Source organism: Globicephala melas, chromosome 6 (genome assembly GCF_963455315.2).
Source record: "Globicephala melas chromosome 6, mGloMel1.2, whole genome shotgun sequence".
NCBI classification, from domain to species: Eukaryota; Metazoa; Chordata; class Mammalia; order Artiodactyla; family Delphinidae; genus Globicephala; species Globicephala melas.
In genome coordinates, this window is record NC_083319.1 from 28,890,434 (window position 1) to 28,962,522 (window position 72,089).

At 36.7% G+C, this 72,089-nt stretch overlaps 1 protein-coding gene across 1 annotated transcript; it reads right to left on the reverse strand.

The window, feature by feature from the left end:
* Window positions 1-5,663: 5,663 nt before the first annotated feature.
* SMC2 (structural maintenance of chromosomes 2) lies at window positions 5,664-56,719 on the reverse strand. Its single transcript, XM_070045717.1, has 25 exons — window positions 56,580-56,719; window positions 55,490-55,718; window positions 54,715-54,864; window positions 52,363-52,485; window positions 51,706-51,744; window positions 48,978-49,088; window positions 48,727-48,771; window positions 47,217-47,450; window positions 46,836-46,985; window positions 43,626-43,859; window positions 42,029-42,188; window positions 41,401-41,518; window positions 40,505-40,643; window positions 40,002-40,121; window positions 32,511-32,715; window positions 30,430-30,565; window positions 27,106-27,230; window positions 22,804-22,997; window positions 21,622-21,765; window positions 18,241-18,435; window positions 16,138-16,338; window positions 13,693-13,809; window positions 10,665-10,825; window positions 7,426-7,573; window positions 5,664-6,534 (listed from the first exon to the last, which is right to left on the reverse strand). The coding sequence occupies exons 2-25, from the start codon at window positions 55,655-55,657 to the stop codon at window positions 6,376-6,378; spliced, it is 3,576 nt and encodes a 1,191-aa protein (XP_069901818.1). The 5' UTR covers window positions 55,658-55,718; window positions 56,580-56,719; the 3' UTR covers window positions 5,664-6,375.
* Window positions 56,720-72,089: the final 15,370 nt, after the last annotated feature.

Here is a 72,089-nt window from a genome sequence, read left to right on the forward strand (position 1 = left end):
ATTTACTAAGCAAATAATCTTTGAGATCAAGGCACTACTAGGTTACGAGCTCTAAAGAGATGCACTCAGCAGTTTATAATCTACTAGAAGAACTAAGACGTGTTCAGTTACTACAACTTTGGACTATTTTTTGATGCCATTTGAAGGGGATGGGAATAGAGAAGTATCCATAGAAGTGGCGACTTTTGAGCAGAATCTTGTGGGTACACTGTCGGTAGGATGGTACAGAGTAACTTCCACGTGGAGAGAAGAGCATGTGCAAAAACGTAGAGATAGAGAAGAAAGCTGTGTTCAGGAGGGGCAACTGTTGCAGATTGGGTGGGGTAGGCTCCTTCATAAAGACAGTTTAAGATAGGCTGTGATTAGAGGGCTTAGAATGCCAAAATGTCTAAATAGGGCAGCAGTGTGCACTAGGACCAATATGCAGAATGGAGCAAGAGTGAGCCTTGAGATTTAAAAGAACTTTAGATGCTTAACGACCATCAGGTAACAGAGCTCATCCTATAACCCGGGTAAGTGGTAAAGGATAATACGATAATACGTGAAGCCTCAGGCCATTGAAGAAAACTCTGGTCCTTAACTGGTGGCAAGAAAAGGGACTGTTTATGCCTACCATTCTGTCACACCTTTAGGGATTAGTAGCCATACTATCTCACTAAACCCTTAGGACTAATCTGCAATCTTTGTTCTCTACAATGGATTTAAATATATCACTCCTTGCTCCCACCCATGCATGACATGTGACATAAGAATCTCAGCTATGCAAAATAATGTGAATGTTCTCTCAGCTCCAGGTACAAAGCAAGGAGTATACCTAACTTACAGTTTGTTATATCATAATGGCTAGGAGTATGGCTCTTCAGCTAGACAGTCTGAGTTTAAATCCTGCCTCCACCCCTTTCTACTTATACAACTTATTCAAGTTTCCTGTCTAGAGTTGAGAATAAATATATAGTTGGGAAGGGGAGGAGTATTATTAGATAATGTAGATATTCTTTCTTGATACTAAGAACAAAATGCAACAAGTGACAGCTTCTTAAGCCAGTTGCTATGTGGAATCTGAAACTGTATCAAAAGTTCTCCTACCAGGCTTCCCTGGTGGCGCAGTGGTTGAGAGTCCGCCTGCCGATGCAGGGGACACAGGTTCGTGCCCCGGTCCGGGAAGATCCCACATGCCGCGGAGCAGCTAGGCCCGTGAGCCACGGCCGCTGAGCCTGTGCATCCGGATCCTGTGCTCCGCAATGGGAGAGGCCACAACAGTGAGAGGCCCGCGTGGCACAAAAAAAAAAAAAAAAAAGTTCTCCTACCTTCTAACACTAGAATCACTGGTCTTTCCTGTAATTAGAATGGCTATTTTACCCATCCACGATTTTGTAACATCACACATTGGTCACTGGAAAATACCATTCACTGAGTTATGCAGATCTTCAAAATGTTAACACATTTCATAATATCTAAAAAAAATCCCATGTGTTAATATTACTACCAGTGTTATCAGAAAAGTCTTTAGTATTGAGAAGATGTCAAGTCCACAATGAGGAATACAAGGTTGCCAAAATTCTAATTTTCATTTGAGAGCTACAATTTTATTATTTGCAACAAAAATGTCAGGTTCTTATGACAGGCTCTCTTTGTTCATTTTTGACAAATGTCTACCAAATACCATAGACTTAATAACTATAGTTTGTCTTAGTCTATCTGTTCAAGTACAAATGGAATTCCATGAAAAGGGTTACTTCAGCCCCCAACTGAAATAACTGCATTTCTGAAAAAAAACATGTTTTGATATGTGCTTTATACATAATTCTCATTTTATCACTCACGTTATTGAAGACATGTACTCCAGATGTTGAGATGTAACTTTTACAGCTTCATTAAATATACTCAAGTGAAACTGCCATTTTTAAAAAATTCAAATAAATGGCAGTGAAGAATGCAATCAGTACTACTTGTACAGTGTGTGGCACTGCCTTGATTTATGCCAAGTGACAGCAGTTTTACCTACCATTGCTTTTGCACCATTCATGCAAATATCCAATGTTAGTTATAAGTTCTTTATACATCTTGTACTCAATTCTGTCAACTCTGTACACTGAAAATAATTTTTCCTAGTCTGTGGTCTTTTTGTTATCTTTTGAAGAGATTTTCAATTCAATTTTAATGTTCCATTTGTCTTTTTTTTTTTTATGGTTTGTTTTTTGTCCTAGGAAATCTTTGCCTAATCTAAGGCCACCAAAATGGTCTTCTAGAAGTGTTTTAACTACTTTTGGGTCTATGACTCATTTTTAGTTACTCTTCCTGTATGTTTCTTTTTCCAAATAAATATGTCAGTACCACCTTTTGAAAAACTTGAAAATGGCTTAACTTTTATAGATGTTGTTAGATTTGGCTTGCTAATATTTTCAGGATTTTTGTTCCTATGTTCATGAGGACCACTGTCCTGTTATTTTCTTGTTTTGTAATGTCTTTGTCAAGTTCTAGTATCAGACAACACTGGCCTCATAAAATAAGTTGGAAGTATTCCCTCCCCCTCTACTTTCTGAAAAACTTTGTATAATTATGCTTGGTGTTATTTCTTCGTTGAATGGAAAAATTTATAAGAGGAACTAAATGGGATTGGAGTTTTCTTTGTGGGAAGATATTTCATAATAATTTCAGTTGTATTCATAGATGTGAGGCTATTCAGGTTTTGTCTCTTCTTGTGTCAGTTTTGGTGAGTTTTATTTTCCTAATTGTTCTATCTTGTCTTAAGTTGTCAAATTTACTGGCATAAAAATGGTCATAATTTTGCATCCTTTTAAATAAGGTAAGATCCACAGTGTCAACTCTTCCTTCATTCCTGATATTTGTGATTTGTAATTTCTCTGGTTTACCTGATTGGTCTAATTAGAGATCTACTGATTTTGTTGCTCTTTTGAGAAACAGATGTTGGTTTCATTGATTTTCTCCATTGTTCTTCTGTCTTATACATTGTTGATTTTTACACTTTATTATTTCTATTTATTTAATTTGGGTTTATTCTTATCTAGAAAAAAGATTAAGAGAACTTTAGACCATTGAATTTGTATCTTTTTAAATTTTCTAATAGAAGTTCTTAAATCTATCATTTTCTAACAATTTTTTTAAAAATTGAAATGATACAAAGTATGAGCCCTGACCATAACAAAATTAAACTAGAAATCAGTAAAATAAAGCTCCCTGGAAAATCTCTAAGTATTTGGATATTAAGAAAAACACTCCAAAAAAAATTCAATAGTCAAAATGTAAATTAGAAAATCTTTGAAGACAATATAATTGACAAATCTCCAGCAAGACTGACAAAGATAAAAAGAGAAAAGACACAAATTACCATTATCAGGAATAAAACAAGGGATATCAATTTAGAACTTGTAGACATCAGAAGGATAATGAGGAAATGCCATAACCTCTATACACTAATTTGATAGTTTAGATGAAACAATTCCTAAAAAATACAAGTCACCCAATATGAAATAGATAATTTAAATAGCCCAATAACTATTAAAGAAACTGTACTCATTTTACCACCCCCCTCCCCAATCTCTAGGCCCAGATGGTTTCGCAGGAAAATTCTACAAAATAAAGAATTCACACCAATTCTATACAACCCTCCAGAAAACAAAAGAGGAAACATTTCCAAATTCATTTTATAAAGCTAGTATTACCCTGAAACCAAAAAGTAGAAGGAAAAAAACCCAAAAAAACCCTACAGAACAATGCCCCTCATGAATATTCACAAAAATCATGATCAAACTATTAGCAAACAGAATCCAGCAACAGCTAAAAAGAAATATACATCATGACCTAGTGGGGTTTATTCCAAGGATACAAGGCTTGTTTAATATTCAAAAATTAAGCAATGTAAATTTATAACATTAACAGGTGTAAAGAAGAAGTCATCTGGTCATATCAATGCAGAAAAAGCATTTGAGAAAATTCAACACCCATCCATGACAAAATTATGATCAAACTTGGAATAGAAGGGAACTTCTTAACTTGATAAAGAGTATCTACCAAAGGCCTAGAGCTAACATTATATCCAGTGGTGAAAGATTGAATGCTCCTAATTTGGGGGAAAAGGCAAATATGCCAGCTCTCATCACTCTTATTTGCAAATGACATGACTGTGGGAGTATTGGCCTGTTAGATTACTCCACCATATGGAAGAGGGATTCTCAAGTCTTTGCTTTTGCATTTGCTGTTAGCATACGTGAAATACCAAAACAAAAATACAAGGAATCCTTTCTTCAAATGTTGGTGGTTCTTCCTAAAGATAATTTTCACATGTTGTGCATACTAGTCATCCAGACCTCTTTTAAATTTACTATGTACAATAAATGCAGATGTTTGAGCTGTCAGAGAGGTAGTGTATAATAGGTTCTGGAGACCAACTACTAAGATTTGTATCTTGGCTCTGCTATTCACTATCTGTATGAACACTGTGGGCAAGTTTCTTAACTTCTCTGCTCAATTCAATTTCGTCAGTTATATAGTGCTGATGACAACAGTTACTTACCTCACTGGATTATTACTAGAATTACTAGGATTAAGTGTGAAAAGGTGTGCAAATGAAAATAGTGTCTGATGTATAGAAAAAGCTCAATAAATATTAGTTACTCATATTATTGCAGATGTTTGAAACAAATGTTCCCATTTCCCTTAATGTGTTCCCTCTAATCAAAGAATAATGACATTACAAAAATTTAATGTTTGGGGATTTCCATTAGAAAGCAAACAAACAAATAGAAAATTTGTTAGAAGAGGAAACAAAATTAGTACATATGCAAAATATTCAATCCCACAAGTTACTTATAAAATGATAATTCAAATAGCAATTAAATATTTTATAACTAGTAAATTAGAACTATTAAAATTAACAGCCAGGTCTGACTAGGTTTTAGTCAACAGGCATACTGTATTGGTGACAGTGTGAACTGATGTAATTCTTTTTGGCAAATGATTTGCAAAACATATATTTGAAAAGAAGTATACTTACGTCTGTTGCATGTGACACTGGACTTCCTGTAACTCAGCATTTTCAGCTTTGTCTCCTTCTCCTCCCACAGTGGACAGAACTAATTCCATATTCAGTCTTTCCAATGTGCCCCACAGTATCAGTTACCTGGGTGTTATCTGACATGCTCAGATATGATATGAGGATGAAGGATGAGAAGTATTAAACCCAGGCCAAGAAGTATGAGCGTACATTAGGAAAAGGATACCACAAAGGAACTGAGACTCAAGTATTAAGAAATGTGGGGCCAAAATAACATACCCAAGGTCAGACTAGATCGTGTCAGAACTTTCAAGATTTGGAGTTCAGAACACATGGTTCTAGGGACATATTAAGAGATACTAAGAACCATATATAGTATTCTTACAGTGTTTATTAGCGCCATCTTTTGAAATCTTAAAGGAAATTCATGGTTTTAAGCTGGAAAGCAGAGGACACTAAGAAATATAATAATCATCAAATTTTGAGTCCTTTTGGTAGAACAGATGGATCTATTTATTTATATATATTGGCTCCTATATTCTCACTCACCAAGATTGTTATTGACTGGATTATGAAAAGGCTGACAAAACTCTTTGAAAATATTAGGAGACTTCAGATAAACTTGCAACAGAGAGCAGCATGCAACATACCTTTCTCCCAAGCTTTTATTAAAATACTCATAAAGATTTTTAAAAAGACAAGACTGCACAGACCAATTACTAAGCATACAGAAACATGATATTCAAACGTCATTAAAATGACAGAAATCTTTTAAGATCTGCTTCCCATCTGAGTCTAAATCAAGGATCTGGCATTGTCCTCAAGGAACTAACCACAAATAACTCAGTGCATGCCTAATAGCTTTCTTTGTGTTCCCTTTGTTGGTCCAGCTACTTGCTTTATAATTCTTCCTTACCTGAATGACATTATTAGCAATAGAAAACACACAAATATTACCGTAGGAATTAGCTAATTATTAAAAGCTGATTATCAGCTATATTTATCCTATAATTTAATTTCATCTGTTTCTTTGTAGTTTTGCTTTTACATACAAAACATACCACCAAATATGTATCTCTGGCTTCCTAATATATAAAAGACTTGTGTAAGAAAAAACATTTGATGACATACATAAAATCACAATCACAGTAATTGGACCACAGTTTACACTAATTCAGAACAGAGGAATTTATGCTCATTTATAAGTGATTATATAAAGGAAGAGAAAATGGGTTAGGTAACAAAATGATTAAATTTTTTATATGAAAAAATTACATGAATCCCAAGTTCTTAAAAAGTTTATGTTTAAAAAACAAGTCAAGGTGAAAGAATAAATTTGTACTTTTAACTTCCGTATGTGATCATTTGGGTCCTTTTGCCTTGGATTTGGTTTCCTTTGGAACTTTTCCATTTTGACACTGAGTAAATCTGGCTACTGTAGAAACACCATCCACAAACTTGGTTTTGAAAAGGACGTTTGCATTGTTGAACATACCTTCCTTTAGGGACACCACAATGAACTTAAGGGAGAAAGAAAAACAGCATAAAGTACTTTTTGCAGTATCTTTGAAGAAGTTCACTCTTTTTATACTGAGGTTAAGAATCATTTGGTGATACTTTGTTATTGCTTTAAATGCTTGGCTCCATGCATATGCACATCCTCAAATGCAAGTAACAAATAGTTATTATTAGGCACCTCAATGAATTCTTTCCATATGCAGTTTTAGGAGTCTCTTAATTTTACTCTGAATACTTCATTACCCAAGTTACTATCTTCTGCTGGTTGGCTGCTTGTTGCTATCTTCTCCAGTTAGTATCACTGTCTTGTTGCTAGCTCTAAATGCCACTGTTAGCTGCTAAAAAAACTGCCACAATAAATACACAGTCTATGATAACTATGGTAAGTGAAGCCCCCCAGAATTGTTCAATGCATTATCTATGTAATCATATTTAGTAGCCTTAGTTCCTGCAGCAACAGTTCAATAAAAACAAACTGTTTTTAGCTTCAAGGGTTTTTTAAATCACTTTCTAGGAGGAATGAAGAGTACCCCATCAAGTGCCACATGATTTTCTGATATATTTTTCAGGTGTATCCTTGAAACAGTCTTGTTTTGATTGTGTATCTTCTGGCAGCTAGCTAGAGAAAATAATTACCCTAAAAAATTCCAAATTACAAAAAAATTAGATTCTCCCTCATGTTACAACCTATAATTTATAATTCCAGGCCCTTTTCTTTAATAAGAGACAAAACCCTCTTTTCTTCTATACCCATTTGAATAGAAATATATTTAAAGAGATACATAACACCTTAGTATTCCTCAATCCTGAATATCTTATTTATACTGACCATTACTAAAAAGTAGTTTTAGAAAACAAACTAGAACTATTCTGAGACTTTTTTTGGTTCTTACCTGAGAATGTGTGAAATGAGTACGTAGCATCTGTCCAATATTCTGAGTATGAGAAAGATCCAAGGCTGCATCTACCTCATCCAGGATGTAAATTGGGGCAGGTTTGAAGAGGAGCATGGACAGTATTAATGACAAAGCCACTAAAGACCTAAGAAAAGAAGGCCGAAAGAAAAGCTGTCAGAACTTGATTTTACCACTTTTTACCAAAGCACTGAAGCAAATCTGCTGTCCTGTTACTATTATGAATAGTGCCAATTTAGCTGAAAGATAGTTATAGAAAAAAGAATCTTAAGTTTCAAACTTGAAAACTTTTGTTTCATTAAAATGTTTTTTACTTTAGCTTTCCATTTTTCCCTCTCTTCAACAAGTTTTATTTTGAATAAAACAGGTATATGTTCTTTCCTGTCAGATAATTAGGATGTTATATTTGGCACCTAACCTTAAGAAAAGATCATATTAGTGTTAATAGTTTTCTCTTTCTCTCCCTAAAACTCTTTTTCAGTTCTTTTCTATATCCCCTTTAACTACAGCTGTTTTTGTTCTAGTCTGGAATGAAGAAATATAACAATTCTTATATTTTTCTTAAATATTTCATTAAAAAGCCTTGTTTATTGTAATACAAATGTTTAGAATTATCTAAAAATAGTATTAAAATTACAGTAACATCTGTAGCACACTTAATTCTGTAACTTCAAATATCTCCTGACATGCAGCACTGGAGTAAATAGTCTAATGCTTACTGTATTCCAATAGGGTATTTATTAAGAAACATGTAAGTGGGGAAAAAAAATTGTGTGTATAAGTAGAGGGGGTCTAGGAAGGTGAAACCAAAATTTCTAGCAAAGGAAATGAATGAAACAGTACAATAAAAACCAAACAAAGTGATCTTTACTGCTATAGAGGGTAGCGAGGGTAGCTGAGGTCACTCAAGAAACCTAAAATTACTTTTCAGTGTCTTTCTCTGTACCAAATATTTAAGGCACTGAGCTTAAAAACAACTCATCAACACTTAAACTACTATGCTGGATTATGGTATAATCCATAATAATCTGAAAATAAGTTTATATCATCTTAATTATGGAAATAATTTTTAGGTTCCAGTAAGAAAATAAGCATACATTCTCTATTTTCCTCAAAAAATTTTCTAGGACTTTGGCAAAAATAATTAAAGATGCTGTGATCTAAACTGTGGAATTCAACTTTGATTGACAGGCAGCAGAAGCTGTCTTTTTTGACTTAAAATATTTTGGAATTTTATCAGTAATGAAAAATAAAGAGTGGACTTCTATTCATAAAAATGACAAAAGATTTCATAAGAGAAATTAACAGGTCTTAGTATTTTCTACATCCATAAGAGAAGAGTTACATGATGGCATAGAGCACATGAGAACAATTCAAGAACTGTGGACTGTACATCCTGCAGGGGAAAAAATACAAAATTAATAAACATCTTCAATTATATTGATATTCACAATTTTCTCTCAGAAGGTTTTAATTATTTGGCTCTCTGCAGTTAAGAAGTTAGGCCAAATGACCTTCTAAGTTTCTCTCGATATACTGATTGTCTGAATCACTGCATAACACAAGGCAGGGAGAAACTTCCCTGAAGCCCAGAACATGCTATTTCCAGTACTCTTCTTTCATTTATGTAGATCCAAGTTTCCATTTGGTATCATTTTCCTTTCACCAGAGAACTTCCTTTAACTTGTACAGTTCTGCTGGAATCAAATTCTTCCACCTTTTGTTTTTCTGAAAAAATATATTGCCTTCAATATGAAGAATATTTCTACTAGATACAGAATTCTAGGTTGACACATTTTTCTTTTAGCACTTTATAGATGTTGTTCCAGACTTCTGGCTTGCATAGTTTTTTGTTTTGTTTTTTTTTAACATCTTTATTGGAGTATAATTGCTCTACAATGGTGTGTTAGTTTCTGCTTTATAATGGCTTGCATAGTTTTTAACAAGAAGGCTAAAGTCATTCTTCTTTGTTCCTTGGCACTTAATATGCCTTTTTACCTCTGACTGCTTTTAAGATTTTTCTCCTAATCAATCACTGGTTTTCAGCAACTTTATATGACATGCCTTGCTGTGTTACTGTATGTGCAGGAAGCGAGTGTATGCGTTTATCTTACCTGGGGTTCACAGAAATCAAGTATGTGGGTTTACAGAAGTCATCAAATCTGGAAAATCTGGGTCCATTTTTTTTTTGTTTTTTTCTGTTTTCCTCTCCCTTTGATACTCCAATTACATGTATGTTAGATCTTTCAATATTGTCCCACAGGTCACTGACGCTCTTTTTGTTTTTACAGTTTTGTGTTTCTAAGCTTGACTTGAATAGATTCTATTGATATGTCTTCAAATTGAGTCATCTTTCTTTTATTCTGTCGAATCCGTTGTTAATCTTATGCAGTAAACTTTTCCTTTCAGGTATATTTTTTATCTCTAGAAGTTCCACTGGATTCTTCCTTGATAGCTTCCATGTCTCTCATCACATTCTTTTTTTCTTGTAAATAGTTAATGTAACTCTTCAACCTCCTTGTCTGCTAGTTTCATCACCTGTCATTTCTGGGTCTGTTTTTCCTCTAGGTTATGAATCATATTTTCTCGATTTCTGTCTAGAATCATATTTTCTCGATTTCTGTCTAGTAATTTTTATTAGATGCTGAACACTGTGATTATGTTGTTTATAGTCTCAACGTTGTTGTCTGTCTTTAAAGCATGTTGAGCCTGCAATGAACCTTTGCTAAGGGGTGTCTAAAATAGCCTTCACTTTAGGGGTAGTGCAAATGTAATGCTAATGTGTAGCTCTCTGGGGCTTCCCCAAATTCTAATCTGTTTCCTTCATTTTTTAGTAAGACTACTGGACTTTGTGTGGGTTTCCCTCCCTGCATCTGCAGTCAAAAAATTGTTCCTAGGGAGAAAGCTAGGGTAAACAGTGGACTCAGCATTTTTGTTTCATTTCTCTCAGGTATCTCCTAGGTTATCCATTTTCCAATGTCTGAAAGTAATTGTTTCTCATGTATTTTGTCTAGTTTTCTAGTTGCTAATCCTTATTTCTACTTTGTTGCCTACTATGTTAATCAAATGTCCTAACTAAAATTTGTAGTCTCACATATTAGGCTCCTTAAATTCTACATGCAAAGATAGCAAAGCAAATCTGAAATAAAATTGGGAGGCAATGAGATGTTGGACTATAATAAAGTAAGAGGATTATTGCAAAGGGATTACTCACTCACCTCTGACCACCACTAAGTTCAGTTAGGTTTTCTTTCCAAGTATTTCCTAAGGCAACCTTAAACTCCAGACCATCCAATACATTTTGCCCTTCTGGTGGTGCAAGCATAGCATTAGCACCGGGCAAAAGAGTGGAAAAAATAGATCCAAAGTCCTTGTTCACCTGGATAAAAAAAAGATTAAAATATCAGAGAAGGTTTTCCAAGAAGAATCAAATGATGTGTATATATGCAAACCAGCAGGAGCATTTTGTTGTCTGTTACCCTAGCTCTGAGGTTGGCAAGTTATGGTCCATGTGACAAATCTGGCCATGCCCGTTCACTTATGTATTGTCTATGGCTGCCAGCAATATAGTCTAGTGGTTGCAACACAGACTACATGGCTCTGAAATACTTATCTGTCCCTTTACAGAAAGAGTTTACTGAGCTTTGCTCTAACTTCCAGGGGAAACTAGAGGCTATACCTCTAACAGTGGTTCTTTTCTATGCTTCTTCTCAAAGCCAAAGAAGTTAAGGTATCAAGGGACAGGAACAGGATTGAGCCCCAAAAGAAAAAGGCTAAAGAAGCTATTTGGCCTATTCCCATAAAGGCTCAGCAGAAGATTACACAGAGATTTAGGACCAATATTCTAGACTGTAACTGAGTAATTTTTGTGCATACACACTTGATCAATGCCTTGAGAATTCAGCCATCTGTCTTCAAAGACATGACTAATAATCTTAGAGAGTTCAGCAGACAAAATTGAGAATGTATACATGCACGCACACATGTGCACACACACACGAGGATTTGACATCCATGTTCTCTAGGGAAATCTCCACCTTCAAGTATAAAATTCAAGTGCAAATACACTTTTTATGAATATTTGTAGTAATAAGGAAATCTCCTAGACATAAACAGTCTCCTAAATATAAATTTACTAAGGAACACATATCTTAAGAACAACTGTACACATGCTAATATCCTACACAGAAAAAGTAGATTCTAGTTTTATCTGGGATAGATTTCCAGAGCTAGGCAAGGTTCATCACAATGAGGAGAGGACTGCTGTCTTTTCTAGGAGAATGAAAGAAGATAGCATTGTATTTATAAACACCTTTTCTTTTAAAAAAAAATTTTTGACCAGGCAGGAGAGAGGCAGCTCAAAACTAAGACTACTAAATGCTACTAAATTCCAAAGATGACCATGGATCCTGGATCCCATGTGGAAATTCCTCCAAAAGGGAAAAGACAAACTTTCAGTTAATGGGTAGAGAAGAATATAGATAGGAAATAAACTGAATTTTGAAATTCCAATAAGGCTAGAAGGAAACAAAAAAGCAAAAAACACAACCAGTGCCTAAAATACTCTGGCTTTGTCAATCAACTATACTTGAAGCCATAAGGAAATAATGTAATGCGATAATAATAGTACCTACTTCATTAGGTTACTTTGAGAATTAAGTGGGAAAATTAATAGGAGAATAGTGCCTGACATATATCATAAGCACTCAATAAATTTACTTGCTTTGGGAGAACTTTAGAGACTGGGGAAAAATCAGTTTAAAAGATAAATTTGTACTCACACTAAATCCAGGAACCATGGGGAAAACAAAAGACAGAATCTCTCAGATCTAGTGTTAAATCCACATATTGTGCAAGAATAATGGGGCCAACTTTTTGCAAGCATTTTTAAAAAGACAAATACTACAGGGAGACTGAACACTGAAAATAAGTTGTAGAGCAGGAAAAACAATGCAATTGAAAGACACAATTGTTCTGCCATTACCAAAAATAAAGTTCCTGAAGAATTAAAAAGAGAAAAAAGAGGTAAGGTGCCAGTTAAATCCCCGAGGCCCAGGCCTGTTAAAGTACCAAACAGCATAGTAACTATGGAATCTTTTGAGGAGGAGTCTTTTTCTATGGTAGGTATAGGAAAAATTCACAGAAGAGGCTAAGGAATTATCCTAAAGGAGATAAATCTATGCAGCCAGGGAAGTAGAAATAATAGTAAAGAACCTTGAAATCTGCCAAAGTTGTCATAAAACGAAACAAAAACGGTAACTGGGATTCTGTTGCATATGAATCCTGGAAATGAATACTGAACTTCCTTGTTTATTACCCAGTTCTACTTCTTAAAAAGCAACAAAAGGCAATTTTAACTTTAGTTCTAATTAGGAAAAGAGAATTCCACTTTTTCTACCTTTTGACTGTTATATTAGGCTATTTCACCTTTCTAAGCTTGTTTCCTCATTTGTAAAATAGAGATAATAATTAGCAAAGTTATGGAATTAAGATAATTCATGTAAAATGACAGAACTGCTCTTAACTATAATATAATTATATAAAATTAGTATTACTTTATAATTATGTAATTATTAATCTAACATGTATAAAAATCCTTTGCTAAAAATCTAAGAATGCCTAATACTTATGAATTCTGAAATGCAATTAATTTATAAGTGGTAAGGAATACACAATCTTGCTATAGAAACATTTTTAGAACTAATATTTGACCTCTGTGAGTCTGGGCAAGAGAAACTGAAGAGCTAAGAACTCAAGGAGTCCTTTGGAGAGGTTTTCCAACAGTTAGAGAGAGCTTCCCCAATGTGAAACAGATAATGCTTCCAGTTTTAAGCAGAGGATGAGTGGGACTATAGCAGATATTTGGAAGAAGCCTTAGATACTGTCCAATATTAGAACCTATGATCTCATAAGAAGGAAAGAGGGTAAACAGTAACCCAGACCCGGCAAACGATGTAAGAAGGAAACATGTAGAAATCTAGAAAATTAGAAATTTAATATAGCTTAGGAACCAGAGAAGTAGACTATGAGAGCATGATGGAATGACACAACTTATCTGTGCAAATCAGTAGTAAAGTCCAAAAGGACAAAATGCTTTAAAAAGCCTACAAGGTTTTAATTAAGGTCTGAGCTGTGCCTCAAACGAAAATTAGCTATTTCAAATTCATCTTAGAGTACAACCCTATTAACTTTATCTTTCATCCTTTCCTCATACAGAATAAATTATACAATTTTTGGTTCAAATACCTTTTGCCAAGCAATATTTAGGGCTTGGTTTTTCTTCTGGTCAAGGTCTTCTATAGTTGCAAGGATTTTGGATTTGTCATTTTCTACAATTCTCTTCTTCTTCATCAAGTCATTATACTAGTAAGATAAAAGGCATACTTAATTGGGAAAACACAAAATTTTCTTTATATTCTAGAATTCAGTCAAGAATAAAGAGATTTCATTATTCTTATATGCAATATATACAACTCCTATTTACCAAAAAGATATACTACATTGAATTATAATGTAAGCCAAATTAAGGAAAGTAAATATATCATCTATATGTAAAATTCAATTACTATAACTGAGAATTTATAGGACAAGCTGTTGAAATATTTTGACTCCACTAGGATTCCCTTATCTTCCTAGCAGCCAAGGCAAAAAGGAAAATTTGTCATATGTAAACTCAAAAGTAGCCCTGCATGCTTAAGAAGCAAGGTCAGTCTTAGCAGTGACACAAATAAAATTTTAATTCTTCACCATGGTGTATAAAGTCCTACATAAATTGGATCTTATTTATCTCTGAATTTCTGGCATCACACTCCTCCCCAGGCTTCAGCCATATGGTCACTTTTTTTCAGTTTCGTGAACATAATAAGCTCACTGTAGCCTTATGGACCCTGCATTGTTCTTCCTCTATTTCTGACATAACAGGTGCCTCAAGTTTCCACTCAAACATCACATCTTCAAAGTAGCCTTCCCTGGTTAATGTAGAAATTTACTGAAAAAAAATTTGAGGGAGGCAACAGAGGGAGAATAAACCATGAGCAGCAGCAGAACTTTCTAAAAATCCTTTTAACTTATTTCTCCTCAAAGCCTCACATTTCAAGGAGCTTCAAATTCTCCCTGAAAAACTCCAGCCAGTCTTGCTAGTTTCCTTGCCATCCCTCTCCTTTGTGGAGAGGAGGTTTTAGGAGCTTGGCCATATTTTTATCCTATTCCTTGCTAATTCCATGTAGTTTCTTATATGTGGTGACACAAAATATAACAACAAAAGGCCAGCTGCTGATCAACAATAGAGCCTTCCTCTCTGGTAAGGAGATGGGAGTTGGTAAATTCTTTTAAAAAAACATTAGCCCCAGTTATCATTATCTAATGAAGCAAACAAGTAAAAGTAAACAAGTTTCATGATGTTAAGCAGCTCAAATTCAGACAAAATATTTCCTTTCCAAAAAGATGCCATATATTGCAAAGGTTTAATGGAGAAATGTAAACCAGCAGGAACGTTTTATAGAGATCATAGCAGGTGCATTATTAGACTGTTCAGCATCTAACATAGATTCTCTGTAGACACTAATGTCAATAACGGTTTACAAAAACCTGTTACCAAAAAATTTGTTAGAAGTGATTGAGCTCATAAGTATTTCCATTTTTACAGAGCTCTCATTAACTCTGCTATACAAATTCAAACAGAATTTTACAGAATTAAAGAAGGTATAATATAAAATTACTCAGATTGCTATTTCCTATGGAGCCATCAATAGGAACTGCTTTCTCCTTTGGGTTTTTCTAGGGACATGCAGACTATAAAAGGTAGGGGAGATGGATAACATTATCAAGTAACTGAGAGCATTAAAACAGAGAAGACACTGCTGCATTTACAGATTAAAACAGTGTTTATGTATATAACAATCTTAGCCATTTACTTATGTGATGGCTCCAGCATATACTGGAGTCAAAGGAAGACAGGAGTTTTGGAGTGGCTGACCGTGAGGAGGCAGACAGCAGGACACGGGTGTCCCCCACTTTTCGGAAGTTTGCTTTACACCACTACTTTTACAAGAAAAGGTAAAAAGCACAAATAGTGTTCAACATGTGTTTTGCAGTGAGCCCTAAGAGAAGCAGCACACACCCCGAGCAGGGAGAGTGGCACCATCAAGCTCCTCACAGGGAACAACACTAAGCATCTCAGCATTAAGCCACCAGAGCTTTGAACTGTGTCGATGAGCATCTGTGCTTTACCTCAGTTTATTTTATGTATCTGTTAGCAAGATGTGCCCTAAGGTAATTGCTTCTTTGCTTTATACCCTTTCACAGGAATAGTTTCACAGGATTGGCGCTACTTTTGGACAGTGGGGGAAACCTGTACTCTATTTTTCAAAATCTTTCAAAAAGGCAAGTGAAAGAAATGATAGAAATGTGAAGAGCTAACATGATCAAAAATGTTGTTTTTATTTACACCAAAAATAAGAAAGGAGTTGGAAAAGTCATTCAAGGTAAAACAGAATATATAACTGATGATGCAAAAAGAATGAAATAAGAAAAGAAATAACTGGAAAGGGAGAAAGGGAAAATGCAAAGAAAACAAGTTATCAAAAGCATCAAGTAAAAGATTGACTCTAATAATCGCCTCAGGGGTCATATGAAGCCATCAATGCTACTCATATTCTGAAGTGGCCAAATAGTCATAGCAAAGTGACTTACCCGCTCTTCGGCTTCTGTCAGTACATTCATAGCTCTCATATTGACATTTCTTCCTAGTTTCTCCTTCATTTCTTGCAACTTCTGAAGTCTCTGACCAGCTTCTTTTGGGTTGTTAGTTTTGAAATCATAGGTGCTATTGGGTTGCCCAAAGAGGTGTTTCTCTGCATTAATCCAGTCATAATCTTTCAACATTTTGGACACCTAGCCACATGTGATAATGATAATAGAATGATATCATTGCTTACAAACCTTTATTTAAAAATTAGTTTCTTAAATATTTACTAATTTTAAACCACACATTTTGGGAAAAAAATCCCACAATGACACATTTGGAAAAAATGAGATTCACTGTTGACAGTGGACCTATAATAAGTAAGAATTTTTTACCTGGAGGATAGGTAAGAAACTTGAGACTATCTAGACAAAGATTTTCCTATTACTCAAGCATGAGAGTAAGAGCCAACTCAAGAGAAACAGTTACAAAGTGTGTGTGTGTGTGTGTGTGTGTGTGTGTGTGTGTATGCACACACATATATAGAACATCTCCATTATAATGAAATACAAGTCAGATGAGGCTCCAGATTTTACCAAATTCAATGAATTGCTTCAAAAAAACAGCTTGTGAAAGTTAAAAGTCTTATAAGAATACTTAAGTCACAGAGTTGGTAAAATCATGGAAGCCTAATCCTGAGTGATATCTAATAATTCTTCTGGAAATTATAATCTAAGTAAAAAACTGTCCTGAATATTGACTCTATCCCCTTGCCACCCTCTTTTGACAAGGCACAGTAAAATACTTCTTCATATAATATAACCAATTAAAGTTTTTTAATTATAGTGCTTAAGGAAGACTTTCTTCTACTAGAATTGTTCAAGGTTGGTTCTGACTGGTAGAATCTAATCCTCTTCAATCATCCTTATTAGTTCCATAGGTACAGTCTCACCACTAGAATCCAAAGTAAAATAATCATTTCTTTCCTGCTGATCTGTAAGCTCTATGAACACATTCTGTGTTCATTCTTATATCTTTAGTGCCTGGCATAGTATGCAATAAATATTTGACAAACTATGTATTTCAAAGAATCCTTGACTTTTTAGCAGTTCCACTTACAAGTCCTTCTTTCTACCCCCTTCCCTAACTGTAAATAAAATCCCCTAGCAATCACCAATACTAGCATTTTCAATTATAAAAAAACCATTAACAGTAATATTAGCATTGGTAATAATTCAGTGAATCCACTAATAGGAGGCTACTAGGAAAGCAATACTAATAAAATACTAGGATATTATGATGTGGCCATAAAAAAATGTTTTTTAAACCAAGTAATGAACCTGAACAGATACTCATGGCTCTTTCAGAAAGGGTGGAAAACTGTTTTGTATGTTAAATCTCTTGTATTTTTATGATGTTAAAAAGATTTAAAAGGCACCAAACTGTTACACACCAGTAAGAAAACATGCTGAGTGAATTACTAAGACCACATAAATGCAATCTCTTAACTAAACAACGAATTTCTACAAAACCATGTATTTTCTCAAAAGTACTTAAGGCACTGTGACACATGAAAGAAAGAAACTTCAAGAGTAACCAAAAAACTGTGGGATAACTTCAAAAAGATAACTGCTTGGCAAAACATCAGATTTCAAATGCAGCTGCTAAAACTGACTATAACCGATCCTCATAAGGACATCCAGAAACCATTTAAGACGTTATTTTAGAAGTTGCCTGTGTATATTTCTCTGTGAGCTCCCTAAATTCAATTTGCAATAAGGTAAAGAATACATATTATTACTACTAACACATTAATAACTAGTTCTATGAGCAACTGGGGATAAAAACCAGTCATTTCCATAGGAGACCACTCAATATTTGGTTAAAAACATCTTGGAGATGGAATAAACTCCTGAAATTAAATTTAAAAATAAAACATTTTTGCCTCTTGGTGATTGCTGAGGAGCAGTTAACATAGTTGTAAGCCTCAAAGTTATGTTACACAGTAGTTCTGCCATTTATAGTAAGGTCTTCATTGAGCAGTTTACCAGAATATTTCAACATAGAGGCAAAAATTTGATCAAGGGTAAAAACGAACAACACAAACGTGCCTTTGCAGCAGCATCTTCAGCTTCCCGTTTATGTTTGCTGATGTTGTGGTCCAGTTCCTTAATTTTAAGCTGAGATTCATTGTTTTGCTCCTTATGTTTTGCTACTTCTGCATATTTAGCTTTAACTATGCTGTCTTGGGCTGTTATCACTTCTTTTTGCTTGGTCACCTCTTCTTGAGCTTTATTTACTAACTCCTGAAACAGATCATTAGAAGACAACATATAGCAAGGTAAGATGGAGACATTTTTAGTTTACTGAAAGATCATCTAACAGACTTCTGGGCAAGATGGCAATGTGATTACAGACAGGTAGTCATCTAACCCTCTACATTTTATATCCCCATTAAAATGACTAATGAATTTACAGATAAGTGAAAACTTGTATTACCACTAGAAAAAAAAAAAAGGATGGGATGTACTGTTCATGCTGAAAGCAACAATGTTTCTGCAAGATACAGTGTAACTGGGATCACCTTGGGGAGGAGGGACTACTGGAATCTGACCTGTGAGGTCTCTCAAAAAAGTGGCATTTTGGGGAGTTTACAAGATAATATGACAGACTCCCAAATGACATTTATTAGGAGGGGCAAAGAACAGGGGTGGAAGCAGGTAAGCTGGCATTTGTTCCTTTCCCTTCTATAGAGGTAAGCCATAGGGACTTTACCAGTGGCAGTAGAAAGTCAGTGTTTGGTTCTAGCAGAGGGATCAAAACGGAGATATGGAAGAGAAAGAGAAACTTTTTTGAAGAAATGGATCTGTGGCACAAAGAAAAACTTCTTGCTTTGACTTTTACTATCCCCTACCTCCCGAGATTGAAGTTATTCAACCTCCAAAGTGATAATTACAGCTGGGATTTAGTCTATCAACTCTCACCTCCTCCCCCTCAAACCTCTTTGCTAGATCTTAAAAGTCCTTCTGGTAAAAAGATATGGTCACAGACTTACACAAATGTCTGAAAACAAAAAAACCTAGCTCAACTCAGATTTAGGTAGAGGGAAAACAGATAAGTAGAACAACCTGCTAAAAGACTGAGGAAGAATAGATCTCTGTAAGTGATGAAAAGCACCAGTAAAAATTTAGGAATTTTTTAGGCATGCTCATTAGAAAACAAGATCATTTTGAGCAGTAAACAATACTTGACATTATGGTTAGGTTATGAATGTGCCATAAATGCTTTAATTTCCTTATAATGTTTTATAATGTTTAATTTGTCTCACTCAAGGTTCTTTGCAGGAGGAAGATAAATCACAGCATTCAGCTAAAAAACCCATAACAAAAACCCATGACAAAATCGTGTTTATGAAGATTTCCTCATGCCTAGAGGTTGAAGATTGCATCGCAGGTATGACTGTTTCAATCTTTACAATGGTAAGAAAAAAACAAGGAAATCTATCACTTAAGATTGAGCAAAAATAAAATTTTACTTTTGTTTGAACCTAATTAGTTAGTAGGCAATTTCTCTTCTTAGCTCCCTGAGAGTGTCCTTAGTTACTATTATCAGCAAATGGAAACAATTTAGAATGTAAAGCCTGAAAAAACAACCTTTACAAACTAAGTGATCCACTTTATAGTTTTCCATAAAGAGAAATGGATGCCCTCTTTATAGAAATATGTACGTTTTGATTTTATCTTTATTTAGATTAAGGAAGAAGTGGCTTATTTTACTTCCACATTTCTCTTTAGAAACATGACATCTAATTTTTTAAAATTCCACATGATGTCCATGAAAGATGGTAGAAAATATGGAGGAATGAGATGAAAAATGAGATTAAAAGACAAGTCAGAAGGCAGAAAAGAAACTGTAGAAAATGTAATCAGAAACACTAAGCTGAAAAGCATTTCTATCCCTTATCTTCAAAAAGAATAAAGAATTGTTATTCTGCTATTGGTTTGATAAATAATGTGTTAAAAAAAAACAACTTGAATTTAACCACAAACAGAATGAAGAGGAAGGAACTACTTTCTAAAACACTGCATGCTACAACAATTAAAACAATCATCTCAAGGGAAAAACAACAGAAAATGTAAAAGCTGATGACAAAAGGCAAAAGCACACTTTACTATAATGTACGTAAAATGGATGGAACTCCCTTGTTAAAAGCTGTTATATTTTAGTTAACATGAAGATCAATGATATATTACTTACAAAAAGAGTATCTATATAGCCACACAGCAGAAAACTTAAAAATGAAAGTTATATTGAAAAAACAAAAGTGGGTACACTTTGTAAAGCATAGTGACAATATTTAATAACACTACTGTATATTTTAAAGTTGCTAAGAGTACATCTTGAAGTTCTCATCACAAGAAAAAAAATTCTGTAATTATGTATGGTTACTAGACTTATTGTGGTGATAGTTTCACAATGTATGCAAATTGAATCATTACGTTATACACAGGAAACTAATATAAATGTTATGCTAATTATATCTCAGTTTTAAAAAGTAGGAGTAGAAATAATACGAAATAAAACAGAATTCAAGTTCAGAATTTAAAAACAGGGTTAAGAGGTTATCCAATATTCATGAGGGACCATTTCTAATATTTGTAGATAACAGAAATGTCTTCATAACATTTTGAAAGCCCCTCAGTCCCAAATCCACCCTTTACTTCCTGCTTCTGAGATGGGGACATTTCTCCCTTGCCAGGTGCAACAGTATGAAGCCTCATCAGTAAAGGATGCTATAGGGTCACTGTAGAAGGAAGGGGCTTTACTTCTTTGGTCCAATGTGCTTTTCTCAAAGGCAAGCTTGTCAGGTGCAGGGGCTAGCAGCTTTCATGGCTTCCCCTGGCATCCCAGCAAGTCCGCAGGCTGGGCAGCTCTCCATGGCACCCTGGAAAGCTATTTCCCAGCAAGTGCCCCTGTGTAGCACTTTCCTATGCATGATTTCCCCTAGTACTCCACCAAACTCCACCACCAGTGGGCCACAGTTATCTTCTACAAGTAGATGTGGTTCTCAGCCCTGCAGGTAAAATGGGGCTCCTTTCCAGATTTGTTTCTTCCAAGGGTGCACTGCCTCAGCCTTATAGGTAACGCTGTTCCCTGTATCTGCTGTTCGTATAGTCTTTAGAGTTTTCTTTATCTCTTAGCAATCAATGCTGCATCATTACAAACTCCTGTTATAGTTAATAATTTTTATTTAAACTTTGCCTGGTGAAATTACTGTGTAGTTTTTGTCTTCTGAATAGACCTGGACCAAAACAGTTAGTAATATTATTTCAGGTCTCTTTCTGGATTGGTACTCATAATTTTAACTCATCATGACAGGAGTGAAGAGACCATAAAGTCTCTAAAGACCTCTAAAGTCAAACATCTTTAAGCCACCATTTCAGAATTAGATTAACATTTGTAATTTCTCTAATATGGTTAGTAAATCTTACCTTATTTTTAGCCACCTCAGCTGCCATTACTGCAATCTGACCTTCATAGGATTTGATAGCTTCATTTACAGCTTCAAGCTGTTGTTCATTGGATGCATGCTCTCTCTTGAGCTCTTCTAGCTCCAGGGTGATAGCTTCAACTTCCTATAAGAAACACAGCATCTGGGCATTCAACAGGTTATTAACTACTGAAAAATAAATACATGCATGTCAACAAAATTAGTAAGATTCTCAAGCAAGTAAGACCCATAGCTTAGTTACTCAACTACCAAAACTTGTAAGCTACTTCTAAAGAAGAAAGGGGAAAGGAAATTTATTTTTCTATATTAAAAAAAAAAAGACAAATGTACATACAATTTTTAAGGGTTCAAAGAACTTTGTATAAACTATATCCTTTATCCTTTTATTCCTATAGGGATAAACGATATACAGTTCTACACAGCAGATAAATTAACAGAGGTAAAGCCTTTTTAAACAATTATTCAGTGACAAAAAAATTAGTTTCTTAATTTTCTTCTTTCCCATTATAGCCTTTAGTTCTTTAGAAAATACTGTGCAAGCTATGAAAGAATCATAAGGTGGGTTAAAAAAAACAAACAAAAAAAAACTATGAACAAAAGTTAGACTTAAGTGAAATTGTACAGAATAGTGATTGAGCACAGCCTCTGCAGACAGAAAAACGCAGGTCAAATTCCAGCCTTGGCACTATCCAAAAGATATAATCAGATATCACCAGTCTATGATCGAATAGCACTTTGTAAATATAACATGCCTGGTCTTACATCATTCTTTCATAGTTTATGTATATTCACGAAAATGATCAAACAGAAATGTCAACAGTGAATCTCTGATACGACACAGCTCTGCGTACATGATATGAGCTTTGGTCCACTCTTGAAAGAAACATTTACCAAAAGGCAACTTTGCTCTTTCTCCAAAATTAGCAAGCCAATGCAACCCCTACTCAAAATTACATAACACTTAATTCCAGGGTTTCAGAGTAAAGCATATTTTAATTTGACTCAGAAGATGTGCAATGTGTCTCCTAAAGAAGTACATCTCACTTTTGGATTTTGTGATAAATACTGATGAATAAGGCCAAGGCCAACCAATGGTGCTCTACCACCTTCAGTTCTATTCTGATGTTCAAAGATTAGTTCCATTTCAAAACAAAGTTATTACCTGTTGTTTTTCTTTCATTTTCTTGGTAGAAGCATCTGCTTTAGTTTTGGCACAATCTAGTTTTTTCTGTGCATCCTTCAGTTCTCTCTCTCTCTCAGCTTCTGCGTTTTTCATTTTATTCTCCAATACTTCGTATTTTTCTTCTGCTTTTTTTTGAATTTCTTTGGTGTTTTTTAAGGTCTCCTCACTTTCCTCTGCATCATAAAGCAGGTAAATATGCCTATGTGAGGTCTTCCAACAACTATTAACAGGTATAGATATTAATGGCTTACAAATTCAACTTTTAATAGAAGAAAAGGTATGGAAAGTTGGAGCCAAGAGTTTTAAAAAAATCAACTGTTCTAACCTTATTCTAGAAATGGTATATTGAAACACAGATCATGCCTAAGAGCCATACTTGAATTATCTAATGATCTGTAAAGAAATTATTTCCAATCACATGAAATTGAGTAACATAAACTTTACCTACAACTTAACTTATAAAAAGATCACAGACCATCTTTTTTGGGCTTCCCTGGTGGCGCAGTGGTTGGGAATCTGCCTGCTAATGCAGGAATCTGCCTGCTAATGCAGGGGACACGGGTTCGAGGCCTGGTCTGGGAAGATCCCACATGCCGTGGAGCAACTGGGCCTGTGAGACACAACTATTGAGCCTGCGCGTCTGGAGCCTGTGCTCCACAACAAGAGAGGCCGCGATAGTGAGAGGCCTGCGCACCGTGATGAAGAGTGGCCCCAGCTTGCCACAAGTAGAGAAAGCCCTTGAACAGAAATGAAGACCCAACACAGCAAAAATAAATAAAAAAAATTAATAAACTCCTACCCCCAACATCTAAAAAAATATATATATATCACAGACCATCTTTTAGACCATCTTCCTTTTATATGACTGTATACTTCCTAACATCAGAACTGAGTGTGTAACTATGGTGTTTTCTTTTTATTTTAGTTATAAGAAAGCTTACAATTTACTTATAAGCAAGCTTACTTAGTGTTCCTTGCTCCTTTATTTTTATTCAAGGAATCTTTTATTAAAGTAGAGAAGCACTGTGAGAACATGTCTAGGATGAAGCATAGGAAACATATTACCTCTAAATTTATAAATTTAAAAATAAAAAAGTAAGATAGAATGAGCATGTGATGGTCAAAACTGACATATACTGTTAAGCATTAGGACCTAGGTACAAATATAACCCTAAAAGCCATGATTAGACAATTTCCTATACTACTTTTCATTGTAGAAATGTCATTCCAAGAAATCAAAAGAGAAATAAAAAAATACTTTGTCACAAATGAAAATGGAAATACAACATACCAAAACTTACATCATATGTAGCAAAATCAGTTCTAGCTATGAGTGAAGTTCATAGCAAAGTTCATAGCAATAAATGCCTACCTCAAGAAACAAGAAAAATCTCAAACAGCTTTATACCAAAAATCTGTTGTATTTCTATATACTAAATAATCCCATTTACAACTGCATCAAAAAGAAGAACAAACAAAGCCTAAAGTTAGTAGAAGGAAGAAAATAACAAAGATCAGTGTGGAAATAAATGAAATTGAGACTAAAAAGAAATAGAAAAAAAAATTAATGAAACTAAGAGCTGGTTCTTTAAAACTGCCAAACTTTTAGCTAGCCCTAAGGAAAAAAAGAGACTCAAAGTCAGAAATAAAAGATGAGATGTTACAACTGATACCACAGAAATATAAAGAATCATAAAAGGTTACTATTAACAATTTTACACCAACAAACCAGACAACCTAGAAAAAATAAATTACTAGAAAATACAACCTATCAAGATTGAATCATGATGAAACAAAATCTGAAAAGAGATTATTAGGAGATTTAGTAAGTAATCAAAAACCTCCCAACAAACAAAAGTCCAGGACTAGACGGCTTTACTGGTGAATTCTAAGAAACATTCAAAGAAGAATTAATACCAATCCTTCCTTCTCAAATTCTTCCAAAAAGTAGACAAGGAAGAAATTGTTCCAAACTCATTTTGTGAGGCCAACATCATCCTGATATCAAAACCAGACAAGGGGGCTTCCCTGGTGGTGCAGTGGTTGGGAGTCCGCCTGCTGATGCAGGGGACACGGGTTTGTGCCCCGGTCCGGGAAGATCCCACATGCTGCAGAGCGGCTGGGCCCGTGAGCCATGGCCACTGAGCCTGTGGGTCCGGAGCCTGTGCTCCGCAATGGGAGAGGCTGCAACAGTGAGAGGCCCGCATACCACAAAAAGAAAACCACAACAGACAAGGACGCCACAAGAAAAGAAAATTACAGGCTATTATTCCTGATGAACACAAATGCAAAAATTCTCAACAACCTTAGCAAACTGAATTCAACAATACATTAAAAGGATCATACACCATGACCAAGTAGGATTTATTCCAGGGATACAAGTATGGTTCAACATCTGCAAATCAGTCAATGTGATACATAATATTAACAAATGAAGGATAAAGTCATGGTTATCTGAAGAGTAGAAAAAGCATCTGAGAAAATTCAGCTCACAATAAAGTGAGTACAGAGAGAACATACCTTAACATGATAAAGGCTATACATGACAAGCTCACAGCTAACATCACACTCAATGGTAAAAAGCTGAAGGCTTTTCCTCTAAGATCAGGAAGAAGATAAGGATCCTTGCCTACTCTCCACTTTCATTTGACATAGTGTTGGAAGTCCTATAGCAATTGGGAAAGAAAAAAAATGCATCTAAACTGGAAAGGAAGAAGTAAAACTGTCACTATTTGCAGATGACGTATTATAAATAGAAAACCCTAAAGACTCCATCAAAAAACTGTTAGAAATAATAAGCAAATTCAGCAAAGTTGTAGTATAAAAAATCTGTTGTGTTTCTATACAATCCCATTTACAACTGCATCAAACAGAAAATACCTAAAAATAAATTTAACTAAGGAGGTGAAGGACATGTACACTGAAAACTAGGAAACACTGATGAAAGAAGTTGAAGACAGAAATAAATGGAAAGATATTCTGTGCTCACGGATTAGAAGAATATTGTTAAAATGTCCATACTACCCAAAGCAATCTACAGATTCAAGTCAATTCCTGTCAAAATTTCATTGGCATTTTCCACAGAAATAGAATAAACAATCCTAAAATTTGTATGGAACCACAAAAGACCCTAAACAGCCAAAGCAATCTTGAAAAAGAAGAACAAAGCTGGAGGAATCATACTCCCTGTTTTCAAACTTTATTACAAAGCTAGAGTAATCAAAACAGTATAGTATTGATATTAAAAACAGACAGATCAATGGAACTACTGAATAGAGAACCCAAAAATAAACCAACACATACATGGTCGATTAATTTATGACAGAGGAGTCAAGAATATACAATGGGGAAAAGACAGTCTCTTTTATAAATGGTGGAAGGAAACTGGACTTGCAAAAGAATGAAACTGGACCACTAAGACCATACATAAAAATTAACTCAAAATGGATTAAAGACTTGAACATAAGACCTGAAACCATGAAAATCCTAGAAGAAAACACAGGTGGTAAGCTCCTTGACATAGGTTTTGATGATTTTTTTGGATTTGACACCAAAAGCAAAATTGAACAAGTGGGACTACATATCAAACTAAAAAGCCTCTGCACAGCAAAGGAAACCATCAACAAAATTAAAAGGCAAACTACCGAATAGGAGAAAATATTTGTAAATTATATATCTGATAACGGGTTAATATCTAAAATATATTAACTCATACAACTCAATAGAAAAAAACAACCAAATCCAAAAATAGGCAGAGGACCTGAATACACATTTTCCACAGAAGACATACAGACGGTCAACAGGTACATGAAAAGATGTTCAACGCTAATCACCAGGGAAATGCTAATCAAAACCACAATGAGAAATCACTTTGACCATTAGAATGGCTATTATCAAAAAGACAAGAAGGGCTTCCCTGGTGGCGCAGTGGTTGAGAGTCCACCTGCCGATGCAGGGGACACGGGTTTGTGCCCAGGTCTGGGAAGATCCCACATGCCGCGGAGCGGCTTGGCCTGTGAGCCATGGCCGCTGAGCCTGTGCGTCCGGAGCCTGTGCTCCGCAACGGGAGAGGCCACAACAGTGAGAGGCCCGCGTACCGCAAAAAAAAAAAAAGGGCAAATTAATAGAAAATTATTAAAATATTTAAATTGAAAAATGTTTTTAAATTAAAATATTTAAAGTAATTAATGCAGATAAATATATAATAAACACAAAAGCTGCTAAATACCTAAAGTAAGGTTATCAGTAGAAACAGATTAGCACCGAATGTTTTTGTCTTACCAATGATTTTTTTAAGAGCGTCTAATTCTTCCTGTTGCTTGTGATATGAGCTTTGCTGAAGCTTGGTTTGTAATAAATCTGCCTCCTCAGTTTTCATCTCCCACTGCTGTTTTAGTTGGCGATACCTTAAGAAAGAGAAGTTTATAATAAATGACAACAGTTTTTCTGATGTTAGAGACATGCTTTTAAATAACAGGCTCTTACCCAAAACAAACTCATACAACATAAGATGCCACTGGTTACAAGACTCGTTTTGATAACTTCCGCATTTCTGAGGCATCAATTAAACTCAAGTTTGACTTGGTTACTGAAGGTAAACAACCCTAAATGACCAAGACCAATAGTAACTATCCAGAGAAATATTCTTAATTTTAGAAAATACCAATAATCTTTGAATAGGTTTCCTTAAAAATAACTCCTCCCACTGATCCTTATCAAAAAGAAAAACTCCACAACAGCTCCCCATCACAAAAATAGAATACATAACAATTATATAAAATTTCAAAACTTTTGTAATCTATTAATCCCTAGTTTCAAATGTTAAAAAAATAATGTTCCCTACATTTTGTAAGGAGACTGGTAGTTTAAAATGGCACAGTACTGAACTTAAACATTTGCAAAGCACTTTTTTTGCAAACCCTATAATTCTCCCCCAGTTCTGGATGCTTCAAGTTATTTCTTTGGAAGGTATTTCGCTAATTCAGCTGCAGTGAAATTTTAAATTACAGTAAATTCAAAGGTTGCTTGTCACTAGAAATTCATGAGGTTTGAGGAAAAAGTAAGGAAGCAACTTATAAAACATAAATACTCCCTTGAGTATTCTTGTCTGAGACTGCTTGACAGCATAATTTTAACTTGAGTCATTTTCCAACTCATTTAAAAATGTAAAGTGTAGAAATGTACAAAAAGATATAAGCTATTTTCCTGATAAGATATATGAAAGAATGGCTTTAGTTGACCCTTCCACTCTCATTTTTCAAAATCTATTTCTCTTCCTTAACCTCTGGGCCACAATTAGTCTACAAGACATCTCTGCAGAATAATGATCCAGTATTGCTCAACAAAGTTAACAGTTCCAAGCCAAATGTGACCACAAACTCATTGCCTTGACAGAGCTTCCATATATCAGAGAAATCTTCTTATATCTTTCTCACAGAAAAAGTTCATTCACTTTATGGTTAATGTATGTTAATGAAGGTAAAAGGCAAGCTTTACATGTATATAGTGTTTGAAAGTGGGCATTTTGATACAATTTACATCTTCAAATGGCCACTTTGACTTACTGTAGCAATCTTTTCCATATAATACTGTGTCCCAAAGAAGTCTTGGTACCATTCTAAGTTTTGATGATTTCAGAAGATGAATGCCAAAAGTTAACCCCCAAAAAAAAATCACTTCAGGTTTTTTAAAATTTATTTATTTATTTTTGGCTGCGTTGGGTCTTCATTGCTGCACATGGGTTTTCTCTAGTTGAGACAAGCGGGGGCTACTCCTCATTGCAGTGCATGGGCTTCTCATTGCGGTGGCTTCTCTTGTTACGGAGCACGGGCTCTAGGTGCATAGGCTTCAGTAGTTGTGGCTCCGGGGCTCTAAAGCACAGGCTCGTAGTTGTGGCGCACTGGCTTAGTTGCTCTGTGGCATGCGGGATCTTCCCAGACCAGGGCTCGAACCAGGAAAGTCTCTCATTTCAAGGTTTTTATCTCTCTCTCTCTCTCTCTTTTAAAGCTTTATTCAGTATTGTGAATTCTAAATAAAATGTTTGATTTTTTTTTTTGTGCGGTACATGGGCCTCTCACTGTTGTGGCCTCTCCTGTTGCGGAGCACAGGCTCCGGACGTGCAGGCTCAGAGGCCATGGCTCATGGGCCCAGCCGCTCTGCGGCATATGGGATCTTCCCAGACAGGGGCACGAACCCGCGTCCCCTGCATCGGCAGGCAGACTCTCAACCACTGCACTACCAGGGAAGCCCTGATTTTAATTTTATCTCAGTTCCCATTTGCCATCTTCAGAGTGACTAGAAAAAAATTACAATTAAGCTCTCAAATACTGTACTTAGTAAGTTTGTGGCATTTATACTCCTGAAGCTTTTACAGCAAGTAAGGACTGTTCTCCTGGATAACCACACGGCGAGTTCACTCACATCATTCCGGTATTTATTCAACAGTCTTCTCAGTAAGGCTTTCCCTGCCCACCCCATATAAAATTTCAACACCTCTTTCTTTGCCCTGGATAGTTCATAACTCCTTTACTATTTTACTTTTTTCTTCTTAGAACTTAGCATTATCTAACATACATTTTACCAGTTTACCTTTTTATATCGTCTGTTGCCCAGCTACACATATCAAAACAAGATGAAGAGGTTTATCTGTTTGACTCCCTGCTATATTCCCAGCTCCTCGAAGAGTACTTGGCATGAGGCACACAACAGTAAATAACGTTAAGTGACAAAAAAAGGTTACATTAAATAGCATAGTACCAATTTTGAAAAAAAAATGGCATACACATATTGTGTCATACACAAAATATGTATCATACACAAGCAGAACTATCATACACAAGCAGAACATACACAAGTACGCATACATACCTATATCCACACCCACACAGAAAATACACTGTAAGTAAACACTTTAATTCTAGCAGTGACTTTTGACATGAACTTGTTTAACTTCTCCATAGGAAACTTAGCGATCTTCAACATCTACAGGACAGCCATAATGCTGCAAAACTTAGTGCAGACACACAATCGATGCTATATTACATCATTTCAAACCAAGGACTCAAGTATCCTCTGGCATCAACCTCTAGAGTATCTATGGATTTCCTCACTAATCCCAGCAGAATGTTAACAGAGTGTATCTCAGTAGAAAAAGGGGAATATTTGGCTGACAAAGACACTATTTATATTAAACAAAGACACTATTTATATTAAAAAAAACTGATGTTATCAACTCACAACTTATTCAATAATACCAAGGTTATTATTAAAAAAGTCAGAAGTATTTCTTTTTTGTTTTGTTTTGTTTTTGTTTTTGCGGTACGCGGGCCTCTCACTGTTGTGGCCTCTCCCGTTGCGGAGCACAGGCTCCAGACGCGCAGGCTCAGTGGCCATGGCTCACGGGCCCAGCCGCTCTGCGGCATGTGGGATCTTCGTGGACCGGGGCACGAACCCGTGTCCCCTGCATCGGCAGGCGGACTCTCAACCACTGTGCCACCAGGGAAGCCCAGAAGTATTTCTTTAAATAAAATTTTCTTTCATCTTCTACCATCCAAATCTTTGACCAAGAAAATTTTTAAATACAGCTTAATCCAACCAAAGTCTTACTTTTCAGCAGTGTTTTTAAGGCCTGCTAATTCCTCTTCTAGAGCCTGTAGCTCATTCTCCTTGATTCTCAGCTCATCTTGAACATCTTTGAGTTCTTGAAACTTGGTTAAAATAGAAGCTGCCTGGGATCGAGCACCTGACAGAGGCAAATTGAAACAGGCCTTTGACACCAAGTTACCATGTATTTAGTAAGCAATAAAAACTTTTCTGAGAGAATTATACTTGAAATAATTCAACAGCCAATCTTTAGTAAGTTTATGAAGCTACAGAATTCACTTCATCATTTGAATCTTAGGGCATACATACTTGATAACAAATACTTCTAAGTAGATGTGGTGGATTATTTATTCAAAATAATCATTGCCCTTGCCTACTGGGCCCATCCCTCCCAGGTCCATTTCCCTCTCTACTGTCATCAGGCTTAGCCATGTGCTTTGCTCTAGCCAACCAGTGGGAAACGTACCTCTTCTGAAAGGAAGCTTTAAGAGGCAGCACATAATTTACCATGTTTTCCCCTTCCCTTCCCATGAGAAAAGTATGTTCACAAAAGGGACTTACTTCTCGATCAGCCTGGGTCCCATAATGAGAATAACATGGAGCAGAGACAAGTGACCCACAGTTAATGTAGCATAATTATGGAATAAACTTGTAAGCTACTGAGATTTGGGAGCTGTTTATTACCACATCATAATGTGGTCTAAACTCGATGTAGCAGCGTAAACTGGTTTCACCTGACGTGCACTATAACTGTCTGGCAGTAACAGGCTGAGGTGTCAGGTTGGCAAGAAAACTCTAGGTATGATGGGAGGATGCAAAGGTCAATTAGCAGTGCTATTGTGAGCACTCTGTTTATATGATATGGGGTTACATATTTGCCATCTCTTAAGCAGGAATTGTAAGAACCTCCAATTCAATGAAATCTAAAATGTTTCTTCTATTTTAGATATTTAAAAATATTTGGTCTCTATCTTCCAATTGCAGATGCTAGTCATCTTGTACACTGGGGAACTTGATACTATATCATGGAATTCATTATATTGGCTGTTTTCTTGGCCTAGAAAGAAATTAAGACACTTGATATCTCAAGAGGCATCCAAGTCTCTTGGTTTGGTTAAAAGCACACACTCTGTAATCAGATCACCTGAGTTCAAATTCTGAGCTCTGCCACTTACCAGCAAGTTACTTAATCAGTCTATACCTTAGTTTCTACAACTGTGTAATGGAGATGATAGTAATGTCTACCTTATGGTTGCTATAAGGATTAAATAAGCTAATCATTTAAAGTCCTTAGAATAGGGCTTTATAGAATGATAGAAATGTTCCATATTTGCACTGTCCAATTACCCACTAACCACTTGTGGTTACTGAGCCCTTGAAATATGACTAGTGCAATTAAGGAAATTATTTTAATTTTATTTAATTTTACTTATCTTATTTTGGTGTAAAGAGCCACATGTGGCTAGTAGCTACTGTTTTGGACAGTACAGTCTTACAACACTGCCCAGTACACAATAAGTACTATTTAGTGTTTGTTATTTATTACATGGTCACTTGACACGGATCTGGAAACTCAGTGTTGCAAATATTAGAACAAGAAATATATGGTCATTATCTCAGAATTCCTTACTTAAGGCATTCAGGCAGATTTAATTTTTTGTTTTACTTTTGACAGGAGCAGTAACATATACACAAATTAGAAGTTAACATGTTTCCTAAAGGAGAAGTGGGTTAGTTAAGCTACAAATGTACTGACTAAAAAGACTTCATATCCTAGTGACAAGAATATCTTAATAAGACAAAAAGCAAGAGAAAATAAATGGGAATAGACTTAAGATGAATAAGAAAAGCTATAGGACTGATTACTGGCCTATGAGTTCCTTCAGGACAATGACAGTGTAGAATTTCTCAATTAATATTAAGCACCTGTCACAAAGCAGGTATTCAAAAGAAAACTCAATCCTTTGATTAGGAATAAAACACTGGATTAACTCATTCCAAGCCCAATATTTCCTGTTTAAAAAAAAAAAAACCCATCCTATCTACCACGCAGAATTGTGAGGACAAAATGATATAAAACCTACCTCCACTCAACGTCCCGTGAGGATCAAATACATCACCTCCTAGAGTTACGGTTCTAGTCATTATCCTTTTATCGAAAGCTACCTTTTTTGCATTATCCATATTGTCACAAACAAATGTTGTTCCAAAGACAAATTCCATTGCTTTCTGAAGTTCTGGTTTGTATTCAACCAGGGAAAGAGCCACATGAACATTATTAGGGCCAACCTGGGGGAAAACAGTTATGTCGTGATACATATTACTCCTTTCCTTTCAAATATTATTTTATAAAATAGTAAGAACTGCCACAACAGAAACTGAATACCTATCCAGCACTACAACTCCTTTTGAATTTTCTAAAATGCTATAGAAAACAACACTTTTAGAAAAAAACAATTCCAAGTTTAAACACTGAAAAATCTAAGTAAAACATTTAGCTAGAATACCAGTCATTATGAGAGTTTCGATCAAGCAGAAGCCACTACCAAGTTTCTAAATTCAAAGTGGATTATTTGAACAAACTTTTTTTTTAAACATCTTTATTGGAGTATAATTGCTTTACAATGGTGTTAGTTTCTGCTTTATAACAAAGTGAATCAGTTATACATATACATATGTCCCCATATCTCTTCCCTCTTGTGTCTCCCTCTCTCCCACCCTCCCTATCCCACCCCTCTATTGAACATCCTTTCTTAATTAAAGTACATCAATTTCTGGATCAACACAATTACATAAAATGTTTTGCTTCAATTATTAACTTGGTTGTTCCAAAGTGAATACTTTTTCATTCAAATAAAACATGCTAAGGCAACCACCTGCCAGTTACAGAAATAAAAACAATTGAGTAAAAAAAATCTTTTAAAATCCTTCAATCTTTTATTTTGATCCAACTGTCTTTTCAACCTTTGTTTATAATGTCTACCTCTGCCCACATTTTTAGAACTTAGCATACTTTATGGAGCTTAGTAGTAGCAGAAATCATAATGAAGGCAGCTCTATGTAACATATGTTCAGCAGTGTCCTCTGACATAGCAGTTACCATTAAATGGGTCTGGCTGAGGGATCTGGGTAGAAGTGCTTTTGTTGTTACTTAAAACCCCAATTGACTTCTAACACTGGAACTTGACATAGGACTAAAATAACTTCCAAAACCTTCTAGACTCTAAGGTGATTTTTCTAAGTAAAGGATGTAAATACTAACCAAAAATACCACCTTTCAATTACTCTGTACTCATCTTTCTTCTTCTGATAGTAAACAATTTTCATTGAAGGCGTCTCAATTTCAAGAAATATACTATCCATTTAGTATCTTAATTATACATGCATTTTCAGGTTTCATAGAATTTTCTTTTCAACTCATGCACTTGGAATGCCTGCTCAATAACTGATATCACTGCTGAATGTTATGATTGGCTTCATGTTTTTACCAAATATTATGCAACCACAACAGCCTTTTAAATGTATTTCCTTGTACTCATCTGTTTACTAGTAACCACACCACTTTAGATCTATCTCAGCAGCTGACTGCATATACTGGTTACCTGCTTTGTATGTTCATAGGTTGGTAAGAAATCTAGAAAAGCTCTAATAGAGAAGCATCTCTGCAAGATGGATGGATACCTTCCATAACGGTTGTCACTGTAGTCAGTTTAAGTGTGCCTGGCATGAAAAAACCTGAAGAATTCTTGTATTTATCTATAAGCTCTATAATTCAATTTGGAAATCAAAACTTTTAACATTTAATGCCACCTGATAGTCATGTGACTTAGGTTTAAAGACATTCTAGAAGATGGCAGAGTAGGGTGACGTGGAACACACCTCCCCACAAATATATCAAGAATACATCTACAAATGGAACAATTCTCACAGAGCACCTTCTGAATACTAGCAGAGGACCTCAGACACCTGAAAGGACAAGAAAGATCCCCATGTAACCAGGTAGGATGAAAGAAATAAAAAAGAAAAGAGGAAGTGGTATGGGACATGTACCCCTTGGAGGGGAGGTGAAGGAGAGGAGAGGTTCCCACACCTGGGAAGATATCCTCACCAGTGGGGAGATCAGATGGGACAGGAGGGGAGCTTCGAGGGCTCAGAGGCAAGTACAGCAACCAGTCTGTGACAGGCAGGACAGAGTGAGACCTACACGGACGGTCCGTGCCACAGTCGTGTGCGCCCCAGCCTGAGACACGTGTGGTGGTACGGACAGGGGCTAGGCGCTGGAATGTGGGGTTTGGAGAGCTGACCTGGGGAGAGGACCACTTTTGTCTGCATGGAGTCAGCCTGAAGGGATAGGAGCAACCAGGAATGTTCGTGGAAGAAGCCCCAGCTACCACAGAAGCAAAGCACTGTTGTTGAGCGGTGTGCGAAGGACACAGCCGCCACTGCAGCCTCTTTCCCCCCGCTGCAGGCACTACGAGGGGCTCCCGCCTGGGCAGCCCCCACATCCTGACCACTGCCCTGGCCCCCTCCCACCTGGGCGGACCCGAGCATCTTGACCGCCGCCCTGGCCCCCTCTTGCCTGAGTGGCCTCACAAGCACCAGTCACCACTCTGGCGCCCTCCTGCCTGGGCAGGCTCATGTGCTCAGGGGCAGCCTCAGGAGCAGAGGCTGGTAGGTCTGAGCCCCAGGGGCCGTGTGACTAAGGAAGAAGAGCTGACGTCTCTCCTCGCAGCTTTGTCAACCATGGATTTACACCTCTGCTGCCGGCTTTGTAAATTTACCACCTACAGAATATCCAAACAGACAACGAGTGCTCCTGCAGCTGAGACAGGTCTGCCTTTAGCAGCTGTGGGCTTTGTGTGGGTTGAACCAGGCCAGGGTCTGAGCTGCCTCCATAGGTCCCACAGCAACTCCATGTGCATGACTGCTGCAGTCCTGGCACCTGACTTCAGTGGATGTGCATTGGTGGCCTGGTGAAAACAATGCTTTAGAGACACCAGGGCCAACTGCCAGCATACCCACAGTTAAGGGGACGAGAGCAGGGCCAACAACAGTGTACTTTGTGAGCCAGCACAATGGGTGGAAGGTGACACAATAGAGCACAATCACAGGTGAACAACTCCAGAGGAGGAATACTCAGTGGTTTCTCTCCCAGTGGGAGGGAAATCCTGCCTACCTCACACCGCAGATCAGAAACACAGCTCAGAAACAGATCTGGGGGCTTCTACTCCAACAACTAGGAAGGAGACCCTGCCCCTGACGGCAGTGACAACCACAGAGGAAAGTGGAGGCCCTGCTCAATATCTAGTGCAGGCTCTGGTCACCACAACACTGGCCACTGCCACCGAATGAAGAAAAAAGAATGAGAAAAAATGAGGACAGTCTCAGAGACCTCTGGGACAACATTAAATGCAACAGCATTCACATTATAGGGGTCCCAGAAGGAGAAAAGAGAGAAAGGGTCTGAGAAAACATTTAGAGAGATGTAGCCGAAAACTTCCCTAAAATGAGAAAGGAAACACTCACTCAACTACAGGAAGCAAGGAGAATCAAATACAGGATGAACCAAAGAAGGAACACACCAAGACACATGTTAACCAAACTGACAAAAACTAAATACAAAGATAAACATTAAAAGTAAAAAGGTAAAAGCAACAAATAACATAGAAGGGAACCCCCATAAGGTTATCAGCTGATTTTTTGCAGAAATTCTGCAGGCCACAGGGAGTGGCATGATGTATTCAAAGTGATGAGAGGGAAAAACCTACAACCAAGAATACTCTACCCAGCAGGCCTCTCATTCAGATTCAACAGAGATCAAAAGCTTTATAGACTTTCTGCAGGGTTTTTATCATAAATGGGTGTTGAATTTTGTCAAAGTTTTCTCTGCATCTATTGAGATGATCATATGGTTTTTCTCCCTCAATTTGTTAATATGGTGTATCACGTTGATTGATTTGCGTATATTGAAGAATCCTTGCATTCCTGGAATAAAATCTACTTGATTATGGTGTATGATCCTTTTAATGTGCTGTTGGATTCTGTTTGTTAGTATTTTGTTGAGGATTTTTGCATCTATGTTCATCAGTGATATTGGCCTGTAGTTTTCTTTGTGACATCCTTGTCTGGTTTTGGTATCAGGGTGATAGTGGCCTCGCAGGCATACAGGGAACTTTCCTCAACATAATAAAGGCCATATATGACAAACCCACAGCCAACATCATCCTCACTGGTGAAAAACTGAAACCATTTCCAATAAGATCAGGAACAAGACAAGGTTGCCCACTCTCACCACTCTTATTCAACATAGTTTTGGAAGTTTTAGCCACAGCAATCAGAGAAGAAAAGGAAATAAAAGGAATCCAAATCAGAAAAGAAGAAGTAAAGCTGTCACTGTTTGCAGATGACATGATACTATACATAGAGAATCCTAAAGATGCTACCAGAAAACTACTAGAGCTAATCAATGAATTTGGTAAAGTAGCAGAATACAAAATTCATGCACGGAAATCTCTTGCATTCCTATACATAAATGATGAAAAATCCAAAAGTGAAATTAAGAAAACACTCCCATTTACCACTGCAACAAAAAGAATAAAATATCTAGGAGTAAACCTACCTAAGGAGACAAAAGACCTGTAGGCAGAAAATTATAAGACACTGATGAAAGAAATTAAAGATGATACAAATAGATGGAGAGATATACCATGTTCTTGGATTGGAAGAATCAACATTGTGAAAATGACTATACTACCCAAAGCAATCTACAGATTCAATGCAATCCCTATCAAACTACCAATGGCAATTTTCACAGAACTAGAACAAAAGATTTCACAATTTGTATGGAAATACAAAAGACCCCGAATAGCCAAAGCAATCTTGAGAACGAAAAAAGGAGCTGGAGGAATCAGGCTCCCTGACTTCACACTATACTACAAAGCTACAGTAATCAAGACAGTACGGTACTGGCACAAAAACAGAAATATAGATCAATGGAACAGGATAGAAAGCCCAGAGATAAACCCATGCACATATGGTGACCTTATCTTTGATAAAGGAGGCAGGAATGTACAGTGGAGAAAGGAAAGCCTCTTCAATAAATGGTGCTGGGAAAACTGGACAGGTACATGTAAAAGTATGAGATTAGAACACTCCCTAACACCATAAACAAAAATAAGCTCAAAATGGATTAAAGACCTAAATGTAAGGCCAGAAACTATCAAACTCTTAGAGGAAAACATAGGTATAACACCCTATGACATAAATCACAGCAAGATCCTTTTTGACCCACCTCCTAGAGAAATGGAAATAAAAACAAAAATTAAAAAATGGGACCTAATGAAACTTCAAAGCTTTTGCACAGCAAAGGAAACCATAGGGCTTCCCTGGTGGCACAGTGGTTGAGAGTCTGCCTGCCGATGCAGGGGACACGGGTTCGTGCCCCGGTCCGGGAAGATCCCACATGCCGCGGAGCTGGTGGGCCCATGAGCCATGGCCGCTGAGCCTGCGTGCCCGGGGCCTGTGCTCCGCAACGGGAGAGGCCACAACAGTGAGAGGCCCGCGTACGGCAAAAAAAAAAAAAAAAGGAAACCATAAACAAGACCAAAAGACAACCCTCAGAATGGGAGAAAATATTTGCAAATGAAGCAACTGACAAAGGATTAATCTCCAAAATTTACAAGCAGCTCATACAGCTCAATAACAAAAAAACAAACAACCCAATCCAAAAATGGGCAGAAGACCTAAATAGTCATTTCTCCAAAGAAGATATACAGATTGCCAACAAACACATGAATGAATGCTCAACATCATTAATCATTAGAGAAAGGCAAATCAAAACTATAATGAGATATCATCTCACACCAGTCAGAATGGCCATCATCAAAAAATCTATAAACAATAAATGCTGGAGAGGGTGTGGAGAAAAGGGAACACTCTTGCACTGCTGGTGGGAATGTGAATTGGTACAGCCACTATGGAGAACAGTATGGAGGTTCCTTAAAAAACTACAAATAGAACTACCATATGACCCAGGAATCCCACTACTGGGCATATACCCTGAGAAAACCATAATTCAAAAAGAGTCATGTACCAAAATGTTCATTGCAGCTCTATTTACAATAGCCAGGAGATGGAAGCAAACTAAGTGTCCATCATCGGATGAATGGATAAAGAAGATGAGGCACATATATACAATGGAATATTACTCAGCCATAAAAAGAAACAAAATTGAGTTATTTGTAGTGAGGTGGATGGACCTAGAGTTTGTCATACAGAGTGAAGTAAGTCAGAAAGAGAAAGACAAATACCATATGCTAACACATACATATGGAATCTAAGAAAAAAAAAATGTCATGAAGAACCTAGGGGTAAGACAGGAATAAAGACACAGACCTACTAGAGAATGGACTTGAGGATATGGGGAGGGGGAAGGGTAAGCTGTGACAAAGTGAGAGAGTGGCATGGACATATATACACTACCAAACGTAGAATAGATAGCTAGTGGGAAGCAGCTGCATAGCACAGGGAGATCAGCTCGGTGCTTTGTGACCACCTAGAGGGGTGGGATAGGGAGGGTGGGAGGGAGGGAGACGTAAGAGGGAAGAGATATGGGAACATATGTATATGTATAACTGATTCTCTTTGTTATAAAGCAGAAACTAACACACCATTGTAAAGCAATTATACTCCAATAAAGATGTAAAAAAAACCAACAACAAAAAAAGGTTTACAGACAAGCAAAAGCTAAGAGAATTTAACAGCACCAAACCAGCTTTACAACAAATTCAAAAGGAACTTCTCTAGGCAGGAAAAAAAGCCAAAAAGGAGTCCACAACTAGAAGCAAGAAAATCACAAATGAGAAAGCTCACCAAGAAAGATAAACATAAAGTAAAAGTTGGAAATCATCCAGACACAAATACAGTATCAAAACCAGCAACTGTGAGAAGAGAAGAGTGCAAATGCCAAGAAATGGGAAATGCATTTGAAGTTAAGAGACCAGCAACAGAAACACTCATAGATTTCAAAATCAAACTTATGGTTACCAAAGGGGAAACGTGAGGGAAAGTGATAAATTAGGAGATTGGGATTAACATATACACACTACTATAAATAAAACAGATAACTAACAAGGATCTACTGTATAGCACAGGGAACTCTACTCAATATTCCATAATAACCTATATGGGAAAATAATCTGAAAAATAATGGATATATATATATATATATATATATAACTGAATCACGTAGATGTACACCTAAAACTAACACAACATTGTAAATCAACTATACTCAAATAAAAATTTAAAAAATAAAATAAGGACATTTAATACTACAATTTTAAAATATCAAAGGGTATTTTAGTCTTCCAACATTTCTATTCTCTCTCCATCTAATTTCACAAAAGCCAACTTATTCTCTTTGGTATCTTAACTTTTTTAAGCATGGTATCACAATAAAATTTTGTGCTTTGATATATGATTTAAATCCGAATTTACTTCAAAGGACAAAGCTAATGTCCTGTAATTAAAAAAAAAAAAGTGAGATGCAGATAAAGCATATAAAAAAGACTTACAAGATTCTGAGCAACCCTCAGAGTTTCTGGAGCAATACGTCTGGCTGAAATTTTATTGAGTGGAATTATAGTGTATCTGCGCTTCAATTCCCCCTTTTCTAGTAGCTTTTTTCCAGTAACCTAAAACGTTGTGCATTAGAAATGAAAAAAATATTAATGACAGAGAACATTTAAATGGAATGAGTGCAAGTTTAGGAATCCATAATCAAATAAATGCTGAATGCCTACTATCCTGAACGATCAAAATTCTAAGATCGATAATATGCATTCTGGGCTCCTGAGTTAGCATTACTCAGCCATAATAAAGAACGGAATACAGTTAATCAAATATAATCAATAACATAATTAAAAAGTCATTAACTCTATAGTTTTACCCTGTAAAGATAAGCATCCAGCCTTAGGAGAAGCTTAAAACATCAAGAAAGTACCCAGTTCTACTAGGAACACATGATTTTTCAAGCCAAACAGCAATTATAGCTTTTCTTTCATGAAAATCAATTTACCTCTGTGTCTACTACAACATTGTAGAGTCGGTCCCCAGCCACCAATTCTAAAGCTGTGGTTGCAGAAGTATCTTTCACACTAAACAGTGAAGCTACAAGTCCTTTCACACAATTTCTATTCCAGTTCTTCTCTGGATCCCTAAAACAGAAAAGTGGACAAAAATTAATCTTAGATAAGAAAATAGAAAAAGTTGTACTTTAGTAGTCAAGAGCTCTTTCTGACAATAAAGTAATAGCACAAGAATCATATAGTTTTAATGCAACAAAAATTTTCAAATGTCTCAGATGACTAGCCAGCTACAGGCATACCTTTTATTGTGTTTCACAAATACTGCTGTTTTTTGTTTTGTTTTGCTTTTTACAAATTGAAGGTTTATGGCAACCCTGCACTATCAGCTGATAGTATTTTATAGTAATAAAGCCTTTTTTAATTAAGGTATGTACATTGGTTTCTTTACACAGTATGCTACTATACACTTGACTATTGTTTTAAAATCAATTGAAAGATCTTTCAGTATATATTTTTTCAATGTAACAAAAATAACTTTGATGTTCTAATCTTTGTAATACATATATTAAGTATTCATAAAAAAAGAACCATAGAGTGAAACAAACTGTAAAATGTTAATGTTTACAGTTATTTGATATTAATGATATAATAACTTTAAAGGAACTTTCCAACTGAGATTAAATTCCCCTCATTTTGGTTTTAAGATTAGTGGCATTAGTAGCCTTAAATTTCACAAGAATTTCCCCTGCCTACAAATCTGAAACATTCAATAAACACATTTAAGGAAAATGTATCAATTAAGGAAAAGCAGCTTACAATAAATTTCATACAAAAATATATCCTGGTTATTACCATGATGTTAGAATTCAATGTTTAGCTCTCTTACCTGTAGGCAAATCGAAGATTGGGAAATCTGGCCAAGAGAGCTTCATATGTTTCTTTCAATCTACTGATATCACGAGATAGCTGCCTGTGCCTTTCCAGAAGGCATTCCTCCTTGTTTTCTGAACAATAAGTCATAAGTAAATTGAAACCAAGTTTTAAAAACTCAAATATTCTACTGCTTTAAGGAAAATATTAGTAACCTCTATTTCCAAAGCATTTCTAAAAGCAAAATACAAACTTCTGGTAAGTATTAAATAAAAGCATGCTTGACATTCAAATTTCTATCAAGTGTCAAGTAGACATATTTCCAACACACAACACCATTTTCATGCCAAGAAACAACATATGAATTGGATACCTACTAATGTAGAAATATATAAATAACATTTTTGAGTTTTCAAGTGGCACTTTAGAGTGACTAAAGCAGGAAATTCTCAGTATTGAGCTTTCAAAAATTCAAAGGGTTGATTTATACTTATTTTTTGTGACTATATTTATAAATAATTCCTATACTAATACCCACTAATATTAATGGGATAAAATATTTCCTACTTGCTATTTCCTTTATTTAAGGAAGTTTCTATCAATAATCACTACTTCCTAATGATTTAACATCTTTAAAGGCCAACCTTCATAATTTAGCTTTTTCATTTCGGCTTCAAGTTTTTCTCTAAGTTTCTTCACAGCTTCTAAAGCTTCTTGATCCTTCCTATAGCCACCATCCATCTTCTTAATTTCTGTTTGTTTAGTCTTTAATTCTTGTTGGGCATGTTTCAACTTCATCTGAGCCTATAACAGAAAAATGTAACAGACTATATGAGGCAAACAGTGCTAGTGATAAAATGGCCACAGATTCAGATTGCTTTAAGAGACATCAGCCTTAAAAATGTAACTGTTTGGTCACTTGGATCAATATCTCAATAGATCATTTCCCAATGTTTTCACCTCAAAACACTACTCAGAATATAAATGAATAAAAGCTCCAATCATTAAATAATTTGCAATTTAAGTCCATATTTTTAATATTTATAAAACTGATATCAATGAGCTCAAAAATTATATCAAAGGATAACTATCATTAGCTGGTTAAATTAAAAACAAAATAGAAAGCTATTTCTATCACTTTCTTCCCTCCTTTTCCACTTAGATATGCATGTTTGTATTTATGTATATTTGTGTTGTATAATTAACTGTACAACTGTACTGAACAATGAGAAATAAAATTATACAGGAAAAGGAAGCTAAACTGACAGAAAAATTTAAAAGCTATAAGTCTGATATTTAAATGCTAGTTTATATAATTGAGCACTATTCCTTAAAACCATGAACTAGTATTCTAAGATCTAAATGACTGTATACTTCCTTTAAAACTGAATGGTGGACTTTTCCCAATATAAAATAAGTTAACAAAAAAAAACTGACCATCACCTTTTTTGTGACCATAATCTTCGAATGAAAAAGTTGCAAATATGTAATAGAAAACCTTGAATGGGATTAATACACACACATCTGTGTATATTTTTAAAGATGAGTCCTCCATTAAAAAACAAATAAAAGAATGTGCGTGTGTATATATACATTTTTTCTTTCTGCCATCAAAACTCCTGCGTTCATAGGACTTCTAAGCTGCACAACTATCTAAACAAATATGAAAACCATTTTATAGATCGAAAAGCCATTGAAGATTATGAAATCAGAGTAGGGAAACCAAAGACTGGAATGGGGGTAAATGGGAGGTAGAGATACTTCCAAGGAGAATACTACAAAGTTTCAGAAACAAAGTTTTAAAGAACTAAGTGTGGTGGACATAGAAATGAAGACATTTTTGTTTTCCTGTTAAAGCTTAAAACTTCAATTTTATGTCAATAAAACAGCAAAAAGATGAAAACAAACTAACCTCAAATATTCCATACAATGCTGAAAGCAGAACAGAGCATTTATGGCACTTATAATTTCAATTAATCTATAAAGGTATTTTACGTTTTATAACATCTTAAACTAACATTGTCAACAGTTAGCAATCAACATATTTGAATTTCATTGTTTTAGGTGCTAAAGAGTGACAGAATATAGTAAGCAATAAAAAGTTCCTTGATATTGATCTGATTATTTTCAACATTTTATAACAACTGCCAAAGCATAATGTGAAGGAGCTTCTCAAAAAAAAATGAAAATAAAAAAATTTAAAAAAACTGCAATCACGTAGTGCTTACTGTCTATATTTACCTGTTTGGCTTCTGTCTGAACTTTACTTATGTCATTTTTACAGGCCATCATTTGACCAGCAAGAGTTGCTTCTGCTCCATCTTCATTACTGGACAGGCCAGCGGAAACAGCATTGAAGTGCTGCTGTGCAGCAGCCAAAGCTTCAGCATCTTTATTACTTGCTTCTTGAAGGGCACTCAGCCCATCTGTCATCTTTTTAACCTCTTTTTCCTTTGCTGCTAAAGTTTTAGAATCCTTTAGGAAGAGTTTCAGATCGGAAAGTATTATATTTTAGAAAACCATCCATTTTCTTAAACACATATACCTTTATGTCATCAAATTTCACAGCAATTTGAAGTGAACATGGTAATTTAACCATCATAACTTTATACTTTATTCCCATTTTGAAATTCAGCCTTTCTCAGTTTTTAGGATAAATGTACCTCTTATCCTAATAATACTTTCATTCCATATGTTATAGTCAAATCTGGGAGACAGTGAACTAAAACATCATTGCAAATTTAAACAAACCACTTGAAAAAACTAAAAATCAAGTTCTAAACCTATAAAATTGAAATAATAACCACCCTACCCAAAGCTTCAAAGTAGAGATTTTAGGATTAAGAGCATGAATAGGAAAATATAAGCTATTAAAGGCCATAAATTTAAGTGTTAAATAATTATGGGAACAGCATTACTAACACTTAACACCTTTTAAGTTCTAGTAACCAAGTATCTAATGCTATGTAAGATACCAGCACTGAAAGAAAAGAAAAAGAAAAAAAAAATCTAGTCATATTTACATGAAAGTGACCAGAAATTTTGGCTCACTTAATTCATGATTCATTGGATATTTATTAGATATGTACCAGGCATTATTCTAGACATTAAAGACATAGGGTCCTCAGGGAGCCTACATTTCTAAGGTGGAAGACATAGTAAACAAATAACTAAAGCAAGGTAAAGGGACAAGAAATGATGGGACTACTGTTTTAAGAATGATGAAGGAAGGTGTTTTGTGATGATATTTTGAGCAGAAACCTAAATGAAACAAAAGGAGTGATCATGCTAATACTAGGGGGACAGCATACTTGGCAAGCTCTGAGGAATATGCTTGGGTGTTAGAGGAACTGTGGTTGGAGCACAGTGTGCAAGTGAAAGCAAGGTAACTATTAAGGACACTACTAAGTATCCCTCCTGGGAGGTGATGGGTTCAACCAGGTTAGCAGTGAAGGAGGTGTGAAAAGTGGCTGTATTCTGGATATACTTTTAGAGTCAACAGAATTTGTTGATGAACTAGATACCATAGAGTTTGAGAGAAAAGGGAAAATTCAGGAGGACTCCAGGTTCTGGAGTGAACAGCTAGGTTAATAGTGGTATCATTTACTTACATGAGAAAAATTCAGTAACTCAGGCAGGTTTGGGTAGGTAGGGAAAATTTAAGAGTTCTATTTTGGTTATGTTAAGTTTTAGACTTCTAAAGTCATCCATATAAAAATGTCAATTAAATAGCTTGACAAATGAGTCCTTCAAAGAAGGAGTCAAGGCTAATTATTGATTTGAAAGGCATCAATATATAGACGGTATTTAGGGCTATAGGGCTGGACGGGATCACCTAAGAAATGAGTGTATATAAAAGAAGTCTGAGCACTAGCCCTGGGGCATGCCAGCATATGTATTTTGATTTGTATTTTCAACCTGGATTCAAGGTTCATATATTCAACTATCAAACCAACATCTCTACTTAGATGTCTAACTGGCTCCTCAAGCCTATTATCCTCCACTCAACAAATGGTAACCATATTGCACACTGTCAAAGACAAATCTCTGGAGTTATCCTTCAGTCCTTTTTCACAGTCAAAAACCAATCTGCTGGCACTACTTACAACAGCCAAGACATGAAAACAACTTAAATGTCCATGGACAGAGGAATGGATAAAGATGTAGTGTGTATGTACACACCCACACACACACACCCACACACAATGCAATATTACTCAGCCATTAAAAAGAATGAAATAATGCCATTTGCAGCAACATGGATGGACCTAGAGATTATCATACTGAGCAAAGTAAGTCAGAAAGAGAAAGACAAATACCATATGATACCATTTATACGTGGAATCTGAAACATGACACAAATGAACACATCTACGAAACAGGAAGACTCACAGACATAAAGAACAGACTTGTCGTTGCCAAGGGGGAGGTGGGTGGGGAAGGGATGGGTTGGCAGTTTGGGACTAGCAGATGAAAACTATTATATATAGGATGGATAAACAACAAGGTCCTACTGTATGGCACAAGGAACTATATTCAATGTCCTGTGATAAACCATAATGGGAAAGAATATGAAAAAGTATATACATATAACTGAGTCACTTTGCTGTATAGCAGAAATTAACACAACATTGTAAATCAACTATACTTCAATTAAAAAAAAAATCTACTGGGTCTGTCTGCTGGACCTATCCTTAAAATACACATAAATTCCCACAACTTCTCTAATATCCCAACTTCTATAGCATTTATCCAAGGGCTATCACCTGGACACCTACTACCTGGATTCCCTGCTTCTTCCATTTATCTTTAGTTTATCCTCAAAACAGCAATAGTCCTATTAAAATATTAAAACATCATGCTTCTGCTCAGCCAACTCCAGCAGCTTCCCATGCCAGTCAGAATAAAGGTCAAAGTCCTTCACATGTTTTGCAAAATCACATGTGATCCTACACCCCATTACCTTTCTGCATTTCTACTAGTTAGTGATAACCAGCTACACTTATCTCTTTACTTTTCCAGTACCTTAGGCACTTGGGGCAATTGCTGTTCTTTTGCCTGGAACACCTTTCCCCACAGCCTCCCAATTTATCTACATTGTTCTCTGACCTCCTACAGGTCTTTAATGAAATACAGCCCTGCCAATGAGACCTTCGATGGCTACCCAATTTAAAATCCCAAACTACACCCCCGTCCCCTATACTACAACCCTCTCCACTGCTTTATTTTCTCTCCACATCAGTTATCACTATATAACATATGATATTTTTCACTTATTTATCATCTTTATCATCATTTCCCTCACTGGAACAAAGACCCACAAGGTGTTTTGTCCATTGCTACATCCTACCCCAAACAATTACCCTTGATCCATAGCAGACACTCAATAAATATTAACAGAATGGATAAATGTATACTACTAGAATTAAATTACACTTCTCGTTTGCTTACCTCTACCATATTTTTTTCCAGCTCTTTGCGTTTATTCTCTTCACTTGCCAGATTTTTCTTCTTGAAATCAAAGGCACTCTGAGATTTAGTATTAACTCGCTGAGCTTCTGCAAGAGCATCTTCTAAAGATCGGAGTATACCTCCAATTTCCTATAATCAAATGCACCCAGTTCAATCAATGTACTTAAAAATTTGTTCATGATGCCCTTTTCTTGTATAATTTCTACATAAATTATTGACTTTTTATAAGCTATTTCATTATTATACTTTAAGAAATCGATACAGAAGACAATGCCCAGTAAATCCTAAATAGTTATTGTATAATATATAATTTAATATCTTTTTCAGAGTGTATATTCTATTCTTACATATATGCCTGACCTTATCTTTTCTTTTTTCCAACTCTTCTATTTCATGACTAAGTGCTTTTATTTTTTTATCATTTTCAGACAATTCTTCTTGAAGCTTCACAATTTTATCCTGCATTTCTTTTAACTCCTCAGCTGAGCGTTCTTTGGTATCTTCAGCCAGCAAAAACTGATAAGCAATATATAAACGACTCAAATGTTCTATTTCTCTCATTAGCTTTTGATACTCCAAGTAGGAAGATCTTTCCTGAAAGAGAAATCACCAGTAAAGTATAACTCAAAATTCATATTTTTAAACAAATTTGGAAAGAATCAAAATACAGCAACATGTATACAATTTCCCATTACATGATATAATGGATTTTGTCTTAAACTGAGTGATCATGGATTATAAATTTTAGAAAGCTTTAAATAACATTAGAACTACGGTTAGATAGCATAATACCATCTCTAGTGAATGTGGTTATTTCTTCTCAAATATAATCAGGCAGTTGGGATTAACAAAGAAATGCAGACATAAGATTCACAGACTGGCAGTAATAAGAAGTCTATATAAATACAACCTACACAACCATGAATGATGCACTATTAGATGTACTTTGTAGTAGTATTACCAAGATGCCCACCCAACATTCATTCATGTAACTATTTATAAGTATTTGCTCACACATTACTAAACTTGATTCCCGTTAGGACCTACTGGGACAAAGTAACAAAATAACAAAAAGTTCCTAACTTGAAGAAACAAATTCAGGGTGATTAAATGACCACTCCATATTTTTAGATTTAGAAAGAACTTGTCAAAATCAAACATGACATCTAGGTTTAAACTCGTGATCTAGTGTTTTCTACTAAATCATACATACAAAAGGCAGAACCTTCAAGATCACAATTTTTCAGTTTTTCCAATAATGTCTATGCTACTATATGGATTCAGAAGAGAGCTTGAGAAATATCAAACTTTAATGAACATTTAATAAATTCCTAAATACATAATTTAAAACCAATGTGCTATAAACACATTCTTTCACTGAAACACTAATTACAATGTCAGAAGCTGCAAAGATTATAGAGAAAACAGTCATCTGTTTCAATACCTTTCGTTTACCAATTGCCTTGACAGCAGCAATTACAATGACAGCCCCCTTTTATCCGAGAAGTTATTCACGCTACCAAGAAAAGTCACTGAGAGGGCCAAATATTTATGAAATATTATTCCATTCAATTCTAAATGTACAGGAAAATTTAGACTTCTCTTCAACAAAGAATTAAAATCTGGCATATTTTCTGAGATTAAGACAGGTAATCTATTTACAAAACCATTATGACTTAATAGATATGAAGTACACTGTCCTCTACAAGCAGAAGGCTAAGTATGGACTACCAACTCTAACGCCTTATCTCATCCGCCAGAATAATTCCTGAGAAGTGGTACACATTTTATCCCCATGTGTATGATCGTCGATACATCACCAATTTTGAGAAACATTCTAGCTGGCTGTCCTCACATATATAGTACATACCTCTTTTAATTTCTGAATGGTTGGAGTAATTTCTTCTTCAAGTATCTGGAAAATAAAGGAAGATCATATTTTTCAGTATGTGAAGTACCATTAAAGAAATTTAAAAGGAAGAAGTAGGATGTAAGACTAAGGAAAACTGAACTAAGGCTGGGCGGAGCAGGGGTGTGGTAGAATTTCCCTTTTTACAGCAGAGAAACTCTAAATGCAAAAGTACTCTCTTCTCTCAAAATATTTTATATAAATTTAATTACCATCTTAATTTCTTTCAGCTTAGCCTCCTTTTTTTCTATAGTCTTCTGGGCAGCTATCTTTTTGTATTCATACATCCTGGTTCCAGCTGCTTCTTCTATCATGGACAAAATCTGGAAAGACGATTGTATTAATGTTTTAAGAATCCAAGACAATGAGTCTCATTGGAATTTACATTAAGGATATTATTTAATGCCTTAACCTAAGTATCTTAACAAAATTATGGATCATAAAAGTTAAGTACATAAAATTGTGCATATTAGCTAATAACCCTAACATTCAAGAAACATTTCTGGCCTTCACTCCAATTCTAAAATCAAACTTTATGCCACGATGAGGTTCCAGAGTGCATTTCCTTTAAAACTGAAGCCAGTAATTCCTTCCTCCTCTTTTCCTTCAAATATGAGTCTTAGAAAAAGTAAAGGCTAACAACATTCAGTTTTCATTTTAGAAATTTCTACTTAAAATTGTTCCAAGTGAGACTTCAGCCATTTTGTTCCTACAAGGATGAAGCATGGCCTAACGTCTGCATTCCAACTGTGGCACATGCTTTAAGAACTTGGGAAAGTAACTTAATTTTCTCTGTGCCTCTGTTTCTTCTTCTGCAGAGTACTGATAATATCTCACAACATTGCTGAGAAGTAAACATGAAGTAAAATAATTCATGAGAAGTACTCTGAAAAAGGCAAATATTAATTACAATTTTGTAAGTAGGACAATTTTGCTAGCACTCCTTTTTCAGAAGCTTCTAGTCACCATCAATCCCTATCTCAAGAGGATTATTTCTCTGAAAACCATTTTGATTTCTATGTATTTGACAGGTTTTGAATTAGAAGTTTTCCCTTAAGATGTTATCTAAAGAAAATAAGCATGACCTATGGTCAAACCAGACTAGTATTATCAATTATCAGTCGTCTTCTTAGTTCTTCTCCATAGAAAAAAAATACCAAAAGAGCTTTTGCTCTTATACAAAACATTCATTCCTTCGCACCAACTCTTTCTCAAGGGGGCTCTAAGAGGAAATTAAGTCTTAATGTCCTAAGCAATCCATTGTATGTAATGAATTAATTTCACTCAAATCTTTTTCTATAGGCTGACATGGAACACCAGTTGAGAAAGGCTACTTTATAGAGGCAAAATTTCTTTTAATACTATATCGGGCACATAAAATTCCTAGACATCAGTCTTGGCAATGATTTTTTTTTGGATTTGACACCAAAAGCAAAGGCACCCAAACCAAAAGTAAACAAGCGGGACTACATCAAACTAAAAAGCTTCTGCACAGCAGAGGAAATCATCAACAAAATGAAAAGGCAACCTACTGAATGGTTTGTAAATCATATATATAAGCGGTTAATAACCAAATACACAAAGAACTCATACAACTCAATAGAAAAAAATCAAATGGAAAAAATGTGCAGAGGGTATGAATAGATATCTTTCCACAGAAGACATACAAATGGGCAGCAAGTACATGAAAAGATGGTCAACATCACTAATCATCAGGCAAATGTAAATCCAAACCACAATGAGATATCACCTGTCAGAATGGCTATTATCAAAACGACAAGAAATAACAAGTGCTGGTGAGGACGTGGAGAAAAGGGAACTCTTGTGCACTGTTTGTGGGACTGTAAATTGGTGCAGCCACTATGAGAAACAGCATGAAGTCTCCTCAAAACATTAAAACTAGAACTACCATATCCAACAATTCCACTTCTGGACATTTATCTCAAGGAACCAAAGACACTAATTTGAAAAGACATCTGCACTCCCATGTTCACTGCAACATTATTTGCAATAGTCAAGACATGGAAACAACCTAAGTGTCCACTGATGGATGAATGCATAAAGAATATGTGATATTTATATATATAAATAAATAGAGTATTATTTAGCCGTACAAAAAGGAAATCCTGCCATTTGTGACAGCATGGGTAGGGCCTCGAGGGCATTATGCTAAGTAAATTAAGTCAGACACAGAAAGACAAAAACAGTATAATCTCACTTCTATGTAAACTCTTAAAAAAAAAAAAGTGAACTCACAGGTACAGAGAACAGATTGGCGGTTGCCAGAGGTGAGGAAAGGGTGGTGGGCAAAATGAGTACAGGCAGTCAAAAGGTACAAACTCTAAGTCCTGAGGATGTAATGTATGGCATGGTGACTACAGTTAGTAATACTGTACTGCATATTTGAAAAGTGCTGACAGAATAAATCTTAACAGTTCTCATCTTAAAAAAAATTTTTACCTGTGTGGTGACAAATGTTGAGTAGACTTACTGTGATCATTTTGTGATATATACATATATTAAATATATGTATATATATATATAGAATCATTATGTTGTACACCTGAAACTACTTTATGAATTATATCTCAATTAAAAAAATAATTTTTTAAAAATTTTGCTTAATAAGGTCCTAAGACTTTTCTTTTACTTCTTTTAAGGATTCTCATTTAATCCTCAGAACAGACCCTGAGGTAAGGATTATTGGCTCCAATTTATGGATGAGGAAAGTAAGGCTCAGAAGGTTTGTTACATAACTTAAAAAAAAAAGGGGCACAGTGTTAAATATTAAAAAACAAAACTATTTCCTCTACTTATCATTCTTAAATGTTTCCAAGAGTTTTAATAATGGAAAAAATTATGTTAAAAAAATTGATTACCTAGAAGATTAAGACAATATCTATAATTACTATTGTTACTGTCCTTAAAGAGTACTCTTACCTCTGGAGGTTTCATATTCAACACTTTTGTAATTCGGCCCTGAAAATAAAATTGGCAAACTTACTATGATAATAACAAAATACAGAAAGAATAACCTAAGACATACATGTTTATCTGCACTGAAGCTGTTGTATCCTAATACACCAATCTTTTGGGAGTTATTTCTTCCACCTACATGAAAAGATGTTTCTTTTATTATAGTTGAGACCAAAGGTAGCTTGTAACTCTAGAATTTTGTTACCCACTTTCTCATGAGTGATACAAATTACATGTTATTAAATGATACAAAGTTAACTCGACCATATTTCCGAAACAGTTAATATTAATGCTGTAGAAGTCTCCAATTCTAAGACAGGTAAGTATATAAATTAATGTTAGCATAATTATTGAACATTTCTTGATTTTTTGGAACAATGGCCCTCCAAGATAAGTCAAAGAAAATTACTTCCAGACATTCTTCAAAATTCAAATGTATACAATATACTAGAACACGTAAGTACAAAAAACTAACCCACATTTCTTAACAGGTGCCCAAACAGCACGCTAATAGTAAAATAAAAAATGAAAAATCCAAACAGAAGCACTTCTCTTATAAGTTAAAAAATAAAAGATGTCAAAACTATTATGAAAGAGATATAAAGACCACAAACGAAATACCTGCATGATGAGAAAGTGAGGGTTGTTAACATTAAGGCCAACAGAACAAAAGAGATCCTGTACTCTGGTATTGTTTGCATTTACTCCATTGATTAAATATTTATTTCTGCCACCAATAACCACCTAAAAAGGAAAGAATTTTAAAAGATATAAATGAACACACACATCTTGTGCTATGATGATAAATTCCCAAATACATTATTTTTCATGTTTGTTCTGTCCAACTAATGGTAAACAAAATCAATATAGGGTAAATAATAAAGAAAGTGTGACATGGTCAAAAAGAATATGAGACTGAGTCAGGATAATTGGCTTCTAATCCAGGGACTTTTACTAACTAGTTACGTAACCAAGCACAAGCCTCCTAACCTCCCCTGCAGTGGATTAGGTCTCTAAGGGCCCTTCTAGCTTCATGTTTCCAAGTATGTGTAGATTGTAGTTTCTATCCCTGATCACCCTCTTTCTACAATTTTCCATACTCAGAGGTTAACCCCTCTTCCTCCCTTTTGATTTCCAAAGGAAAAGAAGTCAGATACTGAAAATGAAAGGCAAATAGTTTAATATCAATCCCTGTCAAGATGCTAAAAGGGATTAGTAAAAGACATGACTGGTAAATACTTGAAAGAAAAAGAGTAACCATGGAACTTCGGTATGGGTTTAATAGGAACAACTTATACTAGATATCAGCTTGTTCACACTCTACTACAGCACTTGCATTATCATTTTTTGGGTATGATTGTCTCACCCATATTTTGAGGTACTTAAAGACAAGGTATGTTTCTCATTCTTTCTATCTGTATTTCCCAGGGCATTCAACAATGCCCAGCACACATTAAGCACTTAATAAATATTAAATAAATATTAATTCACTCCTTTTCCCTGACAGGATTATGAGGGTGGTAGATCATTTATTAATATATTTGAACAACAGTCCTAATTTACCCATAAGTAATTTGAGACAGTCTTTATAACAAAATTATGGTGAAGATACAGGCATATGGATTGCATGAGGACAGGAATTTGGGGTAGATTAGTAGCAGACTTACTTAAAATCCTTAAAGGGTTATTATTTGATAGATGCTTAATGACAGAGAACAGGATTCTGTCCCAATCTAGTCAATCCCCCGCCCTTTTTTTTTCAACCAGAGGATTTCATTAAAATAGAGAGGGAGGGCTTCCCTGGTGGCGCAGTGGTTGAGAGTCCGCCTGCCGATTCCGGGGACACGGCTTCGTGTCCCGTTCCGGGAAGATCCCACATGCCGCGGAGCGGCTGGGCCCGTGAGCCATGGCCGCTGAGCCTGCGCGTCCGGAGCCTGTGCTCCGCAACGGGAGAGGCCACAGTGAGAGGACCGCGTACCGCAAAAAAAAAAAAAAAAAAAAAAAGTAAAATAGAGAGGGAAATCTAAGTTACATAATGCTAAGTTGGAGAGTAAATGCGAATTAACAGAATTTTTTAAAATAAAATTTTGACAAACTGAAAACATTGTCTGACTATAATAAAAAAAGATTTTAAGGGACAGATGTAAGGTCCTCCCTTGGTTTCAAAAACCTGCTTAGATACAGAACTGGCAGTATGTGGCTAAGTAATAACACATGAACAATTTACAGTGATTTTTAGTAAATCAGATATGAATTCACAATGTATCATGAACTCTCCAACATCATATTGAGAAAAATAGAAGTAGAGTACTTAAAATGAAAGAAGCAACAATTCTGCTTAATCCTGTCGTAGCTAGACCAATTCTGGTATATGTAATTTGAGGTGCCAAGCATTAAAAAAAAAAAGATATAAAAAACTGGAGCAAATTTGTATTCAATTCAACTGAAAGACCTATAAAGAACTAAATATCAATTGAAAGACCTAGAGAGTTAGCTTAGGAAACAGACTTACAGAACACTTAAATATTGAAATACGGAATAAATTAGATTTGCTCCTGATGCTCTCAAGAAAATGAGGATTAATGTGTAAAACTTGAAGACAGCACTTTGGCTCAATATATAGGAATAACTTTCTAATTAGACCTTTCCAAAAACAGAATGGGTTACCTGAGAACATAGAAAGATCCCAAGAGCTACAGGTGTTCCAGCACAGAGAGAGAAGACTGTGTGGTTCAAGATTTAAGCATGGTTGAGTGCTTGGACTGATGGATTTCAGATCCCTTTCAATCCTCTTGGTACACGGCAAAATTTGCGTGATCAAAATTTAACATAAGGAAGATATTCTTAAGGAATCTAGTCAGTATTTGATCCATCAATTTTGCTCATAAACTTTCTCTCTCCAGTAGTCACATTGCCAAAACGCACATCAGACCTGCAAGTTTCTAGGTAACCAAATATTTAGTAGCCACTCACCTGCCTTGTTACTGTAATTTCATCATGAATCTCAAATCCTAAAGGACTCTGCTTTTTGTCAGAATTATCAAAGGTGATTGACACGGAGGCTTTGGTAATACCAGCCTGCCCATTTTTGTAAACTAAATCTTGTAAATTAGAAGCCCGAACCTAAAATAAAGGAAAAGTTTCAGTTACAAAACCCCATACTACGCAAAATAGCACTAAAAATGTGCTTCTTGCTGTCGGAAAATCACCCATGTAGTATCCATTAAGCAGCCAAGGATAGGCAGTGGCATTCATAAGCAAGAAGAGCAAAGAAAATGGGTAACAACCTGAAATGGGCACCTTTCTCCATAGGACTTTTTCAACCCTAAAGAGAACTGTTTTCTACTCATTTCTTAACAAAAGCTCATTTGAAAGATTTAAGGAAAGACAGTGTCTACGAATTTCACTATTCATCCAATCCCATTAGAAGGTCCTGAAAAGACATTATAATGGAGAGGCGGGGGGCAGGGATGGGGTGAGGGTACAACTCTGGAATGAGAATGCCTGAGTTTCAGTGTTGCTCCAGACATCTTAAGAAGATGAACCTTAGGCAACTCCTCTAAGTTTCTATTTTCTCACCTAAAATATGGAGTAATAATACCAACCTTTAAAGGACTGTGGTGAGGTATAAGATATTTCACATAAAAATGCAAATGAAGAGGATACTGGCAATAGTCTAACTGCAATGAGGATTCCCTCGAGGCTCCTCAAACTTAAATTCACATAAATGAGAAAGTTTACACTTTACCTGAGACAGGTTGGAGATGCCCAGCAAAAAGCAGATGGAGTCCAATATGTTGGATTTCCCACTACCATTTAAACCAGTGATAGCATTGAAGAGGGGGTCAAAACCATTGACTTCAGTCCTCTGAGCATAGGACTTGAATCCCTCAAGAATGATTGACTTAATGTGCATTTTCACTACTGACTCCGACAGGCAAATCTCTGCTAGAAATCAAGCAAGCCACAAAGCAGTTCTGTACAAAACAAATAACAACACATAAGTGGAATGTAAAACTGGAACCCTAATAAATGTAGAAGACTGAAACATAGGAATGACAGCTCTATAGAAATAAAACAGCCACTTGCCAAGCTACTTCCTCTGATGCAAAGGTATCTTTCTTTAACTTAAAAATATACAGGCGTTAGTCTCTAGTTAGAACTTAATTAAACCATTAATTCAACCTGGAAGCCAACCACTTACTTCTCCAGGCTTATCTTCCACCGTTATCATACTCTAGGTAACGTAGGCTGATTATTTCACACCGCATCCCCTTTGCCCATAATGCCCTTCTCCCGGATACTGGCATGGCTCACTCTCCATTCCAACACTCACGTCTTTGCTCAAACGTCACCTAACTGGGGTCCTTCCTGACTTCCCTATATAAAAGAGCACCTCTACCCACCCCCTCGCTCCGCTTCCTTTTTCCTTCATTGCACTTAAAGCTGACACTAAACAGTACTTATTTACTCGTCTATCCAACCTATCACAATGTAATCTCCGTAGCATCTTCGCCTACGTCCACCGCTGTATGCCGGAATAGTCCCTGACTCGAGGGCGCGGGATGGGGGCGAGGGGGAGTTCGTAAATATTTATTAAATAAACCCCACATAAAGAAATGAAGCTTTTTGCTTTCACTCAGGCTCTTTCCTCGCCTCACCAGGCCTTTCTGTCAACACTTCCTCGCCCTACTTCAATGGCAAGAACTAGCCATTCTGCCAGGAACCCCTTAGAACTAACTTTAGTCTGAGGTCCCTTGCTCCTCGGCTCCCCAGCCCCCGACGCCCATCTCCGGCCAGGAATGCCAGGCTAGGCCCAACCGGCCGCGCGCACGCACCTGCCTCACCGCTGCGTCAGGCCGCCTGGGCTTGCGGCACCCACAAAGCTCTTCCTAGTCACTAGGGCGGAGAGTGGGCCAGCCTTGCCCGGCTTCGGGCGCTAAGAAGCAAATTCCACCATAGCGACTACAACACTCAGGCCGCGCTCAGCAGCGGAGAGGAACTATTTATGCCTTTGAATTTAGGCGCGAGCAAAGGACCCCACCTCCTCTGCCTATTTCATTGGCTGGTGCCTCAGAGATGCCTGACTTCCATTTTTCTCTTCCATCAAACAACCAAAGTGACAGGAGATAGAAAAGAAGGTCGCGACGGTGGCGGCTCCGGGAAAGCGACGGCTTGGGCCTGAGGACTAAAGGAGCTGGTGGCATACGTTGAGCTCGGCGTCCGGCACACCTCGGACAGCCCCGCACCTCCGCCTTGGGGCCTCGCGCTCGCCGGCCCCGCCCAGCCTCAGGCCCGGTTTTGCGGCAGCTGCGTTCGGGAAGCCCTGCCTTCCCGCGGGCCTGGGGGGTTTCGCAGGTGCCGGCTGCTGTGTGGTCTGTGAGCAAGGGAGGCAGGGTGGCTTCCTACCGGTCTCCTCGCTCTGCTTCAGAAGCCCCGGAATCTCCCCATGCTGGCGCAGATTCGTCCAAAATGGAAGCTGCCCCTTGTTGGGACTGGGGCAGCGCCGACCGAACTTGTGAGGACTGTGGGTCGCGGTCTGGCTCCACCCCTCGCCGGCTACATCTCGGGTTTAGCGTCCGGAAGGGACGATAGGCTCGCAGCCAAAGCTGTGCAGCGCCCAGGGGAGAAATTGAGTGGGGCCGATAATAGGTGCTGGACGAATAGGAGTTCCCCTCCTTTCACTGAAAAGCTGTAGAATGATAAGCAATGGCAGAACTAACATTTCAGAGAATTTTAGGGGGAACACCTTGTAACAGCTGCTATTTATTGCGTTTCGTGTGCCAGGCTGCGTTCCAAGGGCTTTTAAAAATCCTCGTAGCAACCCTATGAAATCCGTGATATTGCTCTCATTTTACAAATGAGCAAACTGAGTCACAGGTTAAGCAACTTATTCCAAGTAGTAAGCGGAGCAGCGGAGATTTGTTCCCACGCAGTCTTGCTCCAGAGCACGTACTCTTAAATAGTATATTTACTTCTCTTCGTGTATAGACTCCAGTACTAGTAATAACAGATCCTGTTATCAGTGTGTACTTTTCTTTAAAAAAAAAAGGCCAGTTTACTCACAGTTAAGGATATTGATACTAATGAGTTAGGAAGGGCTTGGCTTCATAGTGCACTATGGTGGTGTCTATTCCTAGGTGATGTATAAAAAGATAGTTCAGTCAGTATGCTGTTTTAGGTTGTATATTTAAAGCCCCGGGTTGGCTTTGCAATATTTAATACCAGTCGAACTACCAAGAATTACCAAGAATGAGCCAGTGTTTTGAAGTTCTTTCTCTACTTAAGAGAATAAGTTTTATGAAGTTTTTTGTTTGTATAAGAAAGAATTCATTTGTTTACTCTCATCCCACCCACTTATATAAGTCAATCATTACAGGCCTAACATCATTTAGTCAAGCAGTTATCTTTGTGTACTGTGATTCCTTCATCTACACTCCACAGCTCTTCACTTGTATTGATTCTATTCAGTCTTAATATACATTTCTTTTCAACTCTGTCGTCTTCATCACTGAATAAAGAATTTTAATTTGCCAACAAACCCTAATGTGGATTTTACCAAGTTGTGAGATAAGCAGTTCTTTGGGGTGAAAGTGTAAGTGTTAAGACAGACATTATTAGCCTTTGCACTATTTTAATTAGTTAATAACTAGCTGATATTATTTAAGTCAAATGGATAAAAAATAGATGCAAATACACTTGCTGGATAAGAACTTCTGGGTAGTTATAAAAATAAACACATCTAACTACTACTAAAAGTAATTATTAAAATGAAAATTCCTTATAAAAGGAGAGATCTAGAGCAATTTTAGTCTTAGAACACGTCAGAAGCACGAAGTAATTTCCGTTAGTACAGGTGGACTTGAGGAAATCACTAATGGCTGACTTACAACTGGCCCCTGAGATCACCACAGAGAAGTGGAGAACACCAAGGCACAAAGCCGCTAAAACCACTCTAATGTGGAGAGGTTAGGGCTGGAAGTAAAGATAGACTGTAGGGTGGATATAGTATAAATAGAGCACTGTTCTTGTTTCATCACCGTGTATCAAAAGCTTTTGAAAGCTTTAACACTGGCTGGCTAGTGTAGTCTTCGTCCTTATGTAGAAGGCAGCAGCACCAGCAAGGACACTGATAAAAGCCATAAAACAAGACCTAGGAAAAAGACTTGGTCTTCTACTCTTCCAGGGCATTGGCAGGGACCGTCTTTCCCTGGGTGCACTTTTCTAATTTTGGAGTCCTACAGTAGTTCTTCTGTGGACCTGGGTGAATCCTCTTTCCCTGGAATTTAGGACAGAAGGAAAAAACTGAAAGAACTTTACCTTCATTGCAGAAATAAGGAAAGGTTGATTCATTTTGTTGAGAGATTAATTTTTGGTTCAAGGGGATGAACTGAAGTTCACATTGCAAAACTGTATTGAGTAGCAGCACATTTTGAATACACCAAGTATAACCTGTCTGACAAACTTGGAAAGAAATACAGCTGAGCATAATTTAAAATGAGGAATAGAAAAGGAGGTGATTATATTCATTCACTTGTGGGATCTGCTTGGACACATTCATTTTCATTTCAATGACAATATTCTTTTCAATACTCCATGTTCTGTTTGGTGCCTTGTGAAATCTGCCTGTACTTTCATTATGATTTCTATTATTTTGCCTCCTTAGTCAAGTTAAATATCTTTATCTTCTCTTTCAGGTACTTCTACTATTTCCAGCTTTTGAGCTCCTAACTCTTACTGTTTACAGCAGTGGCTGACTCTTACTCATAGTGATTTATTTCCTCCTGTGGTGCTGTTCTGGGATGGGGTTGTTTTGTTTATGGGAGTCTCTTATGCCCTGAGTTGTGAAAGCGTCCTTTCAGACCAGTTACACATTTGTTTCTGCCAGGGTTCTTTGACTCTTAAAGATCTGGGTACATTTGTAAATGATTGTTTCTCAGTTTGTGGTTCCTGAATAATACAGATATTGTAAATTTATATCTGTTGCAGGTCTGGGGTTTTGATTGCTCAGGAGTCATCTTTGGTTTTATTCCCCTATCCAAAGCTCCAGGCAAAGAACAAATTTCCTTGCCTCTTACCCAAGCTAGTAGGTGGAGTTTTTCCAATCCCAATGACTGGCAGATCTTTAAGGCTCCAGGTTTTACCTAAGGGCCTAGTTCCAGCTTCTCTGACTCAGTGAAGCTCAAGGGCCAGTGCTTGTGCATTAGAGCCCAGCCACTGGCTTCTGAGCTCTATAGCCAAGTGTAAAATAAATGTTGGAGGGCTGCCTGTCAGTGCCTGCTCTTCAAATTGTCTCTGGCACTTAGGATTTTCTAAGTGTTTTTTGTTTTTTGTTACCGTGCTTGATATATGGTTTACATGCCAATAGTTATGTTTTACCCAGTATTCCTGTGAGTTTATAAAGGGAATTTTAGTCAGCCAGGCTAGAGGAGGTCTTCCCATTGACCTTTTATGAAGCACATCAAGGATCTTTGTTTTGCTCCTGCTGAACCTTGCTTTCAGATTCTCACATTCCACATTCAAATTAGCTTTTCCTAAAAAACAGAGAAAGATGTCTGGTACTAGCGCTTAAGAAAATATTTTCATGCACTACTCATAAAATCCAGTGTCTATGTACTTATTTCACATTTTTTCAGTTTTTCCAGTTCTCCTTGGCTTTTATCACTTCCACACTGGTTAATAGCCAACGCTACTCATCTCATTGCTTTTCTGCTTTGCCACACCCCTTCCATTATGGGAGGATTATTCATTCCCCTTTCTCAAATATCATTCTCATTTCATTGTTCTCCCTCTCACAGTGGTCCCTTATTACTTTTTATTTCAAATCCACAACATCTGCTTGACCTTCCTCTATTGGTTTCCTTTTACTACCAACTCAATTCTTACTAGATTTCACTCTTAGGTTTTTTTCCCACAAGATCTGCCCCTCTGTAATCAACGTTTCCTCTCTGTTACATTATTCAAATTCCTACTTAAATTTCTACTTCAACAATACTTAGCCACCAGTCTCTGCCCTCTCTAATGTCCTACAAGCTATATATGTTTCTGTATCAGAAATATGATATCTCTTTACTCTGTATAAACGTGGTGAAAATTGCCTACAGAATTAATTCTAACCTCTTTAAGGTGGCATGCCTGGCCTTTCATAATTTATTCTCAACCTGCTTTCCTAGACTCATCTCCTGCAGCTTCTTCCTTAGATTACCATGTCATTTGTTGTTCACTACTGTAAACCAAGCACCAACCAATGACAAAAAAAAAAAGTGTTCGATAACTTTTTAAATGGATAGATGAATGAATGTATGAATTCAATAGGCATTTATAGAATGCCTACCTTATTCTGAGAATTGTACTATGTTCTGGGATACAAAGATGAATAAGATGTGGGCTTGTCCTCAAGGGAGTCCATAGTTGAATAGAGATGACATGTATAAAGACATTAACCAGAGGAAGACTGAAAGGCATTATAAACAGAATAGATTGCACAGGCAAGGGCATAGAAGATAAACATAATGTATGAGGCAAGAAGTAGCAAGATTTAGTGTAGGAGATACACAGAAGCCAGATTATGGAGCATTTTATGTGCCATCTTTTTTTTTTTTTGCGGTACGCGGGCCTATCACTGCTGTGGCCTCTCCCGTTGCGGAGCACAGGCTCCGGACGCACAGGCTCAGCAGCCATGGCCCACGGGCCCAGCCGCTCCGCGGCATGTGGGATCTTCCCGGAGCAGGGCACGAACCCGTGTCCCCCGCATCGGCAGACGGACTCTCAACCACTGCGCCACCTGGGAAGCCCCTATGTGCCATCTTAAAGAACTTTTTGTCATCCCTGAAATATTGATGTTCTCTTCTTTGTTATCTTCTTTGTATCTTTGCCCATGCTGAACTTGAAATGCTTATCCCTTCTCCATATCTACCCCCATGTGTATTTCTACTGATACTTGTAACCCCAAATCTTATCCATTTCTGGATGATTTATTTGCATCCTCTAATGTAATCCCTTAACCCTTTATCCAGACTTTTCTTCTGACCTATATTGCTATTGTGACATATCTTTGTGACATAGCACATAGTAGACAATATTGGTTGAATATGAATAAATTTAGGAGATTCATCTGCTGCTTTCTGATCAAGGTAAAGGGAAAGAATAGATTTAAAAAATAAAGACTTGGAAAATATTGAATTATATGACATAATCCACAAACTAGTCAATATTATAAGATTCAGCAAGTTAAGAGTGGTGATTATTTCATTGATCTAACACTGAAAATTTTTTTCAGCTTGCAGTGTTCTTTTTGTGTAATACCACCAGCGACCACTGTGACATTCATAAGGCTGAGGAATCTATCATGATATGAACATTACAGCTTTTGGTTTCACGGAGCTCTCAGCGCCATATACTTTCCTCAGTCCTGCTCTTTTGACCCGTAAAATAAAAAATAGGTTGGATTTAGCATAGGTAGTAGTGCTGAGCAGGGACAACAGGAGGAAAGTTTCCTAATTGGGCTGGTTGGTGGCGTCTTCTTATTTATTATTTATGGCTGTGTTGGGTCTTCGTTTCTGTGCGAGGGCTTTCTCCAGTTGCGGCAAGCGGGGGCCCCTCTTCATCGCGGTGCGCGGGCCTCTCACTATCGCGGCCTCTCTTGTTGCGGAGCACAGGCTCCAGATGCGCAGGCTCAGTAATTGTGGCTCACGGGCCCAGTTGCTCCATGGCATGTGGGATCTTCCCAGACCAGGGCTCAAACCCGTGTCCCCTGCATTGGCAGGCAGATTCTCAACCACTGCGCCACCAGGGAAGCCCCACGCCTTCTTTGTATAGAAAGAAATGTTGCCAGCGATTCTGCTTGGAAGACTAATTTAGAATAATTTTTATTTTGTATATTTTTATTAGTTAATGGGATCTAGAAATGTAATAACCTGGTGAGAATTTCTCTGCAAACGGCAATCAAATTAGTCTTATTCATGAAACTCATAAATAAGCTATAATTCAGCATTTTATGTCTGGGGAAAATAAAACTGGGGTCATGCTGTTTAAGAGGATAAGGGGATTTAAAGGAACACTGGGGGATTAACTGGAAGCTTAATTATGATTTAAATTAGAGGTCAAGCTGTGCAATGTGTTTTCTTTCTAGGGGAAAATCTTTGGGGAGATAGAGTATGCTTGTTTAAAGAAGAAACAGAAAGCAAATGAAAAAACAGACTGCATTTTCTGTTTTTCTTTTAAAATTTCAAGCTGCTGTAAGTCAAATTGCCCCTGAATTCCTGATGATGGCTGTTGTGAAATTTCTTTGTTTTACTTTCTTTGTGTTATTCTCGCCCTCTATTCCAGAGCAGTTATTTTACTTGACAGTAACAAAAAGATGTAGGCAGCATATCTGCCAGCAAACTAATATGGAAACTGGAGAATAAGGTATTCTCAACTCTTCTAGAATTGTGACATCCTATCATTTTAGGCTGACTCACATCAAATCAGCAACTTCTACAGAGGGAAGGGCCCTGGAAGAATTATAGCCACTCATTTTGCAAATGGGGAAATTAAGGCTTCTGATGATTTTCTTAAATTTATTCTTTATCTCAAATAAATTAAGGTCTAATGAGGAAATAAAATAGGTATATGAATGATTTTAATTCAAAGTATAAAGAAATTGCTTTCCTGCAAAATAAAAATTAAAACAGATTATCAGAGGTTGACTCTGTAGGTAGGATTTTTACTTGTAAAATAACAGTTAGACCTAACAGCCCAGACTTTTACTCTCTGACATTTCCCTCTCCCTCCGACAAATACCTCAATAAGTAGTAGCACAACCACCATGCAGGATTCAGCTGTGGGTGCGGATAGAGTCGGATGGGGAGTGGGGACAGAAAGCCTGAGAAGGAATTGAAATGATCTGTTCTCCCTTTAAGGCTCTGAAATAAGGCCAAGTCAAGAATGGAACATTTAAACAATCCTTGACTAGAACTTTAAGAATAATATTGGGGAAACAATCAATAGAATATGGTGAAAAGAGAGAAGACTCTAACTTACAAGACACAAAATGGGTCAACAAGATAGTCTGGGACTCACAGGCATAGTGTCATCTGTGTGGGACCCCAGAAAAACAAATGGCACTAGAGTGTCGCATCGGAATCCCTCCTGTTATTCCCCCCGACCCCACCATCTTCCATCCTAGTTTCTCTATGCCTTGCTTGAGAAGCAACCCTACAGTCATTCACTTAAAGGACCTTTTCCTCATATAAGGCAAACTTGTAACACAGGATTGGTGCAGAGTCCCAGGGAAGCCCAAAAGAAGAAAAAAATCATGGCTGTGGACATCATCAAGAGATACATCCTCAGAGGATTTTCCTAGACGGTATTTGAGCTGAATCCTTAAGGAAAAATATGCCTTTGACAGTTGGAGGTAGGGAAACAACAGTCCAAGTGGACAGATCATTTGGGGACAATACAAGGAGGTAATGGCTTTGATAGGAGATAACCCTGTACAGGCTTCCAATAATTTTACTAGCAATTTATACCACTCTTATAGCGGGTCTGTGCCATACCACGCAGAATCCTCCTTCGGGTAGAGGTATGAGATCCTCCAGTTGCCAGGAGTGTTGGCTGCAGATTGCTTACAGCTGAGCCTCTTCCCCAGCATTGTCCTCCACAGAAGGAAGTTGCCCAGCTGAAAGTTACACCTCCTCTTCTGTGTTGGCCCATATCCAATGACTTGATGCAGGGACACAAAAACCCCTTTGCTTCAACCAGGACAACTATAAAGGGCCATCTGAAGAGCTCCCCATGCCATCAGTTGAAGCCTTGTGACTGCATCGCAGTGCGGCTTCTCCATCTGGCCAATTCTGCTTTCTGCACTAGGTCACAGGTGTTCTGCACAGCACTCCCAAATAAACCTACTGCACACATATCTCTGTCTCAGTCTACTCTTTGGGGAATCCACCTAAGATAATGCCAGATAAAATTTGGGATACTATAGGCTATTTTAACAGAATTTAATGTAGAGTTTGGAAAGCCTAAAGTGTGCCTATGATTCAGTTATTAGAAGCGCTGACTCGTGGTCTCTACGGTAACAAGTTGGCATCTCAAGTTAAGTGCTGAATTACTAAACCGATTTATATTCCACTGACAAAGAACTGGAAAGGAAAGAAATACCTGAGCTGTGATTCTTCTGCTCTCAGGCTTTGCCAAACCCATCAATCAGTTCTGGTCACTAAGCGTTAGGTGCTCTATCAGAATGGCTCTATCAGGAAATTATGCTGAGGGGAAAAAAACTAAAAATTACCAAGGGCTTAAAAACAACGACTTATTTCTTGTTCATACTACATATCCATTGCAGAGGGAGGAGGCATTTCTTCTTTTCATAGTCAGTAAGGAAGCCAGCCTAATGGAGCAGCCATTACCTAGAATCTTGTAGATACCTGCTAGAGGGAACAAGAGCTCTGGAAGTGCCTAGAACCAGAATTTAAAATGCTCCATCCAAAGGGACACACGTCACTTACACTCACAATTCACCACAGCTATTTATGACAAGGGGCTCAGGAAATGCAATCTCAAAATGTGCCTGGAAAGGCACAAGGAGAAGGGGAGAACTGGACTATTTGGCAGGCTGTACTAGCAACTAGGGGAAAATCTTGGAATCTAGAAAATCAAAAAAGAAAAGAAATAGGTTAAACTGATAGTTGAATTTTCCACTTTCAATTAAATGGAAAGCATCTTAGTAGTAAGTACTCACGGATCCTTTATTATCTTTCAAATTATATTTGCACTGTTGGATTTTATATTTATCTATTTTGAAAACATGTGTTAGGTATCTGCTATTTACGAAGTGCTATGATAGTTACTCTTAGGGCACAACTACAAAAAGAAATCTCTGGATCTGTTTCTTTAAAGACATATCTAGTTGGAGATATAGGCATTCAAATTATATAGGGGAAGAAAACAAAGAGAAGACGGGGTGCGGGGCAGGCCGTGTTTAGTGAGTGTAAAAGAGGCTAACTGTTAAGTGCCGAGTTTCCAGGTTTGAAGCTGGAGTGGACAAAATTGTGCCTTCTACAAATACGCTTGAAAATAGCCTGCTGATCTGAGCTATACAGAGGGGCTAAACAAAAGTAAATGTTACATTATCGTTTTTAAGTCCACTTCTTGATTTCCATTCCACCCCTCCCATTCCAGATCCTTTATTTATATTAAAAAAAATTCCATAGATAATGCCACAAATGTTTGTGTGGTTAGGACAAATGATTGTGAACTGAAAGGTGATATCATTGCTCCTTGAAATTAAGAGCCCTGCTTTTTTGGTATTCTGCACAGTCCCTTCCAAGTTAATGATGATTTACGGTGATAATTATAGTAAGTTGCTCCTCTAATGCCTAGTTTACATTACTATTAAAGTTATTTCCACAACATGCTCATGAGTTAGGTTCAGGAAGTTTTAATAAAATTATTCCCATACCATAGATAGAGGAATTGAGGCTGAAAGAAGTAAAATAATTTAATCATAATTGCAGTTATCTGTAGCTGTGAACAAACCACCCTAAAACAGTGGCTTAAAATAATAGCGCTCATTTCTTTGCTCACCCGAGGGTTGACTAGGATCAGCTAGTCAATGCTCACCTGGGGTCTCTCAAGCAGTTGCAATCAGGTGATGGCTGGGGCTAGGTCACCTCTAAGGCTTGACTCACATGTTTGATGCCTGGGCTGGGAAGGCTCTAGCATCCAGTGTGAGAGCCATTTGGGCTTCTCAGCCATAGCTCTCTCCGTGGTCTGCCTACATGGACTCTCCACATTGGGTGTGGGCCACCCTGGGAAGGGGCGTGAACTGGGGAAACATGGTTCTCTGCAACTGAAGCAACCCCTGAAGGTGGTGACAGCTGAGGATTGTCTGCCAGTAGGACTCCCAGCAGCTGAGGCAACAAGTTCTTCATTGAAGGAAGATTACTTACACTGGTTCCAAATCCAGTACCCTCCCATTTTGTCACCCATCTCCACTGATGTAACACCACTAGTCTGTTGACATTAATAAATGTTCATTGTGAATTATATAGTGAGAGTAAATAATCACATTGGGACACTGTTAAACAATTACATAGCACTCTGCATGTACATCTATTATGGGAATATGCCATACCTTACTAATTTGTAGGTATCAATGTGAGCACATCAACATTAGCACTCAAATCTTGCTTCAAGCTTCCACATACTCCTCAACAATTCTAGGTCCTTTCCTTTCAGAGTAACCATCCTCAAACATATATGGGAACACACAAGAGATGGGGACATACGGATTATGAATCAGTCCAGGCAGCCGCTTGCTGTCAGCCTATATGTATTGCTCCAGGCTGCACTACCAATGCTCCTATCCCTAATTCCATGCTTGTTGCAGTGGAGATTCATTGCTGGGCATCAAGCTCCAGACTCCTATATTCCACTGCTTAATCAACATTTCCATTAATATCAAGTCAGCATCTCAAATTTACATGTTCAAAACCAAACACTTGGTTTTGCTCACTAAAAAATCACAAAATGACTACATTTCAGTAAATGGCATAACCATTCTCCAAAACCTAGAAGTCATTCTTGATTCCTTTCTTTCCCATGCTGTGTATGAATACCTAAAATTCCATTACTTATTTACTCATCTACTTGTTTATTTCCTATCTCCTCCTCCTAAAATTTTAGTTCCACTAGGTAAGAAAATTCAGATGTTTTGTCCCCTAGTGTGTGTCCAGCACTTGCAAAAACTTAGGACTATGACTTACATAGAGGTAAGGCACTAGGCAAATATATGATGAATGAATTTGTGAAGAAATTAATTAGCTAATTCATTTCTGTTAACTGAGTCAGGATTCCACAACCACCAGCCTCAAAAATTCTACAGAAATGCTGCTCCAAGATGACACATCTCTGGTCTAAGCAGAGATACCTCTCACTGGCCTTAGAATCAGACCATTTTTACCGCCACAATTTATTAAAAACCAGCCACTCTCAAGATTTGCTAATGTCACAGCCAAGGTTGCTAGTATAATAGGGATTTCTCAGCAGCTGCTCCGAAACTGTTTTGCCCTTATTTTAACGGCATCATGTCCAGTGATCTATGATGGCATAAGCCAGTATTACTGCTGCCAATATGCAAGTACTTCTGCACTTGTGAAGTATGTTATATTCATTTGTAAAAAGAAGTGTTCTACAGCAGAGTTATTTGGGTCCCAAGTCATTACTGAGTCTAGTGAAACAGACCTTTCAATTGACACACAGCCCTTTTTATTCTCTCTGGACATATACACAATCCTACCTGGGTTAGAAGGGATACAAATAAAAACACTGAAAGGGGTCCATGTCTTTTCAGACCAATTCCTTCTACTCATAAAAACAATTCTCTTGCTGAAAGGCTATTGTCCCTTACCAGAGTCTGGCTCCAGTTTATCAGAGTCCATCCTTCTTTCCTTCCTTCTCTCTTTTTCTCCTTCCTTAACAAATATTCACAGAACACCTATCCTGCTAAGTACTGAGGAAAGAAAGATGAATTAGTCTGTAATCCCAAGGTACAGACATATACTTGGAAAGATGAAAAAAAATTGCTTCATTTTATGACAAGTATAAGTTCAAGCTACAATGTGTTACAAAGATAGGAGAGGTCAATTATTATTGAGTAATTAATAAAATCTTAATTCAGGAGGAGAATCAAATTGTGTCTGGCAATATGGTTAGGTTTTTTTCCTTCAGGGTGATGATGAGTATTGGAGGTGAAAGGAGAAAAGGGGATACAGGCAGTGGGAGCAAAAACACAGATAAGCAAAAACACAGAGGCGTGGCCTAACTTGTGACATACCGTAATGTAAGTCAGCCTAAGTTGGACACCCAAAGATTTGTCTTTGTCTTCAATTAAAAATGTATTATGGTTCAGATATAAACAATTCATACAGGGAGAAGGCATCCCTTTATTTCTCTTTTATAAATTTTTCTGATGGATACTAAGATTGGAGAAACAAAGATATTTTAATAGTAGTTATCTCTGTTTAATAGGATTTTGTAGCTAAGTTTTATTTTGTCCTTTACAGTTACAATTAGAAGAAGTTAGTATGATAGTGGTAGTGCCACTTGCTAGCAGTATGACACTGGGCAAATAACCTCTTTATATTTAATTTTTCACCTTTGTCTTATCTGGAAATTGATAGTGTTGCGCCAACTTTTTGAAGATCCTTTCCTGCTTTGAAATTCTGTGGCTGTAAGACTCGACAGGGGGTAGAATACTGAATGCAGAGGACCTGTATAATATTGAGACTAAAGTCCATATTTACACAGTATTATTTCTAGGAACACATTACAAAACCCAGTTTTGCAAATGCCAATAAAATCTCAGAGGAGAAACAACAGCAACTAAAGGGAGTCATTTTGGAAGAATGGTATAGGAAAAAGAACATTTTGCTAAGAAGCAGAAGGACTGGGTTACAATCTATGGTTTGCTAGTTTCTTGCTGTTCTGAGAAAATGCTTTCCCTCCCTGATTCCCAGTTGTCTCTCCTGGAATAAATGAGGCTGCTGGGAATTGAAGAGGTTAATGTATCATTATAATATCAGACAAACTTGATGCCACCTGGAAGATCAAAATCAGAACAGTAGGCAAAATAGACTTATCACTTTCTGGGGGATAGGAGGGCAAAATCTGGTGTCTCCTGGACTGTAACACAACACGTACCAAAGGTGTCTCATTCCAAAGACAAGAGGAGCTTCTCAAAATATAAACTTTCTAGGAGAACTTGGGAGTGGAGGGGTAAGAATGCTTGACTACTGATTCCCAGGCTACAAAATCCCAAGAGCCTTGCCCTGTGAGATCCGTATGTTTATTTGCAGAGGATTCATCTGGCTATAGTCAGTCTTTAACCAATCAAACATTCCTTCCATATGGGAGCAGAGAGAGGTCCCATTCTCAACATTCCCAATTTCTTCCTCTCACAAAATAAACGTCTTCCTTGCTGCAAACCATGGTAGACCAACTGGTATGTTTAATCATGATCCATGATCTTGATGAGGAGTATGGCAACTACATAGTTGAGTACTACACTGAGGTCTGAGTTAAGAGACACATTACAGGTGTTATTATATGATAATAAGAAAGCACATAACTTATTATAGAAAGAAAAATGTGGAGAATGGGAACTCTCAACCACAGCAAATGAATTGTGAACTGGTAATATCTAGTCAAGTTGAAGGAGTATATTCCCCATAACTCAGCAGCTCATTTTCTAGCAGAGAAACTCTTCTATGTGTACAAAAGGAGATATGTCCTAGACCTTTTGGCAGCATTGTTTGAAAAGGGAAGGAATTAGAAACAATTGCAGTGTCCATCAACAGGAGAATAAATAATGCGATATAGTCATAAAATAGAATGTTACAAAAATAATGCAGACAAACCTGAGCAACACATATTAATATGGAAAAAGCTCCCAAAGCAATTTGAAAAATAATACCTACCTATAATATATCATTTATATAGTGTAAAATTCTGCAAAATCATATTGTTTAGAGACAAATACAAATGGAAATATTAGAAAACCTAACTATAAATGATACACGTTGAGTTAATGAGAGTAGATTACCTGTGGGAAGGAATGAAGGTAATGGAAATATGAAAAATTTTAGAGAAAACCCCAAGTATAACTAAAGCAAATATGGAATAATGTGAGAATATGGTAAAGCTAGGTGCCGAGCACATGATTTTTATTATATTATTCAACATTGTTGTCTGAGTTTTTTGAACCACTTCATAACTTTGAAACACTAATTTTAAAAGCTTAAATATTGTATATAGAACATTCAAACTTGCATTTTTTTTTACATGTATGAAAATTGCCCTTGACCTGTATAAAAGCTAAAATGTCAGTCAAATGTTAGAAACACTGAAGTGCCTGCTCAGGGTTCTATAGAAACATATAAATCTGTAAAAGGAGATTAATTAGGGAAGTTTCATTATCATAGGGGATTGTATTTTCTTACTGAATGAGAGAAATTTTATTCATTTTTATATGAGTCAAATCTGGGCCCTGAATTTTACTACATATATAAACACATGTATATTCAATTTTCTCTTGGAAATACTAGTTTTTTCAGATTATTGTTTCAAAGCTCTTTGACAAAATAAGGTGGTTTCTAAAACTGTAAGTAAAGTCAGCACATTTGTTTGGCTACTAAACACAATGTGTGCTTTATTTCAGCAAGTAAAACTCACGAGAATGCATTCTCACCATGTCTGTCTAAGACACATTGAGGCAGTGAAGTTCGAAGGTGTTATGTTCCTGTAGATTTCTATTATAGTAAAAATCTTTGAAGCATGAGAAGTGTGTAGCCATACTGATTTTCTCCCAGCATGTGATGCAGAATTTATATACTCTATTTTCTTCCCATAAAAGAAAATCTATTGCCAAAAATAATGGTCCTGATCAAATTATATATTGAAAATGATCAAATACCTCCTTTCAAAATTCCCACTTTTTATATGACATAAAAATATAAATTAGGAAACAGAAATTTAAAGAAAAATGGTTAAAGTTGTCATGACTTTTAGCATCAATTTTTATTTTGCTATATATTTTACAAACTTGAGTTAAATATAATTTTGAGGCAATAGTGTATCTATTTAATTGCATATTTTTATTAAAATGTTTTTTAAAAATCTTTTTCAGAAAGTCTTCTAAATTATATATTTCTATAATCCATTCATTTGGTATTTCTTGTGGACTTTGTGTAGGGTATGGCAGGCTGATATGTGTAAGGAACATGTAACTTAGCATGTTGAGTATACATATATATTTAAAGCATTTGCTACGTACTTTTCATTCAGATATCCTATTTCTTAACAGCTCTGAAATGTAGATATTCCCATTATGCTGATTTTGGCAGCTCCTCCCTTTAAGAGGCAGACTCTATTTCCTACCACTTGAATCTGAACTTCCCTTATGATTAGTTTTTGCCCAACAGAATGTGGTAGAAGTGACTGTCATTTCTGAGCTTAGGCTCTAAGAAAACCACTTGCTCTCTCTTGGAATGCTCACTGCCATATGGAGAAAGCTCAGGTTAGCTTAATGGAGGATGAGAAATTATGTGGAAAAAGTCTAGTGGTCCTGAGACTTCTCTACATCATCTATTGCTAGCCAACCACCAAATACATGAAAGACTCCAGCCAAGACCAGTAAAGCTGCCTCCTTGATACAAGTCTCATTGCAGATACATAAGTAAGTGCAGCCAAGACCACAAGAACCACCTAGCTTACTCATAGACTGAAGAGCAAGAAGAAATCCGTACTGTTTTAAGACACTGAGTTTTGGGGTGATTTGTTACACAGCAGTAGTTAACTGACAT

Excerpts from the sequence above, each read along its gene's own strand:
- SMC2 (XM_070045717.1), bottom strand. The coding sequence starts at position 55,657 with ATGCACATTAAGTCAATCATTCTTGAGGGATTCAAGTCCTATGCTCAG. Across the intron at positions 48,772-48,977 it reads AGCTGAAAGAAATTAAGATG|ATACTTGAAGAAGAAATTAC; the intron begins GTAATTAAATTT and ends TTTATTTTCCAG. Across the intron at positions 30,566-32,510 it reads TCACGGGACGTTGAGTGGAG|GTGCTCGATCCCAGGCAGCT; the intron begins GTAGGTTTTATA and ends TGCCTCTGTCAG.